General features: G+C 43.5%; 6 protein-coding genes across 8 annotated transcripts in view; 2 read left to right on the plus strand and 4 right to left on the minus strand.

Moving 5' to 3' along the window:
- The first annotated feature begins 2077 nt into the window (after positions 1-2077).
- hpcal1 (hippocalcin-like 1) lies at positions 2078-22680 on the plus strand. The gene is made up of 4 exons (XM_083643512.1): positions 2078-2345; positions 14622-15224; positions 18905-19010; positions 21552-22680. Exons 2-4 carry the CDS (start codon positions 14847-14849, stop codon positions 21647-21649), a joined length of 582 nt encoding a protein of 193 aa, XP_083499638.1. The 5' UTR covers positions 2078-2345; positions 14622-14846; the 3' UTR covers positions 21650-22680.
- A 36-nt stretch (positions 22681-22716) lies between these two features.
- On the minus strand, positions 22717-30587 carry pdia6 (protein disulfide isomerase family A, member 6). Of its 2 annotated transcripts, none has more exons than XM_083643561.1 (13): positions 30502-30587; positions 29977-30109; positions 28670-28727; positions 27759-27885; positions 27490-27587; positions 27237-27388; positions 26735-26849; positions 25343-25483; positions 24656-24740; positions 24103-24175; positions 23810-23968; positions 23610-23706; positions 22717-22966 (listed from the first exon to the last, which is right to left on the minus strand). In XM_083643561.1, exons 1-13 carry the CDS (start codon positions 30518-30520, stop codon positions 22895-22897), a joined length of 1329 nt encoding a protein of 442 aa, XP_083499687.1. In that variant the 5' UTR covers positions 30521-30587; the 3' UTR covers positions 22717-22894. The 2 variants fall into 2 exon arrangements, with proteins under 2 accessions (XP_083499687.1, XP_083499686.1); XM_083643560.1 differs by having other exon boundaries at positions 27237-27391.
- A 2323-nt stretch (positions 30588-32910) lies between these two features.
- On the plus strand, positions 32911-34386 carry LOC310782336 (voltage-gated potassium channel regulatory subunit KCNF1-like; the record flags this gene model as incomplete). Its single annotated transcript, XM_083643003.1, has 1 exon — positions 32911-34386. The coding sequence occupies one exon, from the start codon at positions 32911-32913 to the stop codon at positions 34384-34386; it is 1476 nt and encodes a 491-aa protein (XP_083499129.1).
- Positions 34387-51538: 17152 nt separating this feature from the next.
- On the minus strand, positions 51539-52811 carry LOC310782337 (uncharacterized protein; the record flags this gene model as incomplete). Its single annotated transcript, XM_083643004.1, has 2 exons — positions 52792-52811; positions 51539-52559 (listed from the first exon to the last, which is right to left on the minus strand). Exon 2 carries the CDS (start codon positions 52547-52549, stop codon positions 51539-51541), a length of 1011 nt encoding a protein of 336 aa, XP_083499130.1. The 5' UTR covers positions 52550-52559; positions 52792-52811.
- Positions 52812-53355: 544 nt separating this feature from the next.
- Positions 53356-54354, minus strand: LOC310782028 (uncharacterized protein; the record flags this gene model as incomplete). Its single annotated transcript, XM_083642679.1, has 1 exon — positions 53356-54354. The coding sequence occupies one exon, from the start codon at positions 54352-54354 to the stop codon at positions 53356-53358; it is 999 nt and encodes a 332-aa protein (XP_083498805.1).
- An 8179-nt stretch (positions 54355-62533) lies between these two features.
- The window catches only part of LOC310782756 (rho-associated protein kinase 2-like), a 51332-nt gene continuing 42034 nt past the window's right edge, over positions 62534-71831 (minus strand). For both annotated transcript variants that reach the window (XM_083643493.1, XM_083643492.1), the window contains 8 exons: positions 71610-71798; positions 70977-71145; positions 69249-69316; positions 69030-69118; positions 67754-67832; positions 67257-67524; positions 65657-65960; positions 62534-63819 (listed from right to left, as the gene is read on the minus strand). In XM_083643493.1, coding sequence (XP_083499619.1) covers positions 63816-63819; positions 65657-65960; positions 67257-67524; positions 67754-67832; positions 69030-69118; positions 69249-69316; positions 70977-71145; positions 71610-71798 — 1170 coding nt within the window. In that variant the 3' untranslated portion in view covers positions 62534-63815. The remainder of the gene's footprint in view (positions 63820-65656; positions 65961-67256; positions 67525-67753; positions 67833-69029; positions 69119-69248; positions 69317-70976; positions 71146-71609; positions 71799-71831) is intronic.

Below are 71831 nucleotides of genomic sequence, written 5' to 3' on the forward strand. Positions count from 1 at the left end.
GTATAATTTGATTTAATTGTTTGACTGTTTCTTGATGCTGCACTTGCTCATTGAACTTTATAATGATATTATCATACTTTATGTTTTTTTATCAATATGTGATATATGTGATGTTATCAGTGTGATGAATAATGGCTTAATATGTTTCATGTTTATGTTTTTCTCTGATACTAGTGGACCCCTGGGAGTTAGACCCCCCTGGTCTGGAACACAGTGGTCTCCAAAGCCACTGGGACACACTCAAATTAATCATAAATCACTGATGATATCACTTATTCACGTATAGAATTGGTGATGTCACCAGTGATGTCACTCGAGCACTCAATGATGTTGTCATCAGTGAGTGATGTCATCAGTAATGTCACCAGATGATGTCATCATTGCTCGAGTGACATCACATCATCGTTAGGTAATTAGGCCATCCATTAGGTAATTAGGGCAATTAATCTGCCCTAATTACCTAATTAAAAAATCCGGCTCCGTTAGGTCACCCGCAGGGGTGCTCTTTACACTTCCTGAAAGATTCTATTATAGGAGATTTGTATATCCTATCCTTCTAAATGTATTACTGATTAGTTACTATAGTTCCTTTTCAAAGGAGTCCATTTACTTTTACTCGAGTAGTTTTCTCAAATGGTAATTTTCACTTTTACTCAAGTCATTTTTTGCGGGAGTAATTGTACTTTTACTTGCGTATAGATTTTCAGGCTACTCTACCCAGCACTGGCTACTTCAACAATGACAAACATGTGACGATACTGAGTTGCAGCTTGGAAATAGAAACATGAGCAACCTCAGCCGACTTTAACTACAAACGCTGAATCTGACCCCCCTAGACTGCATTGTACTCACTCTTAGGCACGGATAAACCATCCATGTGCTCAGAAACAGGTGTCAGGCTTCAAAAGGAAGTACACACACACACACACACACACACACACACACACACACACACACACAGTTAATTATTTATCCACACTCTAAAGTGCTGTGACATACATACCCCCCTGTCTGCAACGTCACTTCAGCCTAGGGGAAGTTATTGTCACAGCCAGGTATAGTGGACAACCAACAGCTTCATATTCAGAGAAGCTGAGAAACAAGCTGTTGTGTTGGGCAAATATGAAAATAGGTTTTGAATTGACTAGGTAGGCTATTGCCTCTGTTTTTCTAGTTCAGTTAGGCTACATACAGAGCCGTGTGATAGAGGAAATGTGCATTTTACATTGAGTGGACAAGTGACCTTTTTTCACAGCAGCCATGTTGTGTCTAGGCAGGAAGTAACACAGGTGCAAGCAAAACATTTATAATAATGAGGGTTTCCAACTTCCAATCCATTTAGGTGGTCCAGTGCCGGGGGTCCATGTTGGTTCATGTTATGTAATGATCTACACTAGTGCCACTGCCACCCTAAACACAAATAACTACAGTATAATACTCCTCTATGGACTAGTGTGCCTGTGCACTCAGGATGTTTGCAGTGACCTTATTGTACTTTGTGGTATCATAATGGTATCACCCTACACATCTGGTATATACATTTGTATAGGCTAAATATGACTATAAGATCTGATTTATTTTTCCAAAAAACAAACAAACAAACAAACAAACAAACAAACTGGTGCATGATAGGCCCACTTATCTGGATTATTGGTCATGGATCAAAGATGTTGTTTGAAATCCCAACCGTTTGTTTAGCTCTTGTGCTGATCATATCTGGGCTAATGACAATTTTCCACAGGACGCTGTACTACTACGAGGATACATCATGGGATGGGATACATGCGAATGTGGAATGGTCTATTGTGCGTGGGGGGGTTAAAGTCAGTACAGCACAATAAATCATCATATACCACGCTTTTAAAACTGCACATTAGTTCTGGGGTTTTAATTTAAGGTCATTTTCATTCAATACTATGCTCAGTTCGTCAGCAGTATGCTACCGTAGGTTCATAGCATTACAATATAAAAAGTGACACCCCCTTCTGTTGTAAGATGGGCGAGTCGGATGAAAAACGAGCTCTGTGCCACATCTTCTAAAAATGATAAAACTGTCGCTAGACGGGGAATGGCAGGCATACCGACATAACAGCTTGCAATTTAGAAGGAAACTTAGCTTATTCACAGCCCTTTCACTGATATCACGTTTTCTCTGAAACTGCCAGGCGACGCTGAAACTCACTCGAACATCTAAATTGTCTCTGCGTTGCCTTTTATTGAGTTTTATCCGCAAGGACAGGCGAGTTAACGGTACTACGTCTAACGTTATTTAGGCAGAAAGTGCGCTCAACCGAAGTGGACTTCTCTACCCGAGAAGACTAATAAAAACCACTGGTCCTAAAGCGGTAAGTTTCCATTAACTATTTCTCATTTATAAAAGGAAACTTGGGGTGGTTAAACAAATGTAGTTGCCTACTGTCATACACGGGATAGTTACACCCATATGACAAAACTATTGGCTAGTGTCTACTATAATAACGTTTCATAATGTTTCAAAACATAGCCTACAGACATTGGGTAAACATGGATTTGTAGGCTATATTCTTGCAGATGACAAGTGACAACTGATATGTTGTCAACATCACATAGGAAGAAGATAAGTCAATGTTCTATGTTACGAGGTCCAATATTTTAATAAAAGGATTCTGTAGGCTACAGTACAAATGCATTTTATTTATTGTAGGCCTATATCTTTTATTTTGCATTATGTGCATTTTTGCGCAGTTTGGGCAGGGTTATAAATCATAGAAGACAAAAGTGGATAGTGTATAATGAGTATTATTAGACCATATTAGATGTAGCCTATTAAAGGTGTGGCAGTTGGCTGTGTGGGACATCCCATCAATTTAAACTTTGTGTCTTATCTTTGTCAGTGGATTATTAAACCACCATGCACCCCCCCCCCCCCTCACACACACACACACACACACACACACACACACACACACACACACACACACACACACACACACACACACACACGCAGTCACCATATGACGAGTTTGCACCCATAATAGCCTATCCTCCAAGTGGAAAATGTGACATTCTTACAAAGTGACTGATCAAAATGAAACTCATGATGGCACATTACTGAAATTAAACCTTTGCAAAAACGGTTACAATTTTAGAGAATGTAGCCTGCTCATTGGCATTTAGAATGCCGATCAATAAAAAAAGACCTAGCAGTGTTTTATTCATGACTATAAGCATTTTGAAATCAAATATTGATTTCACATGCATTGATTTCTGACCAAATAAATTAATGTATTTCTCAAGAGACTTCACCTATATGTGCTGGCCTGCAAGTGCCCCAGATTGATAGTTGCACTGCCTCCCTCTCATACGCCTCGGCACTGCTCTCCTGTTGCCTTGGCTACTGGTGTGTCAAGGGACTCATCCTGATACACTCCATGCTTTTCTCTGACACCAGTTCAGAGAGACGGACACAAAGCAGTCGTGAAAGAGAGAATAACTGGAGAGCTCGTTTTCTCCTTTTCTCACATTGGACCAAAGTCCTAGCCCACCTGATTCCGTTTTACCAGCAGAGTTCCATTGAAAGGCAGCTAGTCCTCTCATCTACTGCGCAGCAGGCTAGCTGCCCCGCCACATCAAATGGGATGCCTGCTTTCCGTCCAGTCACCGAGGCATATCACTATTATTCAATTTACATTCCAGTTGGCCTCAGAATTCAACTGCTCAATCGTTATTCTCATAACCCCCCCCCCCCCCCCGGAATTCCACTGCAGGCTGCATTCTCAAAGGCCCTACTTTTTCATAGATGTAGAAACCACAATAAAAACAGTAACACAAGGTTGTTGTCCGTCAAACCGGGCTATTTGTGTTCTTAAATTTGCCGTCGTTTTCAATACCCAGCCGTTTTTGTCATGCCAGAGTCTGTAATTTCTCTTCTTCTGGATGTGTAATTACGGGTTTCCACCCGTGACCACAGCAGAGAGGGCGCTGTTTCCCCGCTGGGAAGCTGAAGAACGACAAAGGCCATTTTCAATGGAGAAGACAGGCCAAGTCTAGTCTCACATGTAGCCAGTCGTAGATAGATATCTACATCTGGTGCACAACTCTTGAAAAGTGGTTAAGGAGCGCCCCCTAAGACCAAAACAAAACGTGACATATGAATTGTCCCACGCCACGGACCTCCTTATTTGCATGACACAACTCATGGGGTGGTACATTTTGAACGATGCACCAATGCACGCAGACAGCTGGACTTCTGCCATGATGCTATTTGAGCCGTAACATTTCTTGCGGCAAAACCTGTAAATGCTAACTTGTGATTCAGACCTTCTGTCATTGGAAGTGATGACGTAAGACGTTTGGTGTGACCACGTGAGACTAGGCCAAGACCGGCTCTGCCATGGCAAACATGATAGCCTGGTTTGACGGACAACAACCTTGGGTTTGAAGCAAGTACTGTTTTATTGTGATTGCTACGAAAAACTAGGACCTTTGAGGATGGAGCTTGCATTGGAATTCCGGAGGGGGGTTGTGTGAGGCTACGATATGAGAGAAACGATTGAGTAGTCAAATTCGGAGACTACATTCCAGTCAAAGGAGGCATGATACAGACAGCATGAATAATATTTTCTCAGTCGTGTTTATGTTAAGTTGATGATGGGAAATGTCGACTGTGACCCCTCTGACATCATTACTGTAGATGTGGTGCCAGTTCTATTCTGGGAGAATACTGGGAATTCTCCAAATGGTTAACAACCTCTGATGACTTTTACTGTGATCATTTGTTTGGCGAATGGGAAAGGAGATGGTGATTGTCCTTACATTGGGATGTTACATTTTGACACATTGTTTTTCTTTGCACTTAGTCCTGTCCTGTGTCTGTATAACAAGCTCTACCACCAGCATCTCTCTCTTTGACTGTCCCTACTAATAACGATGGCTAACGTGTGTGTATTTTGTTCTAGTAGGTCATTGCCGGGGGGAGGAGGTGGAGCTAAGAATGGCGGACGCCAGTGAAGCTCCTGGTCAGAGGTTTACAGGAAGCCCAGTTGGCGCGGGGAAGGGGAAACACATGTTGCCCGAGTGTGAAGGGAGCCTGGAGGCTGTGTGAAACACTCTCATTAGCAAAGGAGTGCGCTGGAAAAAGTGGAACGTGCAGAGTGGTTGTGGGGGTAAAGAAGTGGAACGTGCAGAGTGGTTGTGGGGGTAAAGAAGTGGAACGTGCAGAGTGGTTGTGGGGGTAAAGTGGAACGTGCAGAGTGGTTGTGGGGGTAAAGTGGAACGTGCAGAGTGGTTGTGGGGGTAAAGTGGAACGTGCAGAGTGGTTGTGGGGGGAAAGTGGAACGTGCAGAGTGGTTGTGGGGGTAAAGTGGAATGTGCAGAGTGGTTGTGGGGGTAAAGTGGAACTTGCAGAGTGGTTTTGGGGGTAAAGTGGAACATGCAGAGTGGTTGTGGGGATAAAGTGAACGTGCAGAGTGCTGGTTGTGGGGGTTGGGGACAGCAGGCAGGCCGTTTAGTGGCCGGGCGACAAGGGAGACACTGTTGCTGTGTAATCGAGGGGAATTGCAAACACCAAATGTGGAATGGGAATTCTCAAGGGGCTGTTGTGCGTCAAGCCGCACTCACAAACTGTGTTTGTTTCACAAACTTGGCAGTCAGTGGTGGGACACATGCACACGCACTCACTCTTACACACACACACACACACACACACACACACACACACACACACACACACACATACACAAGGTAATGTGGTTGTATGCGCAATATCAGTTATTCTAGATTTCAACTCACTTTCCTCAAGTAGCAGCTTTGAAAAAAACATTTCAGTTGCCCATATAAAGTCCCCGCCAGCTGTAAAAACACTTGTAAAAAGTCCAGTGACATGCCAGGCTTATGTATTTGTGTACATATGTGACTGATTCTATATACATGGAATATCTTACGCCTTTAATTGTCCTCAGTCAGTTGAGGCAAGCCAGAGTGGCGATACATCAGGGAATTCTTTGGGGCAATGTACATTGGCAGCAGTCCCGGCAACTGGCAACAGAGTGAGCCACAGGATACAGAAATCAATTGAGTTTCCTGGCAACCAGATTTTCCTATATATAATGCAACAATCAAGGGGCAGTGCCCATCAGAGTTGTCCAAAAAGTTACCTGATCTACCCTGATCTCAACCTGAGCTACCACTGCCTTGCGATCAGCTTACTGTTATGCCATTTGAAAACAGAGGAAGCCAATACCATAATATGGAAGACACCAGAATTAATATTCTATCGACTTTATTACTTTGCATATTGCTTTTCATCAATAGCAACCTATAGACTTAAATGAGTGTATCAGAGGTCAGTTCCCAAATGCTATGTTCATTCTGTTAAAAAAAATTGTGATATCAGAATCACTTTTATTGCCACAATATGCAAGATTGCATAGGAGGAATTTGTCTTAATATCTGTAATAATATCTATATGCTGTAGACCACTGGTTCTCAACGTTGGGTCCGGGGACCACCAGCGGTCCTTGGGGGGTTTCTGGGTGGTCCCCAGCAAGTTGATGAATTGTTAAGCTTCTGCATTATTTCATTTACAAAACTTTAACACATTTAGAGAATGTAGAAGGATGGTTGTGTTGATCATAGTTTCACTGTTATCTCTCTACCCACTGTACAACACAGACAGGAAACAGGGCGCGCTGCTTTCTAGCATCCCTCGCCACGCCCGCGGAACTGGCAGTGCTCATTCCTACCGTGCCTCCTCCTCCTCCTCCTCATCATCATCACTCATTCCTACCGTGCCTCATTGGTTGGCCATCGAGGTCTCGTCAGCTGCGCAACCTTGCCCGCAGCTTGGCCGCCCAATTATATTAGTAGGATAGTCATGGAGTTCTGAAAAAAATCATATCTGAAATAAAAAATATTCTCAGATTTGGGTCAGAGAGAGGAGAGACTAAATCTCTGTGTCTGTGGCCCTAATGTAGACTAAATCAGTGGTCTATGATATGAAAAAGATTGAGAATCACTGGAGTAGACAGTCCAGTCTGCAAGTGTTGAGTTCGCCACAAATCCTTGAAAAGCACGATCATATGTTTGGGTTATTTTGGCCAACAGTCATTTTGTCAGAGCATTGCATTTTTTCCACAAATGGTGGCTATCTTCTTTTGGAAGGAAAGTCTTTATTTAGCTTCAGAGGCCCTTAAAAGCACTTTTCAGTCTTCCAGGAAGGAATCCTTTCAGTCTTCCAGCATGGAATCTTTTGGGTTTCTTGCGGGTTTGTGTGTGCAAGGAATAAATAGCAACGCCCATATTTATGTCTGCTCCGGCTCAGCCAGCTGTCCTGGAAAAGTCCATGTGACCCAATGAGGAGGTGCTGCCCCTTCCTCATCCTGTCATATGTTAGGACAGAAGAGGGGTGTGGTCTGTGTGTGTGTGTGTGTGTGTGTGTGTGTGTGTGTGTGCGCGCGCGCGCGGGTGCGTTGTTATGCTATCAATTCTGACGTTTTCCCTTTCTGCCATAAAATTGTTGACGATGATGTCATGATCACGTCTACCATCTGGCTCGCTGGCAGTATTTGGGAGCTCTTGTTGCTTTTTTGGACAAGGAGAGAAAGTAGTGAATGTCCATTGACGTACTGTCAAAATAATATCAACATAAATGGTGTAGGAGGCACCAACCCCTTAAGGACATGGAATCCAATCTTACGTAAAAGGACATCTTTAAAATGGAATTCCACATTCTTCTCATACTGTGACTCCGATTTATGAAACTCCCAGGAAATGACATCCACATGACTGCATGAGAAACGAGTGGCCTGTGTGTAGAAAAGAGCCCATCCAAATAATGACAGCGCTCTCATGTGTTCTGTGTCTGATAGAACCATCGCTCTCATGTGTTCTGTGTCTGATAGAACCATCGCTCTCATGTGTTCTGCGTCTGATAGAACCATCACTCTCATGTGCTCTGCGTCTGATAGAACCATCACTCATGTGCTCTGTGTCTGATAGAACCATCGCTCTCATGTGCTCTGCGTCTGATAGAACCATCGCTCTCATGTGCTCTGCGTCTGATAGAACCATCGCTCTCATGTGCTCTGCGTCTGATAGAACCATCGCTCTCATGTGTTCTGCGTCTGATAGAACCATCGCTCTCATGTGCTCTGTGTCTGATAGAACCATCGCTCTCATGTGCTCTGTGTCTGATAGAACCATCGCTCTCATGTGCTCTGTGTCTGATAGAACCATTGCTCTCATGTGTTCTGTGTCTGATAGAACCATTGCTCTCATGTGTTCTGTGTCTGATAGAACCATTGCTCTCATGTGCTCTGCGTCTGATAGAACCATCGCTCTCATGTGTTCTGTGTCTGATAGAATCATCACTCTCATGTGTTCTGCGTCTGATAGAATCATCACTCTCATGTGCTCTGTGTCTGATAGAATCATCACTCATGTGCTCTGCGTCTGATAGAATCATCGCTCTCATGTGCTCTGTGTCTGATAGAATCATCACTCATGTGTTCTGTGTCTGATAGAACCATCGCTCTCATGTGCTCTGTGTCTGATAGAACCATCACTCATGTGTTCTGCGTCTGATAGAACCATCACTCTCATGTGCTCTGTGTCTGATAGAATCATCACTCATGTGCTCTGTGTCTGATAGAATCATCACTCTCATGTGCTCTGTGTCTGATAGAACCATCGCTCTCATGTGCTCTGTGTCTGATAGAACCATCACTCTCATGTGCTCTGTGTCTGATAGAATCATCACTCTCATGTGCTCTGCGTCTGATAGAATCATCACTCTCATGTGTTCTGTGTCTGATAGAATCATCACTCTCATGTGCTCTGTGTCTGATAGAATCATCACTCATGTGCTCTGTGTCTGATAGAATCATCACTCTCATGTGCTCTGTGTCTGATAGAATCATCACTCTCATGTGCTCTGTGTCTGATAGAACCATCACTCTCATGTGCTCTGTGTCTGATAGAATCATCACTCTCATGTGCTCTGCGTCTGATAGAACCATCACTCTCATGTGCTCTGTGTCTGATAGAATCATCACTCTCATGTGTTCTGCGTCTGATAGAATCATCACTCTCATGTGTTCTGTGTCTGATAGAATCATCACTCTCATGTGTTCTGTGTCTGATAGAATCATCGCTCTCATGTGCTCTGTGTCTGATAGAATCATCACTCTCATGTGTTCTGTGTCTGATAGAATCATCACTCTCATGTGTTCTGTGTCTGATAGAATCATCACTCTCATGTGCTCTGCGTCTGATAGAATCATCACTCTCATGTGTTCTGTGTCTGATAGAATCATCACTCTCATGTGTTCTGTGTCTGATAGAATCATCACTCTCATGTGCTCTGCGTCTGATAGAATCATCACTCTCATGTGTTCTGTGTCTGATAGAATCATCACTCATGTGCTCTGCGTCTGATAGAATCATCACTCTCATGTGTTCTGTGTCTGATAGAATCATCACTCATGTGCTCTGCGTCTGATAGAACCATCACTCTCATGTGTTCTGCGTCTGATAGAACCATCACTCTCATGTGCTCTGTGTCTGATAGAACCATCGCTCTCATGTGCTCTGTGTCTGATAGAACCATCGCTCTCATGTGCTCTGTGTCTGATAGAACCATCGCTCTCATGTGCTCTGTGTCTGATAGAACCATCGCTCTCATGTGCTCTGTGTCTGATAGAACCATCACTCTCATGTGTTCTGTGTCTGATAGAATCATCACTCTCATGTGTTCTGTGTCTGATAGAATCATCACTCTCATGTGCTCTGTGTCTGATAGAATCATCACTCTCATGTGCTCTGTGTCTGATAGAACCATCGCTCTCATGTGCTCTGTGTCTGATAGAACCATCACTCTCATGTGCTCTGTGTCTGATAGAACCATCACTCTCATGTGTTCTGTGTCTGATAGAATCATCACTCTCATGTGTTCTGTGTCTGATAGAATCATCACTCTCATGTGTTCTGTGTCTGATAGAATCATCACTCTCATGTGTTCTGTGTCTGATAGAATCATCGCTCTCATGTGTTCTGCGTCTGATAGAATCATCACTCTCATGTGCTCTGTGTCTGATAGAATCATCGCTCTCATGTGCTCTGTGTCTGATAGAACCATCGCTCTCATGTGTTCTGCGTCTGATAGAACCATCGCTCTCATGTGCTCTGTGTCTGATAGAACCATCACTCATGTGCTCTGCGTCTGATAGAACCATCGCTCTCATGTGCTCTGCGTCTGATAGAATCATCACTCTCATGTGTTCTGTGTCTGATAGAACCATCACTCATGTGCTCTGCGTCTGATAGAACCATCGCTCTCATGTGCTCTGCGTCTGATAGAACCATCGCTCTCATGTGCTCTGCGTCTGATAGAATCATCACTCTCATGTGCTCTGTGTCTGATAGAATCATCACTCTCATGTGCTCTGCGTCTGATAGAATCATCACTCTCATGTGTTCTGTGTCTGATAGAATCATCACTCTCATGTGTTCTGCGTCTGATAGAATCATCACTCTCATGTGTTCTGTGTCTGATAGAATCATCACTCTCATGTGTTCTGCGTCTGATAGAATCATCACTCTCATGTGTTCTGTGTCTGATAGAATCATCACTCTCATGTGTTCTGCGTCTGATAGAATCATCACTCTCATGTGTTCTGTGTCTGATAGAATCATCACTCTCATGTGTTCTGCGTCTGATAGAATCATCACTCTCATGTGTTCTGTGTCTGATAGAATCATCACTCTCATGTGTTCTGCGTCTGATAGAACCATCGCTCTCATGTGTTCTGTGTCTGATAGAATCATCACTCTCATGTGTTCTGCGTCTGATAGAATCATCACTCTCATGTGCTCTGTGTCTGATAGAATCATCACTCATGTGCTCTGCGTCTGATAGAATCATCGCTCTCATGTGCTCTGTGTCTGATAGAATCATCACTCATGTGTTCTGCGTCTGATAGAACCATCACTCTCATGTGCTCTGTGTCTGATAGAATCATCGCTCTCATGTGCTCTGTGTCTGATAGAACCATCGCTCTCATGTGCTCTGTGTCTGATAGAACCATCGCTCTCATGTGCTCTGCGTCTGATAGAACCATTGCTCTCATGTGCTCTGTGTCTGATAGAACCATCGCTCTCATGTGCTCTGCGTCTGATAGAACCATTGCTCTCATGTGCTCTGTGTCTGATAGAACCATCGCTCTCATGTGCTCTGTGTCTGATAGAACCATTGCTCTCATGTGCTCTGTGTCTGATAGAACCATTGCTCTCATGTGTTCTGCGTCTGATAGAACCATCACTCTCATGTGCTCTGTGTCTGATAGAATCATCGCTCTCATGTGCTCTGTGTCTGATAGAACCATCGCTCTCATGTGCTCTGTGTCTGATAGAACCATCGCTCTCATGTGCTCTGTGTCTGATAGAACCATCGCTCTCATGTGCTCTGTGTCTGATAGAACCATTGCTCTCATGTGTTCTGTGTCTGATAGAACCATCGCTCTCATGTGCTCTGTGTCTGATAGAACCATCGCTCTCATGTGCTCTGCGTCTGATAGAATCATCGCTCTCATGTGCTCTGCGTCTGATAGAACCATCGCTCTCATGTGTTCTGCGTCTGATAGAACCATCGCTCTCATGTGCTCTGCGTCTGATAGAATCATCGCTCTCATGTGTTCTGCGTCTGATAGAATCATCACTCTCATGTGTTCTGTGTCTGATAGAACCATCGCTCTCATGTGCTCTGTGTCTGATAGAACCATCGCTCTCATGTGCTCTGTGTCTGATAGAACCATCGCTCTCATGTGTTCTGTGTCTGATAGAACCATCGCTCTCATGTGCTCTGCGTCTGATAGAATAATTGCTCTCATGTGTTCTGCGTCTGATAGAATCATTGCTCTCATGTGTTCTGCGTCTGATAGAACCATCGCTCTCATGTGTTCTGCGTCTGATAGAATCATCGCTCTCATGTGTTCTGCGTCTGATAGAATCATCACTCTCATGTGCTCTGCGTCTGATAGAATCATTGCTCTCATGTGTTCTGCATCTGATAGAACCATCGCTCTCATGTGCTCTGTGTCTGATAGAACCATCGCTCTCATGTGTTCTGTGTCTGATAGAACCATCGCTCTCATGTGTTCTGCGTCTGATAGAATCATCGCTCTCATGTGCTCTGTGTCTGATAGAACCATCGCTCTCATGTGTTCTGTGTCTGGTAGAACCATCGCTCTCATGTGTTCTGTGTCTGATAGAACCATCGCTCTCATGTGTTCATCACTCTCATGTGTTCTGTGTCTGATAGAACCATCGCTCTCATGTGCTCTGCGTCTGATAGAACCATCGCTCTCATGTGCTCTGTGTCTGATAGAACCATCGCTCTCATGTGTTCTGTGTCTGATAGAACCATCGCTCTCATGTGTTCTGTGTCTGATAGAACCATCACTCTCATGTGTTCTGCGTCTGATAGAATCATCACTCATGTGTTCTGCGTCTGATAGAATCATCGCTCTCATGTGTTCTGCGTCTGATAGAACCATCGCTCTCATGTGCTCTGCGTCTGATAGAACCATCGCTCTCATGTGCTCTGCGTCTGATAGAACCATCACTCTCATGTGCTCTGCGTCTGATAGAACCATCACTCTCATGTGTTCTGCGTCTGATAGAATCATCACTCATGTGCTCTGTGTCTGATAGAACCATCGCTCTCATGTGCTCTGCGTCTGATAGAACCATCACTCTCATGTGTTCTGTGTCTGATAGAACCATCGCTCTCATGTGTTCTGCGTCTGATAGAACCATCGCTCTCATGTGTTCTGCGTCTGATAGAACCATCGCTCTCATGTGTTCTGCGTCTGATAGAACCATCGCTCTCATGTGCTCTGTGTCTGATAGAATCATCACTCATGTGTTCTGCGTCTGATAGAACCATCGCTCTCATGTGCTCTGCGTCTGATAGAACCATCACTCTCATGTGCTCTGCGTCTGATAGAATCATCGTGCTGCCAATTACACACGAGCAATGGGATCTCAACAGCTGAAAAAGACAAAATGGAGAGAATAGGTTTTCTTCATGGTGCTATTTCTCTCTCTCTCTCTCTAATAAAATCCATATGGGGAACACAGAAGAGTGGAGCTGTTGCTCAGATGGATGAATATGTCATGGTTAACCGAGGCTATGTGTAAAGCAGCAGCTCACACAGTACAGAGAGAAAGCATTTTCTTTCAGTGTGTCATAAGGTACTTTTTTTCCATTCTTTCGTACCCCCTGCCCCCACACATCTCTGGTTCTCTGCCTCCCACTCACACGTTCCCATTATACATGCTGTGAAACGTTGGCTCAGCTCGTGCCCACCTTCTTCCTCAGGCGGTCTGATCGATTTTTCTTTGAACAAGAAAGGAGAAACAGTGTTAGGTAATCTTTGACTGTTTGATCTATTTGTATTCCTTTGCCTCTCCGTTGATCTTCCTCTGCCTCTCTGTCACACGCACACTGAATGTGAGCCTGGAATCAGATCTTTCTTTACAAAATACATATGAATTTCATTTGCCTTGTGTAAAATTGCCAATAATGTTGTCTTTGTATATATTCCCCTTGTTAACACAAGATATGAAGTGGATATACCCTCTCCCTCTGGGCAGCTGTTTATTGTTTGGGAAAGAAAGTGGGGAAAACAATCTCCCTACATCCCCCTTGTTAAATTGAAATAATTCTGTACGCACACACACACCCACACCCATTCTCCCTGCTGGTGTCGTAGCCTTTTTGCTTAGTAGCCCACACATGGCTGCCTCCGCTGAGTGTGATGCATGCAGCAACAAATTCCATTATTCTCTTTATTATCCTTTTTGTGCTTTTATTCTGGATGTGCCGTTTACATGCATCATCATGTCCCAATTACAAGTACACCCAACACCCAAATATCACCATGGAAACGAGAATGGAATAGATCAACCAGAGGTGAATGGGTGAAAGTGTTTAAATGCTGCACTGTCCTTCCTTGCAGAGGTGTAGCCTAGCTTTCCAATGTTTGTGTTTCTCTATAATCAGCGAATGAAGTGCACCCACACAAAGTCAAACATCCCAACTAACACTGGAATATGAATGGGCACATAAACGTATAGTGTGTTGCCCGGGCTAATTGCTGGACATCTAGGTTATAAAGTAACAAGCATCAGTGTCATTCTGACCTTTTTACAAAGTGGATTTATGGGCAATGACACGCCCCCAGGCCGGGACTCTTGCCCCTCCACCATGCAGCGAATAGTCGATAAATGATGACCGTGCCAGAGGATTGAGGCAGTATCCACGGAGACCAGCCAGCCCCCCGAGAGGTGCCCTTAACATTTGAGTAGTAATCTTATCTGTATTTTTCCTCTGCATGGACATTGTCTCAGCTGTCCACGCTGTATCAGTTCCCCTCAGCGAATCCAGCGTGAGCTCGGCCCTCTGGAAACACTGGATTTGATTCTAAAACACTGCAGACACTGTGAATCCAGCGTGAGCTCGGCCCTCTGGAAACACAGGGTTTGATTCTAAAATGCTGCAGACACTGCGATGATTTATTGAGGCGCTTAATAATTGATGTAATTCACGCAGGGATATTAATGAGAGTTATTGGTACCGGCAGGAGCGGAGGAAAGCGAGCAGCCTGTGACGAGACGAGAGCAGAGGGAGAGCGGAGACGTGAAGGGAGAAGGCAGAGCCAGCAGCCCAGCTACCTGTGGTCCAACCTGTGGTCCGCGCGCCTGCCAGAGCCACCAGCCCAGCTACCTGTGGTCCAACCTGTGGTCCGCGCGCCTGCCAGAGCCACCAGCCCAGCTACCTGTGGTCCGCCCGCGCGCCCGCCTGTGTCATGGGGAAACAGAACAGCAAGCTACGGCCCGAGGTCCTCAACGACCTGAGGGAAAACACCGAGTTCTCAGACCACGAGCTGCAGGAGTGGTACCGCGGCTTCCTCAAGGACTGCCCCACAGGCCACCTCACCGTGGAGGAATTCAAGAAGATCTACGCCAACTTCTTCCCGTACGGAGACGCCTCCAAGTTCGCCGAGCACGTCTTCCGCACGTTCGACACCAACAGCGACGCCACCATCGACTTCCGGGAGTTCATCATCGCGCTGAGCGTGACATCTCGCGGTGGCCTGGAGCAGAAGTTGCGCTGGGCCTTCAGCATGTACGACCTGGATGGTAACGGCTACATCAGCCGGGCAGAGATGCTGGAGATAGTCCAGGTGAGCACATGCGCTATTCTGCTACAGGACAGGTGTAGTCTTCTCCAAAAGACCTCCTCCAGATTGGGTCAGGATTAGGAAAAACTGGTTTCCACTGAGTTATAACTTTTTAGTTATCTATCTATCTATCTATCTATCTATCTATCTATCTATCTATCTATCTATCTATCCATAGACCTTATTCGATTGACGTCACTCACGTACGGGCACACCCACCGCCGCCATGTTCTCGACATAGCGCTGCAGCTCTTAAGTGACGGCCTATGTAAGAGCAGCGTTTATAGGAAGCTAGCCGCCGTTAGCGTTATACCTATATCTTTCCAATTGTGTTCGGATGGTGACCTGTGTTAGTCATGGCTGTAGTAATGACAGCAATAAAGTCCCCGTGGTTTGTTTCTATCTCTACCGTCCACAGACGTGAAGGGAGCGAGACTGAGGATACGTCAGCACAGGAGAGGTGTGTGGATAGTTGGACTCTATGGATAGTTGGGAGAGACAGGTGAAACTTTCTGACAGCTCCTCACAGCAAAGTCTGTTCACCTCGTTTTTTCTTTTGTTTATTATTACAGGCATTAACGGCAGCATACAAACACTGGGGTTTTTATTGCTGTCATCACTATCGCTATTTTGTAATGGAACAGAAACGACAATAAGGCCGTTACTATAGTTGTCAGCTGCAGGACGGTATGTCAACAATATGGCGCTGTGCGGAGTTAGCGAATAAGGTCTATATGAGATACATTTTCTGTCCATTGATTAATGGACTAATCATTGCAGCTACACTGGTAGTTAAAAATAATTATTTATATATGGGTCATGTGACTGAAACTGCATAATGCTTAAAGTGGGGGAAATGTTGTCACTCACTAGTTTTTTTTTTTTTCAACTACAACTCCTATAAGTGACGTGTCCATCCATCCATTTGAGCAGGGGTTTTGAGCAGCACATGAGATTGAGCCTAGGCTCCTCCTGCTGCCCCTCCCCCCGGCTGTACCAGGAAGCGACAGTGGAGACAGAAAGCACTGCGACTCAAAGCCAGTCAACTCAAAACACGCATGCACACGTGCACATGCACACGTGCACAGAGTGCCAGACAGAGGGGGGTGGTGGAGAAGGGTCCGACCTGCGCAAACCTGCACTGCTTATATCAGGGGTGTCCAAACTTTTTTTGAATGGGGGCCAGATTAGATCATGTGAAAATACCTGGGGGCCACAGCTGCTTCTCACATCATATGGGTTAAAAAAAATCAAAAATACAATACAATTGTACTACTGTTTACATCTGAAAACATTAGTTCCGCCTGCGTTGTTCCTACTTGGTGCTTATCTACAAACTGTATGATAGTGCTGTCATCGTTAGGTGAATGGAAAAAACGACAAGTGAACTTGCTTGATTAACCAATACTGTGTGGAGGGCCACAGTATAGTTTGAGAGACAAGCCGTGGGCCGCTTAAAATCAGTCCGAGGGCCGCAGTTGGCCCCCAGGCCGGACTTTGGACATGCCTGGCTTACATGAACACCTGGGTGTGATTCTTTTCTCTAGTGAAAACGTATTACATGTTTAAAACTAAATAAGGTCTAAATGATCATCTTTCCCCTGATTTGATTAATGTGTTTATTAAGTGTTTAATTTTTAACTTGTAGGCCTACTGGTTATTTTCCGAGTCTGAATTCATAAGATTATTTCACCCCACATCATGGCTGCAGGCTGTCCTTTCCATTTTTTTTTATGTCTCTTATCAACGTGGCTATATTGACTCTTCCAATATGGTGAGCTGTGCAGCCTGCAGGGCCATATCAATATTGGTTCAGTCCGTTGTGTTTGTGGATTCAAATGAATGTGGGGGGAAAGGAAAGCTCTGTTAAAGTGTCTGTGCTTTTGTTAGAGTCCTTTCTGTTTTTCAGCTAAAAGGCCTTTTCTCAAAGCCAGTCACCTTAGGATGCTCTGAAGTTTGCCATTCTATTAGACGTGTCAAACTCAAGGCCCAGGGGCCAAATCCGGCCCGGCACCTCATTTTATGTGGCCCGTGAGAGCTAGCAAAGAAAGCAATTTGCACAAAACAATTCTTCACAATATGGCAGTTTATAACAAAAAAAAAAAACAATAATAATTTAATCAAATATGATAACACATACATGTAGTTGTGTTACATTTACAACCGGCCCTTTGAGGGCAACCATAACGCTGATGTGGCCCGGGATGAAATTGAGTTTGACACCCCTGACCGGTCTGGGAATCCATCAGTTAAAAATTAATAAATCAATAAAAATGTAACGTGCGGGGGCAAGCTCGTTTCAATACCCGAATAACAGTAACTCAACGCTGAGGCTCTCGGCCACACCCCTTTATGGTAATTTAACCGACCACTCTATCCGGTCCTTCCTGTGTTTACAGTCCAACCAGCAACAGCACTGCAAAAGAAACCTGGGCTGGATTCCAATTGTCAGAATCTACCTCATAACTACTTTCTTAACCACTTTTCCTTGACCTCGATGGAAAACGTCATGGGGTCAAGGAAAGATGTGAAGGAGAATTCATAAGGGCTTAGGAAAAGACAAGCGCGGTGCTAAGAGAATCGGAATGCACTCACAGTAGGCTACCTATGTGGGCTACACTAAGCTTCGCTGGGCTCTGAAACGCCACTGAGTGACTGGAACCCCAGCTGGTGAACATGTACAAGTCACGCTGATTTCAATGGTACAACCCATTTGGAAAACTGTTGCTTCGTTGCTGAGAAAAAAATCATTTTTCCGTGTTTATCAAGCTAATCGGCCGGATAGCTTGCCGCAAGGAATCGTGGGGCCGCATTATCGGCTGACCTGAGCGCACCTTGCATACGTACAGGTCCCGTTATATCTTCGAAAGAATAAGTGTAATTGGGCTTAATGGCGCTATCGAGTGCGTCCTGCTGGCTCACCTGGTAGCACGCGTACCACGGAGGCTCGGTCCTTCGCGTGGCTGACCCGGGTTCGAATCTGACCCGAGATCCTTTGCCGCATATCATCCCCTCTCTCTCTCTCCCCACCTGAGAGGGTGGGGAGAGGATGTCTGCCTACTGTCCTGTCTAATAAAGGCAAATTGTGCGTTATCGGAACGAAGCAACAATTCATATTTTTGACCCCTAATCGTTCCTCCGGAAATCCTACAAACTTTGACAACTTTGGACGGTGTTTTAGGCCCAGTGCTCGCCATGTTGGTGTTTCCATGGTAACTTATTTACGTGTCGCGCACACACGGGTTTACGCCTCAGTCAAGCGCACTTCAGCGCAACATGCTTCCAACTCAAGGGCCTGCCCTTTCTTCGACCTTGCTGACAGATTTTCATGTAAATGGAAAATGTGTCTTGAGATTGAGGAGATGCAGACAGACCTTTGTATTTTAGCATGTGGTTGTCATGGTTTTCCAGAGGGACTTACAGTGAGGGCACTAGAATAAGCTTCAATTCCCAGGTCACCAACATTATAAAGTGACCAATATTGAGGAGGACAAGGGCCAAAGTCACAGCATTCACACAGTAGATGGAACGCATTCCAGTGTCCAGAGTATGTTTGTGTATCATAAAGAAATCAGCACCAGATGAAAACAGTTTTTAAATCTGAAATGCTTCATAGCTTACTGTAACAACACAAATAATCAAGAAAATGAACATGCACATTCAGCTTTACCCCTCGTTTGTAGGCAATTTACAAGATGGTGTCATCAGTGATGAAGATGCCTGAGGATGAATCAACACCAGAGAAACGGACAGATAAGATCTTCAGACAGATGGACGTTGACAACGATGGTAAGACTGATGTAATATATTAGGTAACATCAAACAATGTCAGACCTGTTGGTGCAAAGCTGGTGCACCTGTCCCTCTCAATGGGGAAGCCACACTGCCTTAACAATCTGGCCTCTTGGGCGTCCGGGTAGTGCAGTGGGTCACAGGTTCGAGCCCCCGTGTTTCCTCCGGCTTGGTCGGGCATCCATACAGGCACAATTGGCCGTGTCTGCGGATGGGAAGCCGCATGAGAGTGATAGGAGAGAGTGAAGAGAGAGGCAGAGCGTGACAGGAGAGAGTGAAGAGAGAGAGGCAGAGAGTGATAGGAGAGAGGAAGAGAGTGAAGAGAGGCAGAGAGTGATAGGAGAGAGGAAGAGAGTGAAGAGAGGCAGAGAGTGATAGGAGAGAGGAAGAGAGTGAAGAGAGGCAGAGAGTGATAGGAGAGAGAGGCAGAGAGTGAAGAGAGGCAGAGAGTGATAGGAGAGAGAGGCAGAGAGTGATAGGAGAGAGTGAAGAGAGAGAGGCACAGAGTGAAGAGAGAGGCAGAGAGTGATAGGAGAGAGAGGCAGAGAGTGAAGAGAGGCAGAGCGTGATAGGAGAGAGTGAAGAGAGAGAGGCAGAGAGTGATAGGAGAGAGGAAGAGTGCTAGGAGAGAGTGAAGAGAGAGAGGCAGAGAGTGATAGGAGAGAGAGGCAGAGAGTGAAGAGAGAGGCAGAGAGTGATAGGAGAGAGGAAGAGAGTGATAGGAGAGAGTGAAGAGAGAGGCAGAGAGTTTAGAGAGAGGCAGAGAGTGATAGGAGAGAGGAAGAGAGTGATAGGAGAGAGTGAAGAGAGAGAGGCAGAGAGTGAAGAGAGAGGCAGAGAGTGATAGGCGTCGGCGAGAGTGAAGAGAGAGAGGCAGAGAGTGATAGGAGAGAGTGAAGAGAGAGAGGCAGAGAGTGATAGGAGAGAGAGGCAGAGAGTTATAGGAGAGAGCGAAGAGAGAGAGAGGCAGAGAGTGAAGAGAGAGGCAGAGAGTGATAGGAGAGAGTGAAGAGAGAGAGGCAGAGAGTGATAGGAAAGAGTGAAGAGAGAGAGGCAGAGAGTGATAGGAGGGAGAGAGGGAGAGAGTGAAGAGAGAGAGGGAGAGAGGGAGAGAGTGATAGGAAAGAGTGAAGAGAGAGAGGCAGAGAGTGATAGGAAAGAGTGAAGAGAGAGGCAGAGAGTGATAGGAGGGAGAGAGTGAAGAGAGAGAGGGAGAGAGTGATAGGAGAGAGGCAGAGGAAGAGAATAGCATACCGTAACAACATGACATAACATGAGAAGGAGTCACTACATGGAATGCACCTCAGCCTACTGAGCCACCAGTAATTTGATATTGAGTGTGAAAAGGTGATGTTCTGTCCACATTATATTATTAAATGTTTCTCACACCTCGCTGTTCTGAACCTCTTTGACATGTCAGATGCTTCCTTCATCACATTCACATGGCACCAAGGTTTTCAAACCTTGTATGTACAGTGTAACTCAGTTTACCCACTTTTCTAATAGAATTTACACTTAGTTTTAACATTCCTGGTTGCCTACTATTAAACACTGCTGATGAGTTTATTTTGATATTTTCAAAGGAAAATGGCCCTGTCACTGTCACATAATGTTGCGCTGTGCTAAACAAAGTAGTGTGATTATAGTGCTGTGTGCCAGACGCATCTTAGCCAAACCCAAACTGAAATCAGACCACAGGAATACGTCTTGCAACATCTGTTGTGTGTTGTCAGTTCTGATCCTTGCACTGCTTACTACTAGTTGCTTAGAGGAATTTAAACTTAGTTAATTTACTGTTGCTGCACTTAGAGCACAGGGAAAACGCCTAAAATGTATAATAATAATAATAATAATAATAATAATAGAGTAGATGCTTATCCAAGTCGGCCATGGAACATAAAAATGGTACAACAGCATCACCTGTTGGCTGATGTGATGAGGCAGAGGCTTTTAAACAAGAGTTGTTATTCAGCCTAAATGACAAATATCCGGTAAAAACTTGTTTCTACTTGTGAAATAGTTTACCCACCCTTTTTAGACAATAAATAATTAAATAAAACAATAATCAGTAAATCAGCCTTCTGGGATATCCTCTAGCCCCAGTGATGCTGAATAGAAATAAGTGGGTCAATCAATCAATGACTGTGTAGAAATGTTTGTCATGAGCTCATTATTTTGAGTAAAAATGTTATATTGTTGTAATGTTATCTTGTATATTGTTATATATATTTTTTTATTATTATTTTTATTTATTTGCCACAAAACGACAAAAACTAATCACGTTCTGGCAACGCAGTAGTCTCACATAACCAGAACCTATCTCCACACTTCGTTTTAGTGCTGTGCCAGCCCTGGGGAAAGTAATGCAGTAACTTGAAGTTACTTGGATTAGTAACTAATAGAATTACTGTTTTGGAAATTGTAATCCCTTACATCACTAGTTACTGTGAAAGTAATAAAATTACAGTTACGCACTACTTGACCTGACTGCTGGTGAGTGTTTCAGTTGTAAATGGCTGTGTGCTTTCTGCTCCACAGGCAAGTTGTCTCTGGAAGAGTTCATTAAAGGTGCCAAGAGCGACCCATCCATCGTCAGGCTACTGCAGTCGGATCAGGGAACCTCTCGCCAGTTCTGAGGCCCAGAGACAATATAACACACCCACAGAGACACACACACACACACACACACACACAGCTCTTAGTGATCACTTGATAGAGGCCGTCATCATCACGCCCTTTCCAGAATAGCAGTTGCTCATGTAATTTCCCGTCACTTCCTGTCTTAATGTTTACATTGTCAAATACTTCTCCATGTTCTATTGATGTGGCTGCCTTTTCTATCAATGTTCGCTGGACTATGATGTGCTGTTCAATTAAGCTTTTCTGTGTAAATACTTTTCTCCAGAATGTTCTTGCCTTGAGATGGTTTTTACCTGCTTCCCATTAGTGAAGTGCCATATCATGTATTTGTACTGGTTGGATTATACACTTGCAAGTATTATGACTCTTCCTATTATGTTACACTTAGAGGTAATTAATTAAACCAACGTTACTTGATATAATTATGAGTATGATTTCATATGAGACCTGGTCTTGTTGCAGGAAAATTGGCTTATTGTTCAGGATAGCAGCAGTTTGAGTCACATAAGTTGACAGCTGCTGTTCTCAACAAGCTCTATATTTCTTCGGTATTGCATGCGCTCTGTGATCTGTGCATTTAATGATATTTGTAACAGTTTACATGAATAAGGAGGCAGTGATTAATTGTTTTTATTCCTTTTTATTTTTGTAACAAAAATGTCATTTTGTTTTCACACAATTGAAATAAAGTCGTGTAAGAAAAATCTACACAAGTCCCACAGTATCCCCTTGTCCTGGACACAGACAATGCAAACCCACTGACATTCTCATTCACTGAATTTAAAAAGAGAAAAATTAATCAAAAACATATTTTAGTCACATTCGGTTGGACGTGTTACAAGTCACATCCTTGATGCTTGAGGGAGGCTGAGGAGGCAAGAGGTATCTATGGTTGGAAAAACTTGAATGAACCACTGAAATGGTACATTCAGAAACTCCTCCCTCTCCCCAGCAGGCAGTGACTGTATCAGTATGCAGTGTCTGATGCTCAGCAGGTATGTGAGGCAGAGTTCACCGCAGGGCTCCATCCCCCCAACCCCCGCTCCCCACCCCCCTCCCCTCCCCTCCCTGACAAAAGATGTGAGAATCTGCAGGTGTCTCTCCTTTATGTGTCTCTTCGGAGTATTTCAGTAACCGAGTGACCTGGCCTCCCGTTCGTCCACAGGAGAGGGGAGGCGGGTCGCACCACACCAGACTAGATCCAAACGGCCGGTCTGGATCAGACCCTGCCCCGTTTGTGCTCATAACTCGTCCTTGTCCATGTCGTCATCCAAGTCCACGTCACTGAGGTCGTAATCGTCCTCCACAGGAAGCTGGGAATGACAAAGATGGGGATGATGAGCAGGGGGAAAAAAAGGTCAGTTACGTCACATGCTCCCACTCGCTCACAGATTCCCATCCAAACGGCCTATTTTTAGATCATCGGCAAAGCTAAAAATCTATTTTCTATTTTTGTTGGCCTATCATGTTTGGCCATGTTGACCTCAACATATTTTGCTCGTCTCTGATGTTTGTGGACCAAAATGCTAAGAATGAATACGTTTGTAATGCTAACAGACATTAGGGCAGACAGACTGGTGGGACTACTAAAAGCAGGCTTTTTGTACCTCAACTAAACTAAAACACATGAATATGCAGCAGCATCAAAACACTGGCCTCCTCCTAAATGGAGACAAGTAACCACAGATCATCCTCCATTGTCATATTACCCACCAGCAGTGTTTCTTTGCATATTCCTCTGAGTCACACACATACTGTATTATACAGCAGAAGGTCGGAGTGCAGGTAGAGATTAAACAAATTGTTCTAGGACACCTTAATATGCCACATTGGCTGTTAGGCCCTAAACCTGTGACCTTCCATATACAGGACAGACACCGGGTCATCAAACCTGTGACCTTCCATATACAGGACAGGACAGACTCCGGGTCACCCTCTTGCTCAACCTTCCCTCACCTCTCCATCTTTTCCGTCCCAGGCTTCCACAGGGTGAATCTTGGGCAAGCCTCCGCCTCCCACTGTAGCAGTCGACCCACGACCCATAGACAAATCCCTGAAGAGAAGAGCAACAAAGTGTCAGATAAACCAGCCTGCTCCCAAATGTTTCTTTCCTGCCGTCCTGGTGATGACATGATACAAACAGCAGCGCCCTCTACCTGAGGAACTCGTGAATGCCGGTCTCACTGAAGGAGCCTCTGAGCAGAGCAAACTTCATCTTGCGGGCATTGATGGCAGCCATGGCAGGGTAGCCAAACCCACCGATGCCCAAGGAGGCCTCTAGCTCCATCTGAGCTCCAGCCTCAGTCCATAGCCAGCTGAGAGAGAGAGACAGACAGACAGAGAGACAGACAGACAGACAGACCATTACTCAGAGTTGCAATTGATTATTCATTCTTCGTCGCCATGATACTCATCAGTCACAAATGGAAAACTGGCATCTCATCCTTACCCCCACATCTTCTTCTTGTACTTATCAGCCATCTTCATCATCACTTCCAGATAGCCGTTTCTGCCGGCGGCGCCTGTTGGGTTGGGATACAAGCATGATACATGGTGAGTGAAAGACTCATAAAAAGGGCTATTACACAGATAATGTGTGTGCAATTTCCCCACAGAATGAAGCCAAGGCTAAGGCTCATGTATTAATAGTTTTTGAAAAACAAACAAACAATTTTTTACCCTAGCCTTTATTTAGTATGGAGTAGCCATGTAATAAGCGGGATAATGTACTCAGTCATCATTGCAAAATAAACCCATTCAGGGTGATTCAAGACCCCTCCCGTGAAGATCAGCCTGTCGGCGTTTATTTTGCGACATCCCTTACATAACTGGATTGACAGTCAGAGCCAGAGGGGCGTGGTCTCACCTGTGTCCAGGTACATTATCCCTGACTTAACTGGATTGACAGTCAGAGCCAGAGGGGCGTGGTCTCACCTGTGTCCAGGTACATTATCCCTTACTTAACTGGATTGACAGTCAGAGCCAGAGGGGCATGGTCTCACCTGTGTCCAGGATGTGTGGCAGGACAGCGATCACACAGAGCTGGGTGTCCTCACAAGTCTTCTTCAAGGTGTCATCATTAAGGATCTGAGATACAAACATTTTAAAAACACACATTTTATACAGGTTATCCGAATCCACTCAATTAAATTTTACATAAGATTCACATTTTATAGATGCTCAATATTTTATAGATGACTTATTAATCTGCAGGATGTTTTATTTTATTTTGTCTCTATCTTTGTTGCTAAGAGCTCATTGCTGTGGTGTGTCTGCACTGCACTTGCCAGAGATCACTTGTCAATCAAACAGTGTGTCCAGTACTGTGACAGACATCTATAGAGAGCCAAAGTGACCGTCACTTCCTGCTTCAGCATTTATTTTCCCATAGACATTTTGAAAAATGCTTATAAAAAATAGTTTTACTTAGTCAACGATTCAGCTCTAGTTAGAAACAGGGGAGACCATAGAACATTTTACTCGGACAAAAAACGAAACCAAAAACCAAACAAACAAACTTTTTTCTTTCTTTTCTTGTACGTTTTGGTCCGAGTGAAGTGTAATGACTAAGAAAAACTATTTTTATACGCATTTTAGGTCTCTGGTACGCATGCTGAAGCAGGAAGTGACGTTGACTTTGGCTCTCTATTTCCTTGGATTTCTTTATGCACACACAGAGCTGTACTGACCTCCAGCAGTTCAGGAGCAGGGGCATGGTCAGAGAACAGATCCATAGCCCTGGCAATGATATCAGAACGGGTGCGGCCTCCTTGGTAGTCCTCAGGCTCCTCCCCCTTACGGAAAACCTTGATGGAGGGAAATCCACGAATCTAGATAGACAAAACACAGACAGTCCTTCAGCTCCAGAGTGGGGATGTACGATATATCGGCAATCATATCGGTATCGGCCGATGTTAGTCATTTTTCAACATATCGGCATCGGTCCAATGTTACAATGTTAATTAATATCGGTTAACGGTACGGAAGTAACGGTATCAGTCAAAATTTTCACATTGAGAGGAAACAGTAAATCTATGATGTATGGGCTTTTTCAAATGTTTTGGGAATAAAGAAATGTATTACTTTTTCAAATTCACAGTGTTTACATGTGTTTTTCAGTACATACAAAATTTGGTTATTATAGACACTTGTTTTTATACAGATCATATCGACATCGGTAAATATCGGTTATTGGCCATAACAGCAATGTTAATATCGGTTATCGGTATTGGCCAAAATTTTCATATCGGTGCATCCCTACTCCAGAGTATTTTGATGTGGGCATCAATATGTAGTTAGGGACTCAGCACGAGATTTTTATTTGATCAGTGACATTCAGTGACAGGATACAACTTATTTTTTTTGTTTGTGGTTGACATTACAATGCCTGGTTTGTTATGCATGTTTGACAGCTTCAAACAAGTTTGAATGCATGAGCAATGCATCCAAGTCGTGTTACTACATTAGTGAATGCTAATGTAATATAGGCTGCTATGTGGCGCTACAGGCTCTGCTCCGCTCCCTGTATGAATCCAAGAGCTCCCTGGCGGGGCAGCTCTGTCTACACTGGACATGAGCTGTCCAATGTTTAAGTATAGTTTGATTGGGCTATTAATGGTTTGTCTCATTCGTGTCTGCTGAACAGGCTAACTTTGATGGCAGTGTGGGGTTGAGATTGTGAGAAGCCCCACCCAGCACAGTCTGTGTTCAAAGTTAATGAGTTCTTCCTTGTCTCATGACCAACCTTTCCACAAAGATGTATGGTGTCACAGTATGTGCATCTGTTCAATAGTTATATGCATTTTTATGTGGAGCCCACCGCTAGACCCCACTTTGGGCAATCGGTGTGAAAAGTTAAAAAGTTAACCGTTAATACTTCCTTGCCCCATGATCAACTTTTCCACAATGTTTTGTGCAAAGCCATTCATTGCTTTTTGAGATATCCTGCTAACAAATAGACAGAATGGGGAAAAACATAATCCCCATCCAATTCCCCCCCCCCCTTTTCTTCCCCTACAGTAGGAGTTTAGAGATCTTAATTTTACACCAGTGTACCACATGATTGATGGATTCTTGCTCACCCCATAGCGGCTGGATATACCCTGGTGTACAGTAGCATCCACAGCTCCCAGGCGAACTTTGCCATTAGTTTGCTCCTTGACTGCTGAGGCTGCAGCTGCCCACTCAGGCTCCAGACTGGTGACATGGAAGCGGGGGAGGATAAGAAAACCCAAACATGATGTTTGCAATGAATTTCAACCCAAAGTGATCTATTTACCATTTTAAATAAGAAGTGACATCTTGAAGCAAAACTATCATTCAAATGATCTAATGTTGTAAGACCTTTGGAAAAATGTAATGATGTTCAGGAAGGAATAATCTGTGCACCTGAAATACTGCACAGGGTTGTGGAATGACATCTCACACATGGTCACAACTGTAGGTGGTGTAGTTAAATCAAAGCCAACTACAGCAGTTATTTATGATCCTCAATGTGTGAAATCTGGCTTGCCTCTAGTCTAGTGGGACTGGACTCACTGCTCACTACAGCCCAAGGTGGGCTGTGCCAAGCAGCAAACTCACCTCTTGCAGTGTCCACACCAGGGGGCGAAGAACTCCACCAACCACACAGCGTCGCTGTCCAGCACCAGCTTGTCAAAGTTGTCATCAGTGAGCTCCACTACATCCTTCTTACTGCCACCGCTGCTGCCACCACCGCCACCGCCGCCGCCACTCTGCTGGAACACGATTATTCTTTAGCTCTCCCTGTGCCCTTACCATGCCTGGTTTCCAACAACTGGGACAGATTATAGTGCAGGTTCTCCACTTCCTGTACCTGTCTGCTGTAGTCAGAGCCACCGCTCAGCCTCTCCTTCACCAGGGAGCGCAGGGCGTTCAGGGCTCCGTCCACAATCGCCTGGCTGCTGCGTCCACCTGCGGAGGGAAGGGAATGCACACATCACTCAGTTTGGAAGCCTAGCTTCATACTTCATTGCAGCAGCAACCTGTAGTACTTAATTATGCAAACCGGTCTTGCCAGCAAACGATTTGTTTACCAGACAAGCATCAGTGCTGATCTCTGTGTAGCGTGGGTTTGGACTGTACCTTGGTAATCCTCTGGCTTGTTCTTGTTCGCTCCAAAGACCTTGATGGTTGGGAAGCCTTTGACATTATACTGGCTGCCCAGGGACCGGTGCTGATCCGCGTCTACAGCACCAACCTTGACGACACCCTGAAGAATTTCAGAACAAAACAGGTTGGGACACAACTATTAATTACAGCAAAATGTAGCAACTGTGCCAAACTTTTTGAAATCTGGTGCAAAACCGCTCCATCCCTATTTGTTCATAAATGTTCAACATTAAGGTAACAGAAGACTTTCTTGGTAGAGTTGTGCTCTCACCACCAGTCAAGTGCTGGGCTTTGAGATAAGATCCTCTATTGGCTGAGAGCACTGCATAGGAAAATGGATGCTTTAATAGCTGTGCAATATAATCTATTTATTTTTTGACAAGTTAATTCATTATTATTGGAGTTTTCATTTGTAAAAGGTCGTGACCAAACTTTAAACGGGCCACCACTTATAGTATTTTAGCACTTTGATTCAGCATTTTGATTGATATCTTTTGTATTTTTTGATAAATCGCAGTTTAAGATGTATACTTTTTTCAACCTTTATCAGCCTTGAGTGTGTGATGTCATAATTCACTCTAGCTGACTTTAAAGAATGTACTTTTCACTAAATTCACACATTTTAGAACTGTGACAGTTCACACAACTTTATCACTACATACATTATGTTATACATCAAACCCTTGAGCTACTTCTGCTCTCACTCACAATGTCAAAATATAAGCGATGCAATGTATAGTTTTTGAGATATTAAGGTTTGATTGACACCAGTGGCCCACTCTATTTCCAATTGCGTAGCAGATAGAGGCCATCAAATTGGGATAGCCGCCACAACAAAAATGTGACGTGACATCAGCTGCAAGGCATCTAGACCTTCAGTTTACCTTAAGGGCTGTGGCGACCTTCTTCCACTCAGGAGCTAGGCTTTTGCAGTGGCCACACCTGTAGTGGCAAACAGTAGAGGTGAATTATACATTAAATTCATATTGACAGTGCTGTGGTAAAATATTTCAATCTCTATCCTGGCGTAAGTGGGTTCTGCGATTTTGGTCACATCATCACTGATGATGTCATAGACATTGTGACATCGTCTATTACATCATCAGTGACATCGTTGTCTATGTGGTTTTTGATTATGGCATCATCAGTGATGTCTCTTGAGCAATTGTGATGTCATGTCTATGACATCATCAATGTTACTCGAGCACTCGATGATGTCATCAGTGATGGTAAGTGGGCTCCGTCTTCGATTTTGGTCTGTGATCTGGAGCAATTGTGATGTCATTGATGATGTCACAATGTCTGGTCACTCGAGCAATTGTGATGTCAACAGTGAGTAATGTCATTAGTGATGCAAAGTTGAGCAATTGTACACTGCGCATGCCAATAGAGCAGGCGAGGCCAAGCAGCAGCCGAGCTGAGGGGGAGGCCGCGCAGCGGCCAAGCTGCATATGCGAGCTGCAGGGCAGGCCGCACAGTGATGGAGCTAGCGAGCCCGCGCAGAGGGGAAGCCTAGGAATGCCTAGTATTGCAAAAGCCACAATGTGCTCTGTCATAGACATTACAATAAACACAGACATGAGTGAGTGAGCAGTAAGATTTAACATATCGTGTGGTAGACACAAGTCCAGAAATAATTCATAATCATAAAGTCAGTCTTGCTAATCTAATGTGAGATATTCCCACAATCTACCACTGCAGAATGCATTCAAAAAACATCAGTGTAGGCTAAACTTGATGCTTGGTATGAAGAAAATCCTAATGCAAATCACCTATTTTTCAGTTAGTGTTGTTCAGTCTTATTAGCCATTGCGGCAAATTATCCCATACTAACACAACTAGCAAATTTAAAAACGTCTTTCACTCATCAATACAAACATAATATATGGTAGCAAGATCAAAAATTTAAAAACGTCTTTCATTCATCAATACAAATATAATATATGGTAGCAAAATCAAGTAGGAACTACCAGTTTTGCATAATATACTGTAGGGTTCTACATACTCTTCCTTAACCAAGCGATTAAACAATACTGCAGCTTCTGACAAGAGCCGTTACTAGCATGTGACTAATACTATTCACAGTTATTTGTGCATTGTAATTAACTTAGTCTGTATTATGGTATTGTGCCATTAATTGAATCTTGTGGAGAGTTAACATTGATTTGTGCCCACAGCAGTTTGGACTCACCAGGGAGCATAAAACTCCACCAGCCACAGGCTGTCACTCTGGATCACCTCCTTGTTGAAGTTGGAGGGGCTGAGCTCAACAACATCTGTGTCCAAACCTTGGATAGCCATGGCCAGGGAGCAACCCAACACACCTGGGAAAACACAGGTAACAATAATGCTAAAGAATAAGCAAGCAAATGTGTTTAGTTATGTGTATGTTCAATACATCACATACAGTACTAACAGGGTGCCGTCTGAAAATATACGACAAGCCTACCTATAATTATGACTTATTGCACAAAAATAAATATTACATTAAACGTTAGCAAACCGTTAGACAAGCCAAGAGTTTTGTTATCAAACCATTGCTCTATCGTTACGTTACCAGCGGCCTAGTATCACTGTGCAGTGTGTGTGCACCTTAACTTGGCTGTTCTAGCAAACCATGGAGGAAAAGTACAGTCAAATGCAGCTGCTAATAACATATTAGCTAACATAAGGTGTTTACATGAACAGAAATAACGTTGTTGTTGTTGTAGCTCACCAAGTAAAAGCGCTCTCATGTTTGTACCAGCTCTCTATCCGTCTCCTCAGTTAGCAACACAGCGAGGGTGCTGCGCCGCCTAGAAAAGTACACCGACAAATCTCACCGTGGCCCACGCTGATTGGTGCGCTGCTAGAGACGCTGCGCCGCAGCCAATCAGCGTGCGCCGTGTAGTTCCCCTCTGTACCGGGGGAGAGGGGGGGGGGGACTCACTCTTAACATTGAATGATAGGTAAACACGTCAGTTTATAGGCTACATCTTTTAAAGTGTAAAACAATGTCAACATGTTAAGATGGTATAGGATTCAGTGATACACTACACACTACACTACACATACTACAAACTACACAAATAAATACTGTAACATAAAATACAAATAGTTTACCCATAGACTAGGATAAATAATTATAGGTGTAAAATGTATTAGACATTTTGCACGCATGCACGGTTATCACAGCAAAAGCATAGGTCATAGTACTATGGGTAAAAAAATAAAAAAAAGTAACCAAAAAGTTCATTATGAACTAAATAGCCTACTTGTTGTGAACATCGACTGGAATTCATTATTCATAGTTCAACTTCTTAATTTAGCATAAGTTAGGCATCACAAAACTTGTCTGCATTGCAGATTTTGTTTCAGGGGCTGTTTGTGGCTGGAGATGATAGAAAGTTTGTCCTCCTTTATACAATAGTTGATCAATTATTAATGTATTCCTTCCTATCCTCAGTTGCACATTTTTTCTCAACAACTGCTTAGAACTAATTTGATCTGATTTGAGGTGTCAGCACTTTTCAGGCACTTTTAAGAACTTTGATGTACAAATTTATTGGGCGTCTAAATGTCTCTCAGAACTCGAATATCATGCTACTAACCAACCCTGGTATTAGTTCTGTCAGATACCAATCACATATGTGGAAGTTTTGGTATAAGTGCCTTTTATGGATATACTGTGTATTTGTGTGTTCTCTGAATTGTTGTCTGTTGTTATATCTGGACCCTGTGTCTGCAAATAAAGTTGATGATGATGATGATGATCTCCTTTACTGTAATGTTAGGTTTCTCATCGCTAGGTGGAGACAAAAACTAAGGTAGTCTACAAGCAGGTCTACCTAGTACCATATTATGCACATATACTGCTGAGCTGCTCTATGAACAGTTAGTAGACAAGGAGTGATGATTCACTTGCCAATCAATCAATAATCCAGTGTGCCATGCACAAATCTGTTCACCTTAAATCAAAAAGACAAGTCCTATCCACATTATAGCACATTGTATGTGACATCAGAAAAAGCACTATAATATTCCTAATAGGCTATTCCTATAGGGACTATTAGACCTACTCAGCTTGTAGTTACTTTATCTTACTTTTAATCCAATATGGTATCATGGTAATCATATATTCATAACATGACCCTTTAGTTTAGCTGATATTGTGATATATTTGTATAATATCCTTCTAAATGTATTAAATTGGTAGTTTTCTATAGTATAGGGCTATTTGGTGATAGCCTATAGCCTAATATACAATCATGGGATAGGCTACTTGATGTGGGGTGGGTGGGATATTGGTTGCATGTTACAAGGTGATGGGAACTTACCTCCCACAAGTTTTTAATCAATTATCTTTGTGTAGTTTTTCTTATATAAAATGCAGTCCACACTGAGTGTATTCCTGCTCCATCCACCCTTGTTTGCTACACTATTCATCAAACCCGTTGAGATAATACATCTGCTGCGTCCCTCACACTGTGCTTCGTCAAACCAGACAGACAGCCAGAGTACAACCGGAAATCGAAAATGTGTCTTCAATATAAAAGCATGGATTCAAGAAAACAGACAAAGATCATAAACAACAAAGAGCTATTCAATCAGTCAGTTAATAAGATTGGATGTCGAACGAGACTATAGCTGTAGAATAGTAACTGAAAAGATGTTTCTTTCTACTTTCAATGGAGAGTGGAAAGCCACTGCAGCAGCAGAACACTGTTAGGATTGAGAAGATCTGCTTTTTTGAACTGATCGTGTAAAAGTATTAAATTAAAATTATTTTGAAAGTTATGATCGGATGTCGTATGTTTTCATTCTGTCGTACTTGACATTACGCGCACTTCCACGCCAACTTTCCCAGCGCGCGCCGCGCACACAGGCGCACTCTTCACTGTCTGTCAAACACGGGTGTATAGGCTACAGAGCAGACAAGTCTTCACATTGCAGGCAGCCACCCCCGAGCAAAGATATACTTGTTTTTACGATTAAAACACGGGAGATCCAACAAGCACAGGAGGTTTTACGCACGGCGCCGGGGCTTCTGGCGTCCTGCGCGTGATCTAAGACTTTTGGGGTAGTTTGCTTTGGCACAATTTTGATCAATTAGGCTATTTGGTGGGGATTTTGTATAAGGGACATAATGTGGGGGTTCCAGAGGACGCGGTATGCTGATTGCAACGGCTCCGAAGCCAGCGAGGAGACAGAGATTGTGGTTAACATCGGCGGGGTGAAACAGGTGTTGTACGGGGACGTGTTGAGTCGCTACCCGGACACCCGGCTGGCAGAGCTGGTGAACTGTTCACTGGGGAATTCGGGGGACCTGTGTGACGACTACGACCCGGACACGGGAGAATTCTATTTTGACAGGGACCCCGACGCGTTCAAGTGTATAATCGAGCTGTATTATTATGGGGAGATACACATGAAACGGGGCGTCTGTCCAATTTGTTTCATGAAGGAGATGGAGTTCTGGAAAATCGATTCGGATTTCCTCGACGAGTGCTGCAAGAGCGGCCTGAAAGATGTGGAGGACGAACTTGCGGAGATAGCCGAGAAAGTGAGAACTATCCTGGTGGACCGGGAGGGCGACCCGGAGGCCGGGGGCTGGCAGCGCGTCCAGATGTGGCTGTGGAGATTCATGGAGAAGCCGGACTCCTCGTTCCCGGCGCGCGTCATCGCCGTGGTGTCGTTCTTCTTCATCCTCGTCTCCTCCGTGGTGATGTGCGTGGGGACCATCCCGGACCTGCAGGTGGAGGGCTCGGATGGACACCTCACGGAGCATCCCACTCTGGAGGTCATCGAGACGGTGTGCATCGGCTGGTTCACCGTTGAGTACGTCCTGCGTCTGATCTCCTCCCCGAACAAAGTCAAATTCGCGCTGTCTTTCATGAACATCGTCGACTTCATGGCGATTATGCCCTTTTTCGTGGTGCTGACTTTAACCTCCCTGGGCGCAGGGATGATGGAGCTGGCCAATGTGCAGCAGGCGGTGCAGGCTTTGCGCATCATGCGCATTGCGCGCATATTCAAGCTGGCACGCCATTCTGCTGGACTTCAGACCCTCACATCTGCCCTGAAGAGCAGCTTCAAAGAGCTGGGTCTGCTGCTCATGTATATGGGCGTAGGGGTATTTCTCTTCTCGGCGCTGGGCTACACTATGGAGCAGAACCACCCGGAAACCTTGTTCACGAGCATCCCACAGTCCTTCTGGTGGGCAGTGATCACCATGACCACGGTGGGGTACGGGGACGTCTACCCCAAAACCACTTTGGGTCGGTGCAATGCGGCCGCCAGCTTTCTATGCGGGGTGATCGCCATAGCGCTGCCTATACACCCCATCATCAACAATTTTGTCATTTTCTACAACAAGCAACAGGTGCTGGAGACTGCGGCCAAGCATGAGATTGAGCTCATGGCACTGCGCTCCGCCGATGCTGAGCCGGCCAGCTCTCATGTTGCCGGGGTTGGGGTGTGGGACAGCGCCATGCGCGCCTCTCAGAGCGACACCCACATCCCTCTGCTGAAAGGCCCCCCGGCATCGGCAGGGGTCCAGACCACCGGCACGGACACCAGCTTGGACAGCACAGCAGAGGCCACTCAAGATTCTATCTCATGAAGAATTAAGACCCACAACACAAGAAAAGACACTGCTAAATATTAATATAAAAAACAATCTCATAGGATGTTTTTTTTTCCATGTCTCAGTATACACACTGAATTATAGATGGGGTTGGTGATAAAACGATGATTGGTGACTGTTGAGATCATTGTAAATAGCCCCGTAGAAATAATAGGCTTGCAGGAATCTCCACAGGCTTTGGATAGGTTACTTGTGAGAAGTTGCGCCTATTAAAGAGATGTATAGTGAGTGAGCTATTGACTTAATGAGCTGCATCTTTGTGCAATTATTAGTCTCTGCAGGCTGCTGCTGGGTGCTGTTTGAGCAGCCAGGCCAGCTAGTGATTCCCATATAGGCTATACTTACATAACACCCCCATCCCCAAACTCATACTGTAAATTCACTGCTGCCCTGTTGCCCACTCCATCTGTAAGCTGCATCATGTGTATTGTTTTGTTTTTGTTCATACTGCAGATAGGCAATTCCTCATAAATGCTCCTTAAATGCAATGAGTTTTAGAAGGGTATAAACATCAAAGCAAAAATATAAGTCACCATATATTATAGGAATAGCCTATTATAGTGTCATAGGAGATGGAAAAAACAAATTTCAATTACGTCACTATTGGTCACCAATCATCAGATTTGTTAAACTGCCCATTTGGCAACAGGCAATGTTTTTTTTTCTTTTTGCATCTGTGATTCAAATGGTATGATTGTGAGATCACAAACAGATTAAGCACGACTGGAGAACTTAACACCGTCAACTCATTAGTGCTAGATGTTGAAAGCAGGGCTGTCTGTGCCAGTGAGCTGCAGTCCGAGTTGGGAACTGTTGACCCAGTTGAGCTTGTGGGTGAGGGGAAGGAGCAAGTTGGAGTTGGAGTTACACACACAGAAGTAATCTCTTTGGTCGAGGTAAACATCAGTGGGCAGAGCTAGACGAACCACTACCAATTTAGCTACTTGGCAAACTTGAATGGCAAAGAGCGAACTCTGGTCAAAATAGGCCTATAAGGTCAAAATTTGGAGCATAAATGTGATTTCTCAGACACTGGTCTGATTTTGATGAAAGTTGGGGGTATGGTGCATTTTGGCCCTGTGTAGTTTAAAACATTGATGGAGGCGCTATAATTAATGATAAAAATTTCAAACTTGGGGTTAAGGCCAAAATTGCACACTGGTTCGATTGTGATCAAACTTTGAGGGACGAGGCATTAGTTACTAATTGGCCTGCATCATTCGTGGGGGAAACATATTTATTTGTTTCAGTGAAGTAGTACCAGTTACACTGTGCTCCAGTGTAAGTTAGCCTATACCATGATGAGAGGGTTCTGAAGGCCTGTCCACCCACACACACACGTCCTGCAGCGGACTCTGCTATCTCTCCCGGCAGGGGCCAGCAGGCAGCAGACTCCCACATGTCAAAGCCTGGGAGAAAAGCCTTTGTACAGCCTGACAGGTGGAGATGGAATGTCAAAGGCGTGCATTGTGTGAAGGAACAATGTGCCACCGGCTGCCTGCGATGCACATGCAAATATACACATGCACAAATATACACATGCACCTTCACGTTCAAATTTAGATTGACGTGTACAAACATCCCCCTCCACTCCACCGCCTATATGCACAAGCGCACGCAAATGAAACACACACACACACACACACACACACACACACACACACACACACACACACACACACACACACACACACACACACACACACCTCTTTTTCACCCATATATCCCCACACTCATGTGTGATGCTGTGATCTACTCCACAGTGACCTATTGTGATCCTTTGCCTAATCGCCAGTTTTCACACCCACGGACGAGCCATTCAGCGGGCAGTCAGCGAGTAATTATGAGCCATTTACAGAAAATTGTGCTCATCATCCCTTCACCAAAATAGCCTAAGTTCTTGCGAAATTTCCTAAATATGAAATGGTTATTAAATCACTGCATTTTACTAATCAGGATCTTGGATATAACTTGCAGTTTAAGGAGCTTTTTTCACATAGCTAATTTCTGGAGATTGGTGGAGATGGAGGTGGTGTAGTTAATATGGATTGTGTAAATTTGTGCATCAACCCAAAAGCTATAGAGTAATTGATCTTGGTAATGCCTTTTAAATGGGGGAGGCTCTAGATATGTCATTTCTCACATACTGTTTTGAATTTGAATGGACAAGATGGATATGCATGTTCAAACATTCACTGTAATCCTCCATTGCTTGAAATCTCTGCTTGCCGGATGCTGTAAATAAAGACATTTTGACATTCCGCCTGTGCGCACTCAAACACTTCAAAATGATATTTGAAAAATATATATATGTACAGTATGTGTGTATGTATATGTACAGTATGTGTATATATTATATACTTTGTTTATTTTTGTTTGTATATTGAGGTACAGCCCGATGTTTATATATATTTTGGTGTGATGGTGTCTTGTAATCCCAAGTGGGATGGGCCAGAAATGGCATGACACAGAAATAAAAAAAACTAACTAACTAACTATATAGATTATGCTTCTAAACTGAAACAGTGTTTGCTGAGGAGTAAACAGGAGTAAAACCAGTAGGCAAGTATGCAGAGCGACTGAAGTGTGAAGAGCTGGAACTCACGTGTGCCATCCAGCTGACTGCTGGATTGTTTTGCTGTGACACACAGGCATAGACCAGTATAGAGTTACACCAGCCATTTTGATGAGAGCACAGACAGACAGACAGACACCCCCGCTCTCCTAGTCTCCCTCGACCTTTAGGATGGGGATTTTCTTGTCTAAAAATAGGGAAATCTCGTTAGGTCGCCTATCCTATATACAAATGGTACAGACAAGTGGAAGAAAGATCATTGTGCATTAAATACTTGTGCATGTATCTCTCATCAGCCATTCAAATTCACATTACACCAAATTTTGGGGGAACACAGATGCAAAGTGAGCCCTGAAACTCTCTTTCTAATTAGAGACCCCCCCTCCCAATTTAAAAACTCCCAATTTTAAGATGAAAGAAAGTTTTTACTTAATATTCAGAATAGCTGAGCATGCATTCTCTTTCCCTGCACTGCGCTGCTTCTCAGTTCCTTCACTGAGCTGCCCAGCAGGGGGTTAAAACTACAGTGTGTTCACTGAGCTGCTCCAGCAGGGGGTTAAAACTACAGTTCCAGTAAAAACTGATGTTCAAGGGCACCTTGGTGGAAAAGAGAGAGAAGAATAGCACATTCACATTTATGCAGCTGCAGTCTGAGGATCTGAAATCTGCCATCTTTCAATCACAAAATTTGGTATTACTATGCAGGCCAGCCCCCATTATGATCTGTAGGTAGACAGATCACGGTTTTGCTCAGATATCCTGTTATGGTCAGTGTTGGGGAGACTACTGTAACACTGTAGTTTACCAAACTACTGTAGCTACTTCCCAATGAAAAGTAGTTAAACTACACTTGACCACTCTAGAAATGTAGCTTGTCAAACTAAAACTAGTTTCCAAAAGTAGTTCAACAACTACATCCAAACTACATCAGGAGAAATGATCACAATCTGAGTCTGGAATGTCATATTATTATACATTATGGCACACGGAGGTACGACTGAACTGACACTGAGTAAAGTGTAGGTGTGTTTGATTTAGGGACTAGGTCTAAGGGCAATCATCACTTAGGCAGGCTGAGATGTGTTTTAAGGAGAGGATAGGGAGAAATTGTTGAGGTGAAATCAGGAAAATGCTGCATTTCCAGGGAAATTCTTTCGCAGATGTCAGTGATTTCATTCAAATAGCAGCTGACAATCATGGCCTATGAGCTGTGGAATTGTGCCATATGGCAAAAAACCATCATGAGAATATGAATGTTTGTAATTAACTATTTCAACTACATGACCCAAAGTAGTTAACTACTGAAAAAGCTGAGATTTGAATCTAAACTACCACCCAATTGAAAATTGTAGTTGAACTAGTAGCTAATTGAATAATTAACTACTCCCCAACACTGCTTATGGGAGTAGAATGTAACCTCAACCACAAAAGCAAAGATGCCCAAGTAGGTCCAAAAGAAAGCAAACAAACAAAAAACTTGAGGTGTTCAAAAACATTGTGTGAAATATTTCTCTTGAGCCAGACTGCACTGATGCCAGAGTGCCTACCTTCACACAGTATGTAATAGAGGGATTCATATTCACCAGAAGACGGTCAGATGCATACATTTGAATAAGAATGTGGGTGCATAATGGTATGGCTTAACACTCTAGCCCTGCATGGTGGCACTATCTCCCTTTGACAGATATCTTCAGCTGCAGGAGAGGGAAAGGTAATTTCCCTGATGGTGTGACGCCCACGAAAGATGTGGTCACATTTTGTGTTTAATTTAAGCTGATATTTTATTTTTGAAACGTTTTGAGTCATGTGTATTCAAAAATAAATCTATAGCATTGCTAGAATGACATATACAGGAATAAAGGACCTTTCATATACTATCAGTCAGTTTAACTGTATTCAAGCTTTTACACACTACTGTGTACTATGTATATTCCTATACAGGTTAACATATAGCATTTTGGATCTGTTAATTTCTGTTGAACTTGAACCAAAGATGATTGAAAGTTTATTGAATGGACATGAAAAAAAAGAGAACAATGCATTTGAACATGTTTAATTGAATAAATTCTGGGGTTACACGCCGACCAGATGAATGGCAGCTAGACTCTTCTGCTCTTCATTCAACTATTTTCACCTGTTTACAGGACACTGTAATCTGTACACACGCCAGGCCACGCCAGGTCTGTTACAATGGCAGATTCAGAAGCAGCAGACAGAAAACATGTTCCAGGGCATTCATGTGTGCTGAATGAGTTGATTTTATTTTATTATTCTTTCAGCAGGGAAAGTTAAAGCACTGCGTAGGTGCACCCTGGAGCCCTCCATTCAGCCACAGAGCTGCATACAATTGCAAGACAATAATTACATAGATTATATATGACCTTCTAAGTAGCCAAGCAGTGTGCACTGAACCCGACGAAGCTCTTGTGAGTCATTATATAAAATTATTTTCATATCGATTTATTTTTCTCCATATAGCCATGTCACTTATTCCATCTCTTTTTTTCAGGCAAAATGTATTTTCCCCCTTGTAAAATCATCACTGGGGCGCTTGATGGGGGAACGTTTATGGAACACTCAGAATGTAACTCAATTTCATTTGATGAACCCAATAATCCATGCACAGCCAATGTATTGTTTCAAATGCATTACTAAATGGCTTTGCAGCCGACTACGCCTGAAGCCACCAAGAGTGGAGTCAATGTAAAATGTTAAACAGTTAAAATCAATAGGCCTACAATTATGCCACTGAAGCCTTCATCTGAAAGATCTGAAAGACGACTGCAGGACAATTAAACTGCTGGTTCCTCTGGTGCATTAGCTTCCGTCTGCATACGGTTTTACTGGGCTCATAAAAGTGTGGGGGGAAATAGACTTACTACACCAAGCATGCAAAAAGACCACAGAGATTTGCCTGTAAAATAGTTGGTCATCAATAGCCTTTTCATCAGAGGGTCTAATGCAGTGATGCTTCAACCCTTTCCTTTTTTTAGTCCACATTAGAACCACGGACCCCTATGAGATTTTGTCTCCTGGACCAAAATCTGAGAACATTTATTGTGATTTTGTCCAGAATTCATATCTCTAGAGAGATAGCAGTGAAGATATGATCAAAACAGCCATTCTTCTACATTCTCTAATTGGTAACTTCTTGTAAGTGAAATAATGGTGAAGTTTAATAATTCATCAATATGTTGGGGCCCTCCTGGAACTCCCTCAAGGACCCCCAGTGGTCCCCGGACCCCACGTTGGGAACCACTGGTCTAATGCAGCAGCGGTCTGATGCAACACTTTTGGATGAAGGCGAGCAAACACTGTAATACACTGCATGAGGGAGATGCAGCAGGAGCATAGTCATGGGTGTACTGGTACTGGTAGGAGGTGTGTGTACTGTGAACACACCATTCAATATAAACCAGTAGTAATTAACTTAATGGATGGGATCCTGTATTCAGTCAGTCCAGTGGGTAAACTCTCAAATAACAGAGTCAACAAAAGACCAGATGTAACTTGTTCCCTATTTTTATTTATGAAAATTGTCTAACTGAAGGAGACTAGAGTTAGGGCTGCAGCTAATGATTATTTTCATTTGGGATTTATCTATCTTTTTTAAATGATGATGATGATTATTATCATTATCATTAATCAATGACTCGTTTAATCTATAAAATGTTAAAAAATTATGACAAATACCCATCCTAAGTTACCAGACTCCAAATTGGTGTCTTAAAACAGCTTAGTCAGACCAGCAGCCAAAAAAACTCCAAAGTATTAATTTTATAATGACATGGAACATAGAAAATAAGCAAATCTTAGCATCCGTGGAGCTGTAATATGCAAACATGAATTTTCTGTTGATCGACTAATCGATTTATAGACTAATTGTTTGAGCACTACCAGAGTTCAAAATTAAACTTTAAATCCAAAAGCTTCTATAGACAACCGGCTCAGACCAAAACACATTCCAGTATGGTTCAGACAGAGGATATGTCTCAAGTTTATATATCTCACCTCACCACATGGTTCAGACAGAGGATTGATATGTCTCGAGTTGATATATCTCACCACATTTACACTTCAAAAGCAGATCTGTTAGTCGTTATGCACTCTGGAGTTCAGCACTGCCTTTGGCCTCTGTGTCTTGAGAGTTGGCAAGAAAGTTATGGCCTCATTTCTGCCAGGTTGTTATCTGAAGAGTTTTATTGTACGTTTTACAGTGTAGGGCGGCTGAGTTGACAACAGGGTTTAAATCTGAGACTTCTGGAGGTTTTGTGGCCCTATGGAACTCACTCAATAACCCTGATCATACTGGCTCTCAGTCACTCCTCTAAGAATGAACCAGGAGTCTATTGGCTCAAGGGACAGTCCAGTTTCTGTGCATTGTCTTACCACATCTGACATATGTGATGATAATATATGAAAGCCAATAGTTTATGAACTTATCTATATATACAATTGGGTATGTGCGCAATGTTTGTTTGTTTGTTTGTGTGTTTCAAGTAATGTAGTCAGCCACAGCTATGCCGTTTTACGTGCGATCGGCCTGACAGACCCAGACTTTTTAATTAGGCTAATTAGCTAATGATGTGGTGTCCTCAGTGATGATGTCAAAAGTGATGTCATAAGGGCGCACACACACACACACACACACACACACACACACACACACACACACACACACACACACACACACACACACACACACACACACACACACACAAGGAGGCATTGTAACAAGACTGATCAGTGATGTCACACACACACAAGGAGGCATTGTGACAAGACTGATCAATGATGTCATAGGGGGGCACACACACACACACATACACACTGATGATGTCATCAGTGATATCATAATAGGGTGCACGCACACACACACACATAAGGAAGCATTGTGACATCACTGATGAAATAACATTTAGTGAGCAACACACACACGTGCGCACCAATAGGGCAGGCGAAGCCACGCAGCAGCCGAGCTATGGGCGAGGCCGCGCAGTGGCTTAGCCTAGGCATCGAGCACGCATAGCGCGTGAGATGCCTAGTTTTATTAACTTGCATTCAAGCCATATTTCTGTTTTTCTCATTACAATTATAGTTTTGTTAATTTATTTTTGTAATGTGGGCCTTAATGGAGCAAGCGATGCAAGTATTCCCTTTATTATAGCCGCTTATTTGTGAATACGTTTGTTCTGTTATTTGTAGTTTACACCCCTGTGTAACTTTGGTAAAGCTATGCAAGATTTGTTATGCAGAAATCCAGCTTACTCATTAGCATAACTCCCAAAGTCTCACTAAAGGGACCATGTAGATTTGCCCAAATGGAATCAGGCATGTACACTTCTAGGCTCATAAGAAGGGAGGAATCAAAACGTACGAATGAATTACAAACTGATTAGTTGAATTCACCAGCATAGTATACCAGCCAGGCCGTCATGTGTGCAGTTTACTGACATCACCTCCACGAGGATCTTGTAGTCTGTACGTGCTATAACATTTTACAGGATTTCTGATGCTGAAGTAAAACATTTTCAAATATTACCGCTCCCCTGCCAACATGTGAAGTTGCCTAGTGCGCGTTAAGAAAAATGCAATCCAAAATGTTGGAGAAAAATATAAGTTCCATTGGCATTTCCCAATAAGCTATATGCATACACATAATTAATGCTATGAGTCATTAGTCCCTTTGCATTGGCCCATGACATTTCACCCCATTTCACCCATAGCAGGGACTGCTCCAATTGCTGAAACCTTGGACAGTGCATCAAGTCCCATAACAATTGATAACAGTCTCTCAGTCAGACAGGCAGCCCTGTAGGCTCCAAGTCAAGTCATCACCCCCTCCTCTCTGCTTTTTCCTCCTCCTCTTCTTTTACAGTATAAAGCATATGTTACACTGTCGGCCATTTGCTGAATATTTGACTCTGTACATCGATCAGACATGTGTACATTGAGATTCATGCCCTCTGTCAATATGCATATTGCAGTGAATATTGTATTAAATATACTTTTATGTTAAACAGTCCTGGACTCAAGGCTTCAATTAATTTGGTTAGATAAGCTGTTAATTATCACATTTAGCGGATGTAAAGAATAGATTTTATTCTCTATCACAAAATATAATTAAGATTGCCCATCAGGATCAGACAGCCGTGAAGGTCGTGGGACTGAGGCCATATTTTAACAACATAATTTGAGATCCCTGCCTTATTTTCCATCCTTAGCTTCAGCTTCTCCTTCAAGCGCTCACTGAGTCCCCAAGTGTAAAGCAAACAAACAATATATGAATATGTAAATCATGAGGCAGGCTCCTGCCATATTTATTTATATAGTTACCCAGTTGTTATGTATTGTCGTAGCCTATTGTCACTTGGTGGTATTGTGTTGTGTGTTGCATGCATGGCTTTCTGCACTGTCATTTTGGCATTGGATCAGCTTCTTCTCCAAATGAAAACAGTGTAATTAACTTGTTGAAAGCTTCTTCTGGGTTATTTAAAAAGTAGAACTAACTAAGTCAAGTTGCAGTTTACATCCATGTCTGTCCAGACTAATTATTTCCAGTATGAAACATGCTGTCTTCACTTAGAGACTATTTTTTACAGAGGAGTACAGAGGACTGAGTCTGAGCTTCGTCACATGGACAATCATCTGAAGCTCAATATCAGCAAAGCCAATGAGTTTGTGGTGGACTAACTGGTTGTCATCCAGGGAGAGGAAGTGAAGAGGGTGGGACTCATACAAGCATCTTGGCGTCCAAATCAATATAATTAATGTGATTATTAGGTCAACTTAAAAGATGTTGGTGTCTGCAGATCTAAGTGACAGCACCTCCTCCGTTGTTTGTAGAATGACCCAAGATATTTTTTCCCCAAATTGTTTTTTTGCATACAGTACTTCTGCATAACAAAGACGTACGACTCTTAGTCACTTAAGTTTGTGCCCTTCTCTGACGCTCTGAGCCTCCAAAAATGACTTAGGAAGGGCACATCTGACTGTATCAGCCATGTTCTAGTGGCCCTGTGTCACGTCTGCTGATAAATGCATGGACGTCTAATTAAGGAAATTGGCCTTGAGAGACCCATAGAGATTGATCTATCCTGTACGCTGATGATCTTGCTGCTGATGATTATCTCATCCAAAGACAATGAGTTTTTATGGAGCGGAACATCCCTCTCCTGCAGTGGCTTCCCACAATGATTACAATTAATTTAGGGTGTGAGGTCATAAAAACAGTATTTACTGTGGGAGGAGGGCCTCATCAGGATCATTCCTCCTCAGGGACGCAAGATTGATTTGTGTCATAGGTTTGCTCAAACATGCATTTCCCATATGTCAAAGTATGGCAGCTCTGCATAATTGAAATGTGCTGCCTTGGGCCCGTGCCGCAAGCTAATGACGTGTGAGTGAAGTTTCATTCTAAAATGATATATCCATCTTTTGAAAAATGCAACACTTACAAATTGATTGCTGGCACAAAAGTAAAATTCACTTTTGAGTATTATTTAACTTATGAGCTATCTTGAGGCTTTTGCTTACCAAATGCATTTTAGATGTGATTATGTGTGATGCACAATATATATTGGTGACAATAAATTATCGGCCGATAATGGGAAATAGCCAATAAATATTGTCTATAATAATTATTATATAATATCTATACAAAATTAGATGTTTACAAGGGAAACTCCTTTGAGTACCTTTAAGCATAACATTATAGGGTCCAGTTGCCTTTTGTAATTCATCTGCAGACTAAGCAGCGGCCATAGGTTTACATTCTATAAAAGCCTTTATTTTATTGACTGGTATTTAAAACATTGACATGTCTGATTTGACAGCTTATACGTCAAAGCCTTTAATTTGAATTATTAGCCAAACTCTTCTATAAAAGCCAATGTTTGTGAAGTTTTATGATGTGCTTTACTAGAAAATAAATAAATTAGCATTTGAAGAGTCAGAACTGTTCTTCGTTTTTGTTGTGTTCACAATACTGATGTCAGTAAGACTTGGTTAGGAGAGCTATGGAATATTAAATCATCCATCTTTGCTCACTACTAGCCTTTCTTACTCTCAGGTGTGCATAAACTGCAGGTTATGAACTTCTTTTTAAAATACAAAAATGCAAAATTATCAGTAAACTTGTCGGTATCGGCCACAAGAAGTAGGTAATTGTGGTTATCATATCAGATCGGGGGGGGGGGGGGGGGTTTGGGGGGGATCCATATTGTGCATCCCTAAAGGAAACTATAACATTTTAGAATGAAGCCGTTCAATTTTCAAAGCTGGAGAAATTCTGTCAGAATAATAATAATAATAATAAGTGCAGATTTCCGTATTAATATAACACGTGGGTTAAAATGGCCCAGAGTATCTGTGCACAAACATGTCAAATGCATGAATCAATAAGTTGTTTAAACGAGTGTCTCGGCTCATGACGATTTCTCAGACGTTTCATCTCCGTCCTCCCACAGGAAGCTTTGATCTGAGCCCCTCTCTCACCGCCCATCAGACACATGATCAGACACATGATCTTCCTCAATAGCCCTGACCTTGTGTGTCTGTGTGCGTGTACAACAGGCATGTGATGGCTGCAGTTGCCTCCGCGGAGCTCAGTGCTGACAACAGGTGAACGGGCCGTTACAGGCTCTGCGGTAAGCCCTCCGGGAAAAAGGATGGCCCCCGATGAACCGGGATGAGCTTCCAGAGGACGATAATCCATGCGGATCTGGTGTGAAAACCAGTTAACAATGGTCAGGCTCAAAGCACATATACAGTAATATAGATTTGGAGTTGCCCTGCAAAGGATGTGAGGTGTCACTGGACATGGGACAGTGATGGAATGCGGTGTCCTTGCCTTTGTGTTGTGAGGTAATTAAAGTGTCCTGCGTGGGGCAGTGTGGGTGTTTATAGATGGATGGCAATGTGGAAATCAACCCGCCTCCAAGAAAATGACTGATGTGCCTGGAAAGAAAAATTGAGAGTTAAACGTAGAGAAGAATGGCGGTGACAGAATGCAACATCCATAACATAAGGAGACTTACTGTAGCTACTGTAATGGTCCTCTTCTGCTTCTGCGGATCAGACTAAGCTGCAGGGCGTATGAAGGCTGCAGTGTAAGTGGTGGGAAGTGCTGAGGTTTAAGGAGAGAGGAAAGGTCAGGAAAGGTCAGGCATTTCCGGGCAATACTTTATGTGGAAGCCGGTATGGAATGGGAGAGAGAGGAGGGTTTGGTTTGGTCGTGGGTCAGCTAATGGCAAGACGTTCTGCCTCCTGTGGGTCGGGCAGAAAAGTAAGGCGTGGTGTGGGATTCTGTCCTCCTCTGTCCCATCAGCTGGTTGTTAAACAACCAGCTGTGTGTTGGCTGGCTGACAAAAGAAAATCTCAACATCTGTCATCCTTGTCCTTAAATTCTGATTTGCTTCCTTGAGCTAGTCTATCCAATTCGGCTGAGTTATTGTTTTTTGGTTGCTTTTTGATACAATCTGTATTATACTGTATATCTTCCTCTTCTATCTGCATTAGTCCATTGTGTGAACGGTGCTCATGACTGATGCTAGCTGTTGTATTTCTTGGAAGGTTAATGCGTTCTCTAGCTGGCTCGCGTCTTACTCTATATACCTGAGGCATGGATCTATTAAACTAACGGTCCGAGCATATTGAGTGGCGTTCCATCAAAGCCTTTATTCCTGCAATAAAAGCAGTCCAAATTTGTGGCATGGCGGTTAAATGCGGCGTCCATCAGGGAAGAGCCTCCTAATAGCCCATTTCCCCAGGGAGCACTGGAGGCCATTTACAACAACCAATCATACAGTGGAGGGAAGTGGCCTGGGTCCCCATCACCAATAAGCAGATAATGCACAAAGGCAACAACACATTGCTATTCATGTGTTGACCATTATGATGCTGCTCTACTAACTGGTCAACATTACATTTTCAAGTAGAGAAGTGATACACAAATAGGGGAATGAGATAAAATGCATGAAGGATTATGATGTGAGTTAATTCAGGCTGTTGTGTTATGATGCAGGTTAATGCAGGCTGTTGTGTTATGATGCAGGTTCATGCAGGCTGTTGTGTTATGATGCAGGTTCATGCAGGCTGTTGTGTTATGATGCAGGTTAATGCAGGCTGTTGTGTTATGATGCAGGTTAATGCAGGCTGCTGTGTTATGATGCAGGTTAATGCAGGCTGTTGTGTTATGATGCAGGTTAATGCAGGCTGTTGTGTTATGATGCAGGTTAATGCAGTCTGTTGTGTTATGATGCAGGTTAATGCAGTCTGTTGTGTTATGATGCAGGTTAATGCAGGCTGTTGTGTTATGATGCAGGTTAATGCAGTCTGTTGTGTTATGATGCAGGTTAATGCAGTCTGTTGTGTTATCATGCAGGTTAATGCAGGCTGTTGTGTTATGATGCAGGTTAATGCAGGCTGTTGTGTTATGATGCAGGTTAATGCAGGCTGTTGTGTTATGATGCAGGTTAATGCAGGCTGTTGTGTTATGATGCAGGTTAATGCAGGCTGTTGTGTTATGATGCAGGTTAATGCAGACTGTTGTGTTATGATGCAGGTTAATGCAGGCTGTTGTGTTATGATGCAGGTTAATGCAGGCTGTTGTGTTATGATGCAGGTTAATGCAGGCTGTTGTGTTATGATGCAGGTTAATGCAGGCTGTTGTGTTATGATGCAGGTTAATGCAGGCTGTTGTGTTATGATGCAGGTTAATGCAGGCTGCTGTGTTATGATGCAGGTTAATGCAGGCTGCTGTGTTATGATGCAGGTTAATGCAGGCTGTTGTGTTATGATGCAGGTTAATGCAGGCTGTTGTGTTATGATGCAGGTTAATGCAGGCTGTTGTGTTATGATGCAGGTTCATGCAGGCTGTTGTGTTATGATGCAGGTTAATGCAGGCTGTTGTGTTATGATGTAGGTTAATGCAGGCTGTTGTGTTATGATGCAGGTTAATGCAGGCTGTTGTGTTATGATGCAGGTTAATGCAGGCTGTTGTGTTATGATGTAGGTTAATGCAGGCTGTTGTGTTATGATGCGGGTTAATGCAGGCTGCTGTGTTATGATGAAAATAATGCAGGTGTGACAATTATCAGTTTGCTCTCTAGGGATGTCGGTGCAATTTGATTAATATCCCTAAATAAAAATAAAATTGTAATTCAGATGATTTCAGATTTTTTCTCTCCTTCAATGGAGTAAAATTGATGAAAACATGCAAGGCACCATGCATGCTGCTGCTGGACATGCACAGGTTCGAGGCATAAACAATATACTGTCAATCCCCTGCAAAAACTGGGTGAGTGGTTTACTGCATGCACTGATTGCATGGTAACTGCCCCAAGCTCCCAAACGCTGCTACGACTCCTCTCACCCAGCTCCAGGTAGGCTTTTAATGAGTCTAACAGCCTCCTCTCTTCAGAAGGTGACCTGTGGACTCTCAAGGTGGACGATGAAAGGTGCACTATGGCGTCGATCGATGCTTTGTTGCAGCACATGGTAAAGTCAAGAACGGAGGGAACTTTGCCTTGGGATTTTGTAGGGATTAATTGTCCTTCAACCCATATTCCGAGGTTCAACAATCTGTTCAAACACTGAGGAAGTTTAATCTCAGTTTCAACAATCTGGTCAAACACTGAGGAAGTTTAATCTCAGTTTCAACAATCTGGTCAAACACTGAGGAAGTTTAATCTCAGTTTCAACAATCTGGTCAAACACTGAGGAAGTTTAGGGGTTATACTGATGAAGGTTGTGTAGGTGGAACATGACAAGACTGCTGAATATAAACTCAACTCAACTCAACTCAACTCTTTTCCTCTGAGAGTGCTGCCATTTTTGAGTTCAGCATGTCCAACGACCTCTATTTGTATTCTACCCATGGATGCTGAAGATCATATTTTTGTACTCTTTGACATTGCTCTCCAATTATAACCCAGAAAGGAGACAACAGCTTACTGGGTAAAGTCCACTTTGCAATAAGGTACACCAAGTGTAGGCTAGTTACTAGGGAACTAATGAATTAACTATTAGTTAATGGTCAGTTCTTGAGTAGTCTCGCTTGCCAGACTATCTCCGTTTCATGTTGTAACAGCGCAGGAGAGAGTCTGGCTCCTTTTACTCTCTCTCTGGTATAGCAGGAAAAAAGGCTCTGTTGTCTTTACAACCATCCACCAAAAGTACCAAGCAGGTCTGCTTTATTGCACAATCCAAATCTTCGTCAACACTTGGCATTCTCAGCATGTAGGTTGCTACAGTAGCTTGCTAGCTAGCGCTGTTGTTGTTTCACAGCGGCGGAGGCATTTGAGAGCGACATGCAGGGAGCGGAAAGGGTTTTCCCTTTGCTCCGACTGAAATGGTCAGAGCCAATGGCCAAGCTTATCCCCGCAGCCTGCTTCCAGTGAGTCAGAGCCCGCAGCCTGCTTCAGTGAGTCAGAGCCCGCAGCCTGCTTCCAGTGAGTCAGAGCCCGCAGCCTGCTTCCAGTGTGTCAGAGCCCGCAGCCTGCTTCCAGTGTGTCAGAGCCCGCAGCCTGCTTCCAGTGTGTCAGAGCCCGCAGCCTGCTTCCAGTGAGTCAGAACCCGCAGCCTGCTTCCAGTGAGTCAGAGCCCGCAGCCTGCTTCAGTGAGTCAGACTAGTCCTTGAGTAACTCCTAATCAAATGTCAGAGTAGCTAATCAGTAAACTAAAGTGCTGCATCATCATTCTGAGTGGTTACTGCACAAGTAGGCTACTGAATCATTACATAATTATTACCTGTCCATGTCCATTTCACCCTTTTTGTGTCTCCTAATTATGACAAAAATCACACACAGGTGTTGAAGTCATAAGTAAGCGCTGCATCCGGCCCCTTCTCCCGCGTCCCCCTCTCCATATGCATATGCTACTCCTGATTGGTCTATCTTCTCATGCTGCAAACGGACATTGTGCTACAACGGACACACGATGGACTGCACCGCTTAAAAATGTCAGTGTTCATTGGTCGACCGACTATTATGCAATCATGGCCCATCTCAGTTATTACAGCTCAAAGTCAGAAAGGCCAAAGTGATTTTCAGGTCTATGAAAACCTTTGCCATAGTGACCTTTTTATTTCACCGTCAGTCCATCATCACAGCGGCAGGCTGCCAGACAACCTTCACTCCCCCATACTGATCAGGGGAGGAGGGCTGCCAATCTTATAGGCTACCTTTATTTTGTTTATATGGTCTATGTTATTTATCCAGGGAACTTATGCTGAACATGCTCCCTGCATGGGAGCTTGCAGGAAGTCAGTAATGGATGGAGACTAACAATCAATCGATCGATCAAGCTTTAAACTACACGAATAAGGCTTGACTGATTGATTGATGTGCCTCGGTCAAGACTACCTCAAGGAGAACACATTCATTCACATTTTTCCAACCAGATTTCCCCAGCCGGTCTAGTTAGGGATTTGACCTTTAACCTTTGGAATGAGTATGTTTACAAGCTGGGGGAGGCGAAGGGGACACTCACTTCAAACCTCTTGAGTTTTGGTCCTGTTCTTTGGGGAGCTTTTACGAACCAGGTTTAATTTTCATAAGTAACGGCCTCTAGAGGAGACGATGCTTGATGTTTTATTTAGAGTCATAAATTACTGTCGGGCGCACTCACAATGATCAAGATGTCCTGGGGACAGGGGCCCATGGACATACGGTAGGTATCTATCCAAACACTCAGATGCAGAGTGAGTGAGAGAGACAGACAGACAGAAGGAAAGCGAGACAGAGCGATGCAAACGCATAGAGTGAGATGAGTTGAACTGGAAGACTGAAGCGTTGCACTGCCCACACACTCCCACATGCACCCCATCATTACAAACGAAAGGGCAAGACTGAAGCAATGCTGCCATCTATGATGCATCTAACAAGTGAGAGAGAGCTGGGAGAGGAAGGAACCAAGAATCTGAAACCACATTAATACCAGGTAGGAAGAGAGCGGTTTGGTTGAATACCCTGTGATTTTCTGCCACTGTTGTTATCCATTTCTTTGCTTCATCATAGAAAAGTGTGTGCTGGAGAAGGCTCCTCATTTCCAAAACTTGTTATTTGATTGCATCCTTCATTGCATATTTAAATATTTTCAAAGATGAAAACATATGTTGCATTGATATTTTGAATAATACAATGATTTACGTGACAGAAAACTGAAAAATCGATATATAATCAAGATGAATTTTTCGTAACATCTTTTGGCTTGGATTTATTAGTCACAGAATTGGTAAATAAAAGCCTCTTATAGATGAGGCTCATTGTCTGTCCAACTCATTGCTTTTGAAAATGTATTGAGTATCTTACGCCACCCAGTGGGCTGGACGGTATACCCAAATAATGAAGTCAAATAGAGATTGCGAGAAAAAGAGAACAAACTAAAAGGGAAATTTGGTGAATTAACATGAAATCAAGTAAACTGATTCAGAAGTAATACGTTGAAATGACAGTATTGGACACAATGACTGCATCATACTGTATTTTAATTAAATTTGGAATTCATGAATAATACAAGTAAATATCCACTTTTTTCTGATCCATCCCATTACTAATTTTGAATACCGGTATTGTTTTTTGATTTTACAAGACCAAGCTCATTGTCAGTCAAAGAGACCACTTGTCGACTTTTGAGAGCCTCGGGTCCAGCACATATCACCTCCTCCAGAAAGAAGACCTTCTGTGGATGGACAGTGATCCACTTCCACAGATACTCCATCTTCTCATCACACACCCAGGGGTTTTGTGTCAAGATCACATTAATTAGGGAGTCTCTCTCACCCAGCAGACCTGAAGGGAGATGCTGCAACTGGTTTTGATTGAGCAGCAGCATGTTCAGGTGTTGGAGGCCCTGCAGGAGTGTCGCAGGAAGCTCCTGTAACCCATTCTCCTGCAGAAACAGTTGAGTTAGTTGTGGGGTGTTGGCGAAGGTTGTGGGGTGCAGGGTGCTTAGATTGTTACCGGCAAGATTCAGGGACTCTAAATGGTGCAGTCGCTCCAGCGCGTCTGCTTGCAGTTCTTGCAGACTGTTATCACTAAGGTCCAGATTCACCAGATGGGGCAGTTTATGAAGCAGAGCAGACGGGACCTCCGTCAGGCGGTTCCCGGACAAGTCCAGCCAGGTCAGGCTGCTGTTGTCAGGAAACCACTCTGCATCCGCTTTTTCAATCAGGTTATTCTTGAGCACCAGGCTGTGGAGGGGGGCGTGGCTGAAGACATTGGGAGACAGGTGAACCAGTTGATTCCCTGTGAGATCCAAGATGTTGAGGTAAGGAACGCCCCGGAGCAGGTCAGAGGGAAGGCTCTGCAGCTTGTTATGGTACAGATGGAGCTTGTTCAAATGCGGCACCGCACTCAAATCACTGATTGTGATAACGCTGAGGTTGGTGGATCGTATGGATAATCGAAAGGTGTTGCGAGGTAAATCGTCTATGGGAAAATGTATAAGGGAGTTTTGGCTGCAAACCACCTCTTCCCCCGAATCTGAGCAGGAGCATAGCTCTGGGCAGCACCGGGCACCTTCAGCCAGGACAATGAGGGTGAGGAGCAGCCACACGTTCATCTTTAAACCACTGCACAGAAAGAAAAACAAACACATGAGAGTACAGGATATACAAGATAAAGTAAGCCTATAGGATATCAGAAGAGTGCAGTAATAGAAGTTGTATGTGTGAAGACATTATTGCATTGTGAAAACATCCATACATATTCCATATTCCTGTCCCAAAGATTTCTTTTTTGTCAAATAACTTGAAAAAATATTTTGTTACTATCATCAGTATGATCATAAATGATCCATCTTACCTGAGAGGCACAGCAGAATTCCCTCCGTTTGTGCTGGCGGACTTTTATATAATGTCACTCGTGTCTTTCTCATTGCCACCAATGCATGCGGAGGGAATTTCGCAAGAGATAAACAAAGCCAAGCAAACAAACCTGTTTGTCAATCGGTGAGTAATTATTTTTTTCTGTACTTTCCAAAAAGATGTTACCACACACACACATAAATCAATATTTTTAAATTATATTTCCATGCATGTCAGAATTGTTTTTTTTTATAGTTTATATTATAATAAAATGAAAATTGAATAAAAAGTAATTGATGAAAAGTAGATTTCCTCCATTTTCAAAATCACACATTCTTGTTATTTGCACATCATCTTTTAAAGAAAATCAGATCAGATCAGAACACATTTAAACCCTAAACAAAGTTTCAGGAGAGACAGAAAATCCTCAAAGCAAGAATGTTCACTCATTATCTTTATATTTGATTAAACTTACATTGCACTGATAAAAAGGGAGATTTCAGTGACAGACTGAATGATTTACTACTATATCACATAATGAGGGGTAAGAAGATGAGATGAGTTAAGACTGGAGGCTTAGCTCGCTCTCTGTCAGTGACACAACAGAGCGTCCTGCTAGAGACTGAGGTTTAGCACATATGATGTTCTCTGCTACGAAAGCATGCTTCTTGTTCTTCTGCAGCCATCTCCACAGGTACTCCACCTTCCCATCACACTGCCAGGGGTTGGCGGTCAAGTCCAGTCCCCCTTCATCCCAAGAAGACACCTGGTCCAGCAGACCTGGCGGGATGTGACTCAACAGGTTGTCTTCCAGACCCAGAGTGCTGAGCTGAGCCAGGCCCTGGAAGAGGCTTTGGGGGAGCCTCTGGAGCCGGTTCTGAGGGAGGAACAGGTACGTCAAGTTACGGGTGTTCTGGAATACAGACGCATCCAGGCTGCCTAGCTTGTTCTCCTGCAGGTTAAGTCTCTCCAGCTTGGTCAGCGGGTCCAGAGAATTCGGGGGGATCTTCTCCAGACGGTTGTAGGACAGGTCCAGGTTCTCCAGATGGGGCAGCTTCTGAAGCAGAGCCGACGGGACCTCCGTCAGATGGTTCCCGGACAAGTCCAGCCAGGTCAGGCTGCTGTTCTCTGGAAGCCACTCAGCCTCTGCTTTGCTAATCAGGTTGTTCTTGAGGACCAGACTGCGGAGCAGGGCGTGGCTGAAGACATTCGGAGGCAGGTGAACCAGTTGATTGTCTCGGAGATCCACAGTGTTGAGGTGAGGAACGCCCCGAAAAAGGTCAGAGGAGAGGTTCTTCAGCTTGTTGTTGTTTAAGTGGAGACCCTCCAGCAGGGGCATGGCGCTCAGGTGGTGCTTGGAGATGGAGGTGATGTTGGTGAACTGGATTGTCAGCTGGGTGATGTTCTCCCAGAGACCCTTGGACGGGAACTCGGTCAGGGGTACGTCATGGCAGACCAGCTCGGCTCTTCTGGGATAGCATTTGCAAAGTTCCGGACAAGACAGAGTGCCATGGCCAAAATATGACAACCACAGCAAAGCAAGGCCGCACCAGGTTTTCATTACTAGGAGACAACAAAGGAGTTGGTGTTTTAATTCTGAGGAAAACAACACATCAGAAAACGTAAAGATATTATACTGTAGGCTATATAAGATATTTCCTTTTACAATGACCAAACCGATGCAATATTTGACCACAAAGACCAGTAGGCTACAGTTGACTAATCATTTACAGTCCATGCACGTAATGTCCAGTAACATGAAAAACAAAATCAAACTTACTGTTGTTTTGAAGCTTAAACTGAATGAATGTTGGCCAAACTGCTCCTTATATCAGATTCAGTCCTCACTTGCAACATAGCCTATACTGTGTCATTGGGGAGCAGATTCCCGCTGACATCATCGTTATTTATTGAGTAAACAAGGACCCGTCACTCCGCTGTCATTTGTCAAGGACAGAGTTGCAAAAGGGTGTATGACACAATGTAACCTACTGGGATAAGTATGATCTGGTATGGTTTCTTGAAACATAAATTGCTTTGTGTGTTTTCGGTGCTGAAACATGCCATTAAAGTCTTCTGAAATGTTGGAAGAATACACATTTCAAGTTCATGAATGTCTGATGGTTTGCTACTAACTGAAGATAAGTTAGGTGTTTACATTATTTTGTACTTTGGATTTTTGGAAATATGTGAGAGGTTGGAGGGAGGGAGGGATTGAGAGAGAGAGAGAGAGACCACCCACCCATGCTTGCGCACACAAGTTCTTATGCAATATTCATGTCTATTTCCCTCTCAGTGATATGATTGACTGATCTGTTAGAGTCCTGGGACTCACACAAGTGACAGATGATGGAGAAAGGCATTTTCCATCTTCATCTGAATTACATTTCATATATTCAGCAGAGGACAGCTGGTCCAGTAACCCTGCAGAGATGTGTCTCAGCAAGCTGGAGGCTCATCCAGCAGGTGGGGAGGAGCAGCTAAGACAATATCTGCAGTGATTGTAGAACACGGAGTTCAGAGGAGGGTTAGATGTAGCCTGGGTAAACCCAGCCTCCACGTGACCTCTGTGTAATATCAGTAGAAGACTGACGTTACAGGCATAGTCTGTGACGTCACATTCACCCAGGCTAGGTTAGATGAACATACCACTTTGCCAATACATCAGATACAGTTGAAGTCGGAAGTTTACATACACGTAGGTTGAAGTCATTAAAACCTTTCTTTGGCAAGTCGGTTAGGACATCTGATCTACTTTGTGATTTTTCCAACAATTCTTTACAGACAGATTGTTTCACTTAGTGGGTCAGAAGTCTACAGTACATGTACCAAGTTGACAGTGCCATTAGCTTGGGAAATTCCAGAAAATGAAAACTATTGAACAGCTACAAAAAGCCGGAGCTGGAGGCTTCATGGAAGCAAGGCTTGTGCTCTTCGACCTCTCAAGACAGAAGGTGTCCTCTGAAGGGGTTAAGGACCACACCAGCTACTGGTGAGCTAAGATCCCAAGTTCTTCATCCTGTTTACAAATTGTGCTCGAGCTTCCGATCTTTCTTGCTTACGTTAAAAGGAGAACTTCACAGAAAAAAACAATGCTGGTTAATTTTGCACATGATCTGACACACATCCGAAAACTTAGCAGATATTAATTTGGTTTGACAGTTATTGAGAGTTGATTTGATTAAGGACCAGTGATGTCATTCATGCACAAATCACTGGTCCACAGCTTAACTCAAATCAACTCAACTCTCAATAACTGTCAAACTAAATGAATGCCTGCAAAACCGTTGAGTTTTCGGACATGTGTGAGATCATGTGCAAAATAAATCAGCGTTGTTTTTCAGTGAAGTTGTCCTTTAATACTCCAGTAACTAACTGGGATCAGTTGGGGCAGTATATTGTCCATAGCATTACGAGGAAGGCATGGGTGTCAGCTGTTAAAGAGACAGACCACATAATGCATATTACAGCTTACAGACCCTGTTGCGACAACGAGCATAACTGTCGATTACTGATGGTGATGATGAGGCTCCTTGCAGCCGCCTGCAACCCTAGGTCATGGTGGTTGGTGCAGTAATACTATATAACAAATTAGAACATACTGTAGACTGGCAGTGTGAAATATGATTTAATACTATATAAGAAATTAGAACATACTGTAGCCCGGCAGTGTGAAATATGATTTGAAGCAGTTGGCCAACAGGACGAGCCATTAGGCCTACATTATGTATGCCGAGTGCCAGTTTGCTTTAGGCTGTTCTGAAAGATTTATTTCAGTCAAGCCCACTCACTCCACATGCAAGATAGAGACAGACCTATCCTGAGCCAACCCTACAGTCAGATATTACACTTTTGGAGAATCGCTGAAACTGAATGTGTAACTGTGGCCATGTCTTTTTTATTTCTTGTGGTATCACTTTAATATTCCTACAGTATATAGGACGTTATATAATAGTTTTGTGTGATATGCGTGTTTAAAATGTATTATAGTTTTGTATAGTTATTTTTATAAGGAATGTGTACAGAACGGTTGAATCACCTCGAGGTAAGGGGCCATCAAATGCTGTAACTGGACAGACAGCTGTCCTATACTGTAGCTGCCCTGCATGTAACTGGACAGACAGCATTCCTATACTGTAGCTGCCCTGCATGTTTATGCTGTAACTGGACAGACAGCATTCCTATACTGTAGCTGCCCTGCATGTTTATGCTGTAACTGGACAGACAGCATTCCTATACTGTAGCTGCCCTGCATGTTCTTTCTGAGCAGGCTCTCATGTTCTGGGTATTACTGTCACCTGTCAGGCGTCTGCCTGTGCAACACTTCAGCTCATTGCTGAGCTGGAGAGGAGATGGAAGTGCACAGCGCTCTTGTAAACATCGCCACGTACAGCACATTTCTGATTTGTCTGGTTCTTAAACTCCCGCAGATTCTCATCCTGACCAAAGAGAAGTCGTCCAAAGGTCTGAGCTTAGCAGGCTTACTGCTCGAGTTGGCAGGGTAAGTAAGAGAGACCAGACTATTGCACCCATTGCCTTGGCTGAGATCTCAAGATGTGCACGGTGTACCTCGTCTAATCCGTGATGTTCTTTTAAGTACGTTTTTTCCACTAGAGATTTTTTTTTTTTTACTGTTGTTTGTTTTCTTTGACCTGCCCCTCTAATTGGTGTTATGTAACAGTAGGTGTGGGTTGGACATAATTGAGTCAAGAGTAATTATACCAAGTCAGCATCAAAACATTTATGCTCTTGTGTTTGTTTTATTAAACTGGTGCAAGATGTCAGTCTCTCAGCTGTTTAGAACAGTGCAGGCCCATAAGGTTCAATTTAATTAAAGGGACAGTTCAATCCCCCCCCCCCCCCCAAAAAAAAATTACATAATTATGTTTCCTCTTACCTGTAATGCTATTTATCCATCTTGTTTTGGGGTGAGTTGCCGAGTTTTGGAGACATCGGCCGTAGAGACGTCTGCCTTCTCTTCGAATACAATGGAACTGGATGGCACTCGGCTTGTGGTGCTAAAGTGGAACTCACACCAAAACAATCTGATGGACAAATAGCAATACAGGTAAGAGGAAAACTATTTTGATTTTGGGGTGAACCTTTAAGTCTGAACCTGACCAGTAACCTTTACTTTAATGTAAATACATAGAACACACATATTGATAAGTTATATATTTTCATTTGAGTAGGCTACTTGTAATTTCAAGGTATTGTGAGGTCTGTTATTAGCCTACTGACATTTTGCAATAGCTTAAAGGCCGGCTAGCTACTCTGTACAGTAGGCTGATGTTTATAACGATGGTGACATGTTGTAGTAAAGTGACACTGCATGAGAGGAGGTGAAGGAGACTGGAAACATGCATCCTGTGCTCTGCTCTCAGTATAGCTCTGCAGCTGTGGGGCCCTGTAACTCCCACAGACAGCCTGAGCCTCACACTGCAATGTAAAGGGCAGCAGAGAGGCAGACAGGCCAGACACTGGCGGTCGTGTTTGAAAATACTGCACTTCCCCTCCCCTCTTTCTTTCTTTAACCCAACAATATAGGCTGTCACACTATAGGACTACCACAGTAAAGCCAAACTGTTTTAAATATTCAGTTAATATATGTATAGAGAAGTGAGGTCTCTAGACCAAATTTCAAGCAGAAGGCCCCACATGCATAACCTGATCACCCCGCGACGTCAGTCAAGTTAGTATGATGTCAGCTATGTTGTCCAAGTATTCAAGTCCAAGTATGATGTCAGTTCATTCTCGTATATATAGCAAGGGTTCTACGTCACCTCTCTCTCTCTGGCCGATCATAGCAGCAGCTAGCTTCACGGCAGTCCATCTCCCCTGAAGCTGTCCTCTGAAGCGTCATTTTGCCCCACCCACCTCCCCAGTCCGCCACCAGTCTCGACTCCTGTAGGATCCCCCACGGGGGGATCCCCTATCCTAGCCTATGCAGATGCCCTCCTCTTGCCTCAAGAGGAGCGCCTCTGTCCAATGGAGTCATGCGCCAAAGTATTTTCCATGCATGCCAATTGCTAAATAAAGGTTGTTAAATCCTACCAACTGGCCTCTCATGATTGAAAAAACTGCACAGGAATACTGTAGTAATAGCAGGATGTCAGTAAACTCACTTAAGTAGCCTAACATGCCACTAATTATATTATTACAGTATAATAATCTTTCAACAAAATGTTATTTTCATTCCAGACATATTGTGTTTGTGACCTACCAGCGGTATCATAACCATCCAATTTCCACATACATTGAATTTCCAGCACTGCTTTTGCAAGGTACTGTAGCTCCTATTGTTGTCAGTCATACATGCTTCTTATGAAATATAGGCCTAACCAGAAGCAACAAAACATATTAATATTTAATACATTTTAAAAAGGATACAAACAAATATAAGGCACAGAAAATATAGCCCAAGTACCTATAGCAATATTATGGGAATGTTATAGTGATGCCATAGTGTGATAAGGTCACTATAAACTCACTCTGGAGTGCCACAGTCACACTTAAAGTCCCCAACACAAACATGATAGCCTTGGATATTATATATCTATTGATTTTTTGTTAAGGATACTTTGATTTGATATCTGGGCAATATGATCCTCATATCAGGATTGTAACAATAGCACAAGAGTAAATGAAATCCAAACCTCCTCTATTTCAGACACCATTTTGCTGATTCTCCTCCTCAACTACAGCTGCAGTTTGAGACAGAGCCTCGCCTACAGCGTCCTGTATCCTCAATGCTGTGTCCTTCATGACAATAAGCATATTTTAATATCAATACACCATCATATTGTTTCGTTATGTAGTCATTATGCTTTGAATGTTTCATCCCACCTGTTGTAGTCTTACATGTTTTCCTCCAGATTTGTATGCGGATGGCAACTCCTGACAGTACAGGGATGGATCATTGATATGGTCATGGTGAGCTTTTCTAGTTGTATTTTGAATGCTTCAGTCTCACTCTTTTGTAATGATCGATTTCAAGCATATTTCAAGCCCCTTTCAAGGACAAATTATTTGGGGCGTCCAGGTAGTGTAGCGGTCGATTCCCTGCCTACCAACATAGGGTCGCAGGTTCGCGCCCCTGTGTTACCGCCGGTGTGGTTGGGCATCCACACAGGCACCATTGGCTGAGTCTGCAGGTGGGAAGCCGGAATGAGGGTATGTGTTCTGGTCGCTGCACTAGCGCCTCCTCTGCTTGAAAGGGGCGCCTGCCCGGTTTGGGGCGGAAGGGAACTGGTGGGAATAGCGTGATCCTGCACGTGCTACGTCCTGCCGGTGATGCTCCCCGCTGTCAGGTGAAAAAAAGCGGCTGGCAACTGCGCATGTGTCGGAGGAAGCATGGTGCTAGTCTCGGCTCTCCCTAGATCGATAGAGGGTGGAGCAGCGACCGGGGCAGCAGGGGGAAAGATTGGCCAAGTACAATTGGGGAGAAAATGGGGAGGGGAAGAAACTATGACATTATATGTAGATTTCTATTAAAGGCAACATTTCAATTGATGTAAAAAGCATTACAAATTTATTTTGGTGACTCAATAGATAAAATACAACCATACTGGTCTCATGGAATGACTCAGACTAAGCTTTACTTGACAAAAAGTATAGAGAGGCAAAGTGACTGCCTACTTCAGCTCTGAACCAGTTTCATCCGCCATTTATTTTCCCATCGACATTTTGTAAAACATCAGGTGTCTCCTGATTATAGCGTTAGCTGAACGTTTGGTTTGAACCAGTAAAACTTTTTATAAGCATTTTACGGAATGTCGATGGGAAAATAAATGGCGGAGGAAAATCTCTGGTACAGTGCTGAAGCAGGAAGTGACGTTCCACTTTGGCTCTCTATAGGCACAGACAGGTTAGTTGAGTTTACCCTCTACTGTAGGGGTTTTCAAAGTCTGAGATTGTGGGCCTCCCCCCAGATAACGCTTGGAAAAAGGAGCCCCCTTCGCTGAATTCCTGGATGCCAATGGGATCATGATTGTTATCTAATCCCATAGACACTCAACAATTGAGCTAAGCTAGACTAATATTGCTGTTTGACATACTTCAGACTGCATCAAATACATAAAAAGTCTGTCTGAAGGCATTTATTTATTAGTTTCTGTATCTCTAAACTATCTCTTTAACACAAATGTAGGCTATTCTATGAGATCTCCTTTTGACAACTAATTTAATAACGTAATATTTCCACTTCCATTCACTGAGCCTCCCCTGAAACTGCTTGGAGCCCCCCTGGGGAGGGGAGGCTCACCTCCCACTTTGAAAACCCCTGCTCCCTGTTCATAACACCTGCTCTCGCCTTCTCAGAGTGCATCTACTATCATCAGTGCCAGCAGTAAGTTTGTCCAGCTGCAGTCTCTGTGGCAGTCCCAGGATTCTTCCCAGGTCAGTGCCCTCTCCTCGGCCATGTCTACCTACTCCTGCCTTGGTAAGCACTCTAAACATTGCATATCCATCCCCAAAGATTTTTCTGTAACTACAAATGACGTACACTACCCTCGACAGCTTTCTATTTTCGTAACCAAAGGTCTTAAAATACTTAGAAACTTTGATGAAGTTCTGTAGTGAGTTTTACTTTCATGCCTGCTATGCTATCAGTTTGTAAGCAAATGTGTCACTCATGTTGACTATTTATCTTTGGAATGAAACATCGTGTGCCCCTTTAGCAAGGACGTTCACTACGCTGATGACAACAGATGACAAGCAGGGTCAGTATATTGGCTTCTAGTTCAAATCAATACTGTTGAATATACGGCACACACTGTATGACTAATGCATTTTGCACATCAGTGTTGGCATACAAATGATTTTCCCATGCGCTACGACAGTTCCATCTGTGTAAGTGAGATAAAAGCTTGCCCCTCCCCTCGCTATTATTTGGCCTACAAATTGTATTTCTGGGAATATAATAATACAGGTATGTTATATTTTGAAAATGGCAGCACTACTACAAACATAAAGCTTGCTCGTTTGTAGAAATTTCAGCATACATTAATGAACACACTTGAGAGAACTTGGAGAAAGAACCGTTATTTGCTAATACTGACTAGACTGTTACAGGCCATATGAACAACATATTGCATGTGAATAGTTAAACTGACTGGTGTCAATGTGTCTTCGGATCCTCCAGTTCTCCTGAGGATCTGCATCTTGACATCATTGAATTCCTGGGTGCTGGCGACCATATTCTACTACAGACGAGGCAGCAAAAAACAAGACTGATTGTAACCCAACTTTTCACGGGAGGTTGGAGAAGTTGGCTTGTGACCAGATTAGAACGTTGATGATTTGAATACCAGACAGGCTGGGAAGATCTTGGTGGGGAAGATGAATTTCTCCCCATCCTCAACAACTACTGTTTAATTTAAGTGCCTTTGAGCAAAGCACAGAACCCCAAATTGCTTCTCCTACTAGCGAAGTAGAAGACAGTTGAATTGTCATCAGTCAACTTTCCAGAAATAAGTTAAAAAATTATCCCAGTGAGAGGTCTTACACACTGCTCTTAAAGAGATTTAATTAATATTTAGTGGTTTTAGCAGGTGCTAGCTTTTCTACCAGTAAACCAGATTTTGCTCTTTCAGATTATTTTATGGGACACACTTGCATGTGTGGTATCAGCAAGTAAACGTCTTTTGTCTCAAAAGTTAAAGTCATTAGGTTAAATAAGGTTTAATTTAATCCATTAAAGGGAAACCACAACCTATTTTGTGTGTGTGTGTGTTGTATTTATTATTGTAGTTAATTAAAGCAAGCCTGTGGAGGATTTCGAATAAAACACTCATTACCTCTACATTTTATAGACGTTTTCACGGAATTGTGTTGCTAGGGAACAGTTTGGAACCTAGCTTATGTCCTGTCAGTTATTGGGTAATTTAGAATGTTTATGTAGTCGAGTTGAAACAGTCTATAGCTTCAGTGGGATTGACTGTCAGTAATTATCTCATTATGCCCCATGTCTGCTGCTTTATTATTTTATTGTGTCATTAATTTCTCCCAAATATCACATGAAAGCACAAAGTAGATGATTATGGTCACTGTTTGCAATGGTGACAAGCCTTTTTGCTGGCTTTCATCGCATGGCAATAAAAGAGGAAATCCTACACCTTTTTAAAAGTATGAATGCATTAATTATTCCTTGTATAGGTATCAGTATTTATTTGATTTTGTCATGGATGGCAAGAGGAAAATATATAGGCATACACTGTTTCTGTTCACATTATTCTGTCATGTGCTGTAACATTGTTTTGCTTGTTTTTGCTTAAAATACAGTACGGTGCAAAAGTCTTAGAAAAAGAAGAAAACTAAAGCGAAGATGCTTTCAAAAATAATTAAATTAAAAGTTTCTAAATATCAAGAGTCTATTCTGACACACTAATGCAGAAGGGAAAAATAAGAATAAACATCTGACACAAGTTATATAAAAACCCTTTGGTGCCTACAGTAAGACCTTTGCACAGTACTGTATATCCGGAAGAGCATCAAGATTGACTATACGATGTAAAACTGCCCATTCATTAAAACTGTATATTCGTACATTTACAGGTCAAGAGTATATACTGTAGTATGTGCTGAGATATACATTGTATTCATAAAAATAAAACTATCATCACATACTGTGAGCTGCTACAACACACACACCTCTCACTCATATATACAAATGTTCACACACATGCCTAACACAAAACTTCACAAAACCAAATTCAATTGAGTCAATGTATCTGAGGAAATGTCCATGTTTGTGTCAGCTTGTTTTGAGGCGTTTCAGTTTTACTCCCGATGGTGAAAGTCTCACTATAGAGATTAGATGAACACTGTGTTTATGTCATTGTAAAAATGACACGGAGAGTCCCAGTTCCCATGATGAAAGCCATTTTCTGCAAATGTTTCTGTCCATGTTTGGCGTTTTGCAGTCTTTGTCCCCTGAACAAACAACACATGTAGGCACTGCATCCAGACCGTGATCATCACTGATCCACATTGGTGAAAATACAGCTCTCTGAGCAGCCAGGGTTAACTGTGGAGAGAGAGGGAATGAAAATGATGTGAAATTCTGGGATGCATGAAACTGCATGGCACGACTTCAAATGCACGCCCACACCAAATCCACACAAAACAAAAAAGGAAGCGACCCAGTAGCCACACAGTGCTTAAAATAATATGCCAAAAAAGCAGACTGAACTGAGAATAATCTTGGTCTGTGTATTTACAAGAGGTAAACTGTATGCAAAAATCAAGCTCAAAGACAGCGTTCATGATTTGCACACAAATTCAAACTCACACAGTGCATGCACTACTACTAACTGCAAACCCACATCTATCAGAGGCATCTCATGCAGAGGTGCAGTTACCCTCTGTAACCCCTCTTTCCACCTCCTCAGAAGAACATATCATCATCATCATCGATATCATCCAACGACCAACTCCAGTCTTTCAGGCCAAACTCAAGCAATCTGAAACAGTACGGGGTTCACCAAGGGGGTCAACCTTCAGTACTACACATAACTGTGGGTACAGTACATGCCTCATTCACCAGGGGGCAGTACAGAGTTGTAAGTAGTCCATGACTCCTGACTTAGACATATGCTGCAGTATGTGAGGAGAAGCTGGGCAGGTTAATACAGTAGGCACAGTGGACAGACAGGCACACTGCAGGTCTGCTACTTACAGTCTCCCAGCATGAGAGACATTAGAAAGGTGAGGGTCAGAGGTCATGGGGGTCAGTGGAGGATGATGCGGAGCATGGGGCCAGCGCTGGGGGATGAGAGCTGGTTAGGTTGTGGCTGAGCTGTGAGAGGCCATACTGACATTACTGAGTGTATCGTAATCAGTCACACTTGTGTGCGGAAAGCAAGAATGATACCGTCAGCAACTTCCTTAGAAGTTTGGTACCTTTGCTGTTCTTTCCTTGCCATTAACGCAGCTGTGATAGACTAATACAGTGGTCTTCAACAGGTGGTCTGCAGTGGTACTGCCAAATTTTGTCAAAGTAGTTTGTGAACATTTAATTTTTTTATTTTAGGCAAAAAATAATGAGTAAACTCCAAGCATTAATAGGCAATAAATAAACTACTTTTGACAAAGATTATTTACAAAATGAATGATTCCCATGAGTATATAAATAAGTTAATAAGGGATTACGGTAAATATGTTATTATAAGTCATGCTTAAAATGCAACAAATTAATTTATTTACTTTTTTAATCGTAGGGGGTCCCTGCTCTGTTTCCCTATCAACCAAGGGGTCCTAGGGCTGAAAAAGGTTGACGGTCGATGGTGATCAAAGCATTAGCATGTGGCTATCTAGGGCCTAGATTCTAGGCCCAGTTGGAGCATTAATTCTGCATACAGCATTATGCAAGTACTAAAGGTTCAATAGGTTTGCATGTGTCCGTCACAGCTTTAAGCCCTTTCTACTGCACTAGACAGCATTGTAGCCGCAGGGAGTGTGAGTTTATGAATGAGATGGTCTAAATAATGTGCGAACAGTCAACAAGTCCCTCCAGGAAATTGCGATTTTAAGATTGCAACAATTAATGCAAATTCAATCAACTGCTGCAAGACACACAAAAAAATCCAGCAATTTTCTTTTTCAAGTTTCTGCAATTTTATCCCAAATAAATAAATAAAATAAAATAAATAAAACTTGCAAAACCGCTACAAAATCAAGCATCTTTGATTGCAACAATCACGCACAAAAAACCTCAGCAAAATCCTGGAGGAACTGGTCAATGCAGTCAGATGAAAAGACTACAAAAATAAACTGAATTTTAACGTGGGTGAAAGTTACGAGGGACTAACTTTAATAACTTACAACTGTTTGTTAGCCCAGTAAAACCTCTGAGTGTCCCTCACCTGGGCTTCTCTGCAGGCTGCTGCTGTCTGCTGCTGGACTGGACCTTGACGGCTCCGCGGTGGGGCGACAGGTGAGAGGAGTCTTTGGGTGAGTGGCGGGGGGCCCTGGGTGAGTGGCGGGGCGAGACGAGCGGAGAGGAGCGTGCCCTGGGCTCCGGGGTGTGGGGCTGTGCCGCGGAGGTGGGGCTGGTGGTCGGGTGCTTCCTGGGGATGCGCTTGATGAGTCGGCTGACCCAGCGCTGCTGCTCCTCCTGGGAGTTGGCTAGCAGGAGGAGCTCTTTGGCGGTGGACATGTCGTAGTTCACTGCAGAAGAAAACAGATAACATATGGATTAAAGGGGCGGTAAGAATAATGTACTGCAAGCAGGGATGAGGAAGATTTATTTCCTTCCACTGAGATCAATTCTTTTGATGTAGCACTCACATGGTTCTTTGGATTTTGAAGGCCCTTTTCATGATTTTTGGGACCCAATTCGACATCATTCTTTGATGGATAATTGGCGAACTGTGTCACGCAGGCTAAACTTCATTTGGATGAGATCTTTCAGTATGTTACTGCCCATCTGTTAGGTCTAACAGGCAAGCCAGTTCTCAACCAGTCACAATCAGGAGAGATGGTGGGTGTTGCCTAGTGTGGAGAGGCTTAGAACTCTGCACCTACACTGTATATGTCTGTGTTTAAATAAAGATGATAGTCAACTGATGAATTGTCAACAAAATGTATATTGGTTAGGTCATAATTCCAGTAAAAATGCCAGCAGCAGGAAAAAAATTAGATTGATGTTTTTTTCTTGATATTTCCTATACTTACAGTTCATGTTTTTTTTTAAATGCATTTGTAAATTGTTGTGCCACCTGCATCACTGCAGATTTTAGGAACCCCACTGTTGGTGAAAACATGTAGGCCTATATGGCAACCCGAATGGGTCGAAACGTGTACATGTTACTCTTTTCTCACATAACAAACACATTTGATAATGACCAATCAAATACATTTCACTGTCACATTGGCCTATCACATTCTTTTCAGTACATCTATTAAGAAAAGTAGAGAAAAGAACATGATTGGTGTATCTGAGTGACATAATCTCGATGTGTAATTTTTTCCCTCTTCTGATTTCCTCCCCCAATTGTACTTGACCACATTCCCTTGCAAAGCTGTCCCGGTCATTGCTCCACCCCCTCTGCCGATCTGGGGAGAGTTGTAGACTGTAGATTGTAGCACGCATGCTTCCGACCGACCAGAGGAGGCACTAGTGCAACGATCAGGACTCATACCCTTAATCCTCCAAACGATCTTCCGGTACCATGTTTCCCCCCCAATATTTTGTATTTTATATTTCTTATAGAACACAAACAAAACAGACAAACAGGCTCAGACACAAGAAAAGAAAAGAAACAAAAACATACGAACATCATGAACATTCAATATTACAGTGGTGTAACAGCCACGTAAGGTGCTTATGTGCTTGTAAGCGATGTACTTGGGACCTCATGCAAGGGGTCTATAGGAAACCAGCCGGGCGAGTCTTCCGGTACCATGTTGAGATGAAAAAGCTCCATATGAACTCCATGTGAGCCCTGGACTCAGTGGACTCACCCTTGCAAGGCGCGATGACCTCCTCCTTTCGGTCCACGTGGTCTTTGTGGCACTTGGTGTGGCAGCGGCGGCACTCGAGGGCCGGTGGGGGCTTGAAGACGTTCCACAGCGGGCGGGTGCATGCCTCGCAGCTGGACGGGAAGTGATAGAGCGTGGGGATGAACTCGTGCCCCTTGTGGCCGATGTAGGAGGGACGCTCGCCGAAGGGCAGCGGCTCCACCGCGTACTCCTGCTCCCGTTTGCTCTCTCCCTCATTGGCATACAGGACCTAGGAACAGGAGGAGAAGGCAATTTTGTTGAAGCGTTATTGGAGTGGACGGGTGACATTGAGAAAAACAAAGGTGACAACAAATGTTTATAGTGACACGCTGGCAAAGATGGAGAGAGGACAGAAACAAAAGAGAACCTGGGGGGGGGTCTCAGTTTATGGGATAGCTCCCAGAATAACAAGCTCACTGAGAAAAAAAAACATTATTTGTGTGATCCGATCAAATTACCTGGAATATCCTTGGGATTTCTTTGGCTTCTGCACGGTACACATCAGTCTGAGTGACTGGTCGGACGTGGAACAGCTTACTGTGAGGGAGAGATGTGGCAGAGTTAAGCCTCCTCACCTAGGACAATAACTAATGATAATGATATAAGTATAGAGAGATTTAAATCATTCTAAGTCAACACAATGACCGTCTTCCCACCACAATAACGACTACAAACTCTGACAGGAGGAAGACTAGTTTCTTGAATCACACTCCAGTGACTTTCGTGCAAAGCATTTGCAGTGAATCACAATGGGTTCTTATCTTCACTAACCGTGCAGAAAGACTATATTGTGTATGTGGAAGACAGTTATAGTCTATATTGTGTATGCTGAAGACAGTTATAGTCTATATTGTGTATGCTGAAGACTAGGGCTGTGGCGATTCACTTATCTCCCGATTCGATACTATCACGATTCTTGGGTGCCGATTCGATTTATATTGCGATTCTTAAGTATTGCGATTCTACGATTATTGCGATTCGATATTACGATTTATTGCGATTTTTGTTTATTTTTTTCTTTTATTTTTTCAGTTTGTTTGCTTTTTTACACTAGATTAGAACATGGGAAAAGTTGAATCATACACTAGAGACTGTATATTATATCATGAGTAGGGCTGGGCGATATAGTTAAAAACAGGGGCGGACTGGGATCATAATTCAGGCCGGGCATTAGATACCAAGCAGGCCAGGCCGATATGGGCCAACGCGCGTGAAATTTGGGCCGTTTGAAGCCAGATTTGGGCCGTTTGAAGTCCAATTTTACAATGAGATGCACCCACTTTAACCCTGAAGTGTAATTATTACTTCAGACTAACTAATAAAGTAATAAAACCACTAGTAAACAAGTAGGCGGCGCCTGGCCTGCTGTTCAGTGAGTGGCCTGACTGCAAGCACACAATTATTTTTTTTTTTTTTGCGATTATCGATTCTGGAATAAAAGATCGATCCAAAAAATCGTGACATTAAAAATCGCGATACTTAGGTGAATCGATTTTTTCCCCCACCCCTACTGAAGACACAGTTATAGTCTATATTGTGTATGCTGAAGACAGTTATAGTCTATATTGTGTATGCTGAAGACAGTTATAGTCTATATTGTGTATGCTGAAGACAGTTATAGTCTATATTGTGTATGCTGAAGACAAAGTTATAGTGAAATATTGAAGTCAGGGTTGCAGCGAAATAAATCAAACTGTGCACACTGGACAGAAGGAGGGCGCTGGAGTGACTAACTTGATGTCCAGGATCATAAAGGGGTTGGACTGCTCTCTGTCCAGCTCACTGTGGTAGAACAGGATCTTCTTACTGCTCACCACCACATACTACATCAGGGAGGGGGCGGGGGGGGGGGGGGGGCAAGGGCAAAACAAGGTTAGTGGGGGAAATGACACTACAGCAATGGTGATTTAAAAAAAAATCTGTGACGATAAGGAATTATGAGGAAGGTGTCACCTTTTTGTCCCAGCCAAATCGCTTTGTGTTCTTGGCAGGCAGGGAGAGCCAGCCCTCCAGTCTGGTGTCTATGGAGAGGAAACGAGAAGATGTTCACTCAGAAGGGAGGTGTGAAGAGCTTAAAGGAATACTGTGACATTTTGAATCTAAGGTGGCAGATTGTTTGGTACCCCTTCACACACACTCATCACATTGAGGGAAACGTTTCCTCATTGAAACCTAGCCTCAAACCTGGTTTCAATGAGCAATGATTAGAATCCTAACCAGCCACTCTCAGACCTGATGATGAAAAATTACCTAAAAGTAGTGGTCGGCCGATATGGGTTTCTCAATGACCGATGCAGATATTTAGAGTGCAGGGTGGCCGACGGCCGATATATAGTGCCGATATCACGTAGATTTTTTTATTCATTCTTTTGTATCTGATAAAAAAAAACAATTTAATAATAACAAATTAGACACAAAATTGTCTGTTTGCATAATTAGATCTGCACAGTCCGCAGTGCACTTATTAAAAAAAATGATCAACTAAATAAATGTCCACAGGTAATCAGAAATCTAAACGTGGTTATAAAAACTTATCAATGAAACATATATATTTTTTAAACTCGCATAAAAAAAGTTTGTTGTTTATCGGCCTTGTGAGCGCAGGCATCGGCCGATGCTGATGATCTCAAAATGCCATAATCGGCCGATTAATCGGTCAATCACTACCTAAAGGGTCAAGGTATTCCTTTAACTTTAGGAGTAATGCTTCACAGCAAACTTCACTCTCAAACAGTCCAACAAGACACACACATGCGCACGCACGCACACGCACACACACACACACACACACACACACACACACACACACACACACACACACACACACACACACACACACACACCTCTTGTAGTGGAATAGATTTTAACACAGCAGGGCAAAGTCAAACTGAGTATGTGTGCATTTGCTGAACATACAACAGGATTAAAGCAGACTGAGTCAAAACAGAGATGCAGGAGGAGGGTCATGCTGGAACTTTGTCAGGCTTGAACCCGAGTTGTGGGTAATTCACTCTCAAACGTTTTGGTGGATAACAGCTGGAAGGTTTGTGAGAATCAACACTACCAATGTTATCACAGTTTCAATTTTCCATTTTGAAACGAGTGAACCTCAACCCAGGTTTGAGCCTCCATGCAGGGTCACCTGCACGCTCGGGCTCTGGGGGCTGATCGTAGGTGAGTGCCAGGGGGCGGCGGCCCCCGTCCACCTGCCCATCTCGCCCGCAGCCTTGTTGCTCCTCCTCGGAGTCAGAGCCCGAGTCGAAGAGGGCGCGAGCCGAGCGCAGGTCGGGCCGGGTGCCGATGGACACCGATTTGTGCGTGCGCTGGTAGGTGAAGGACATTGACTGGGAGGTGTGGGAGTGAGTGATGCGCACTGCGCCGCACGTACCCGGGGCAGAGGTGTCGAGAGGGGAAATGAGGGGAGAGGAAGCGTATAAAAGCAGGGGGGGGAAGGAAGAGGGGGGAACAGGTCAAAAACAACTAGGACTGGAAGATAAAGAGAGGGCAAGTGAAAACAGGAGGCGACTGAAAGGAAACAGGAAGACCACAGGAAGGGAGACTGCACAGAGAGGAATGCAGAAAGAGTTTGCGTGTATTTTCTTTTTTAAGAAATGGAGCCTTTGAATGGACACGTTGGTGGCAGATCATGATCGGTTTGAGATGAGGGGCACCGTGGTCTACCTGGGTAGCTGTCATCCATGTCCAGGTCGTTGCCGCTGCTGATGCTGGTGGAGTCCAGGGAGTGAACGCTGAGGGTGCTGATCTGGCAACGAAGCTGCTCGATGTCACTGTCCTTGCTGTCCAAAGCCATCTGGAGCTCCAGACGAACCTGGCTCTCATCCGCTATCAGCTGCACAACACACACACACACACACACACACACACACACACACACACACACACACACACACACGTATTGCTTCACAATGGAAGAGATGGGAATACAGAGAGATCCTTCCACTTAATGTTACTAATCTCTATTCAGCTGCCCTCACTTTTACAAGATCCATGTCTCTGTTGTTCGAAGGATTAAAGGGGCATTAGGTCATCTATGACCGTTAACGACTTCTACTGGTGACCAGTCTCTGAATGACTGCAGCCTGTAACTGACCCAAACAATAGTCAAGGAAGTCACATTTCCACAATTGAGGCAAGTTAGCTTGCTAATTCAGGGTATATGCAGGAATCCTGAAGTTAAATTCAATACCTTTTAAAACCTTTTTTTACGCCACTTTCGTCACATCAGTGACAGGTGTTGATGATGATGGTGCTGTGTGTGTGTGTGTGTGTGTGTGTGTGTGTGTGTGTACTGACCGCCTGCATGTCGTTGAGCTGAGTCTGGTACTTGATGATGGTGCTGTTGAGTTTGTCTCTCTCTGATCTCAGCTCCAGCTGCAGCTTCCTGTTCTCCTTCTCCTTGCGCCGCACCTCCGTCTCATTGCCGCGGTGACCGCCTCGCAGTGTCTCCCTCCGGGCCATGACCTCAGCTAGCTTGTTGACAGCCTGGGAGCGACAATACAGGTACAAATGTATGAG

Source organism: Poromitra crassiceps (genome assembly GCF_964638095.1).
Source record: "Poromitra crassiceps genome assembly, chromosome: 9".
Taxonomy (NCBI): domain Eukaryota; kingdom Metazoa; phylum Chordata; class Actinopteri; order Beryciformes; family Melamphaidae; genus Poromitra; species Poromitra crassiceps.

What these genes read in the sequence shown, in the direction of transcription:
- hpcal1 (XM_083643512.1), top strand. Translation starts at nt 14,847, where the DNA reads ATGGGGAAACAGAACAGCAAGCTACGGCCCGAGGTCCTCAACGACCTG. An exon ending in AGATGCTGGAGATAGTCCAG is followed by an intron (nt 15,225 to 18,904) that starts GTGAGCACATGC and finishes CCTCGTTTGTAG; the next exon opens with GCAATTTACAAGATGGTGTC. An exon ending in GATGGACGTTGACAACGATG is followed by an intron (nt 19,011 to 21,551) that starts GTAAGACTGATG and finishes TCTGCTCCACAG; the next exon opens with GCAAGTTGTCTCTGGAAGAG.
- pdia6 (XM_083643560.1), bottom strand. An exon ending in CAAGCCAGAGGATTACCAAG is followed by an intron (nt 27,588 to 27,758) that starts GTACAGTCCAAA and finishes TTCCCTCCGCAG; the next exon opens with GTGGACGCAGCAGCCAGGCG. An exon ending in GCTCTGACTACAGCAGACAG is followed by an intron (nt 27,392 to 27,489) that starts GTACAGGAAGTG and finishes ATCGTGTTCCAG; the next exon opens with CAGAGTGGCGGCGGCGGTGG.